The 72,089-nt window shown below is 39.0% G+C and overlaps 2 protein-coding genes and 1 pseudogene across 2 annotated transcripts; all 3 read left to right on the top strand.

The window, feature by feature from the left end:
• The first annotated feature begins 34,957 nt into the window (after positions 1 to 34,957).
• Positions 34,958 to 37,963, top strand: LOC120286094 (protein ACCELERATED CELL DEATH 6-like). Its single transcript, XM_039300089.1, has 3 exons — positions 34,958 to 35,654; positions 36,218 to 36,765; positions 37,058 to 37,963. The coding sequence occupies exons 1-3, from the start codon at positions 34,958 to 34,960 to the stop codon at positions 37,961 to 37,963; spliced, it is 2,151 nt and encodes a 716-aa protein (XP_039156023.1).
• A 9,680-nt stretch (positions 37,964 to 47,643) lies between these two features.
• Positions 47,644 to 48,978, top strand: LOC120287798 (annotated as a pseudogene).
• Positions 48,979 to 63,539: 14,561 nt separating this feature from the next.
• Positions 63,540 to 66,343, top strand: LOC120287317 (protein ACCELERATED CELL DEATH 6-like). Its single transcript, XM_039300088.1, has 3 exons — positions 63,540 to 64,308; positions 64,898 to 65,316; positions 65,723 to 66,343. Exons 1-3 carry the CDS (start codon positions 63,540 to 63,542, stop codon positions 66,341 to 66,343), a joined length of 1,809 nt encoding a protein of 602 aa, XP_039156022.1.
• Positions 66,344 to 72,089: the final 5,746 nt, after the last annotated feature.

The raw sequence follows: 72,089 nt of genomic DNA, 5'->3' as shown, positions 1-72,089 counted from the left end.
TTGCGCTTAATTATTACAACCCCATCCCGTTGCTGGGCCTCTCCAAAGCTACCTCATATTATCCATATAGGGTGGCTCGTCAGTACAGGGTCTTCCAAGAAATCCCGCCACCGCTCAAATCAGGATTGTTCCGAATCTTTTTCACCCGTACAGACTACAACTACTTGGAGGAGATCCGCATAATTTAGAACGCATGGAGTAGATGTCACACTGAAAAGATTGTTGTGCCCAGAAGGTTAAAGGGACAAGAAAAAGTTCATCATGCATCAACATTCTACATCCTCAACCATATAATTCCCAAGGAGCTGCAACCAGTAATCCCCGATGTAGTTGATAAACTTACCTTGCAAGGGCGAATCGAATCTCTTGAAAAGAGCTTGGAGACAAGCATGAGACACATATCGAAGCTAGTACAAAGAAGCAAGCAGCTTCACAAGACTGGAACTTCCCATTGCATATAAAAATGGGCAGCGGGACCTTTGATGTGAATATTTCTAATGTGAATATCTAGGGTCGTTTGACTTGTGTAAAAATTCCTTTTGGCATTGTATAAATCTTCTATTAATAAATAAAAATGACGTGACCCTTGCCATGGGCCAGTGTTCCATACGTTTCCTGGCTTATGTTCTCTCCATTTTTTGATGCAGGTAATCACATCATAGTCGTATTCGCCAAATCCAAAAGCTAGAATGGCCGAAGAAAATGTACCAAGCCGTGTCGAGATTATGGAAAATGAAATGAAGCAAGTCTTCAATGTGCTTCAACAACTCTCAAAGCAGATAGATTCCATCCAAGGCAAATTGGCTCCCGCCCCAGCCTCAATCGAAGTATTGTTACCGCAATCGTCTACCCGAGGTGATCAAGGAACATATACCGATGATAACATGCCCGAATTGGAGGATGATACGCACAAAATCGTAGTCGAGAAAACAAAGCCCAACAGTTTGTCTAAGACTGAACATGACAAACGCCTTGAGAAACTTGAAGAGAGGCTAAAACAATTGCAGGGCCTTCAAGATCCTACTCCAACAGACCTCTCCATCTACTCTAAGGTCAAAATGCCGGGAAAATTCAAAATGCCTGAGTTCGAGAAATATGATGGCACGACCTGCCCAAGAGCTCACTTGCAGATGTATTTGGTTCGAATGACCCAGTACGTTAATAATGAACCTTTAATGATCCAGTTGTTCCAGTCAAGCCTGGTAGGTCCCGCCTTGAGGTGGTACATAAAAAAGAACATAAACCTCATCGAGACATGGAGTGAAGCAAGTGAAGCATTCCTCAAGCAGTACAAATTCATAATGGACATTACCCCTTCTCGTGAGGATCTCGATCGCACGAAAAGAAAAAGCAGGAATCTTTCAAAGAATATAATATTAGATGGAGGAATCTCACCGCCCAGATCAGTCCTGAGCCAACTGACTTTGAATTGAGAAAAATGTTCATTAAAACCCTCCCTTACGAATACCGCAATCGGATGGTGACTACAATCGCTGAATCATTCAATCAACTCATTCCAGTGGGAGAGCAGATTGAGATAGGTTTAAGGGACAGCTGGTTCACCGAGCCTACACCCAGTCGGCGAAGGCTCAACATGAAAAAAGATAAAGAATCCTTGATTGATGTCAATGCCACCTACACTGCAAACACCGGTCATCTCCCGACTGTTCAGACAAGCACATGCCAACAACAAACTAATAGCCATCCACCCCAGCGCTACAACAACCGAAGACAATTCACTCCGCTTCCTGGATCTCCCTCCCAAGTTTTGGCAATCCTCCGAAACAAGAGCCTCCTTTCAACTAAGCCAAGACGACCCAACGCTGAAAACTTCTCCAGCTATGACCCGTCCAAAAAATGTGACTATCACATGGGAGAAGTAGGCCATTCAACTGATGAGTGTTTCGTCCTTAAACATCGGATCTAGAACTTGCTGGATACTAAGGCCTTCTCATTCCAAACTGCAAAGCCAAATGTCCAAAGCAATCCGCTCCCTGATCATGCTGACAAAGTAAACATGATATTCAATTTTGAAGCCGGTCAAATCAGAAATGTCAATGCACATATGGTTGACATTTATTGAGGGCTAGTAGAAACCGGCTATTATCCGGATGATGAAATACCACCCTTTGCAATAATGGAGGAAATGGTATTAAGAATGATAGAGGCCGGAATAATCGTGTACGCCGGCCACACCAGCATAGTTTCTACCATATCGCAAGTCCTCATCAACTAGGAGGAAGAATTTGCCGCGCTAAATGCAGAAAAGGAGAAGAAGGACTCTACCTCACCTAAGAGCGTCTTTGAAAGGAAGGGAGCCATTGTTCAAGCATCAACAGCAGAGACAGCTATAGTCATCGAGATTCCCTAGCCCTATAAATACAAGTACAACAATGCAGTACCATGGTCTTATGACCTTGATGTTGGTTTAGTCACGAGATCTAGGCAAACCTATGCTCAAGCAAATACTCAGTCTACTAAGCCCGTCACTGACGAAGAAGCCAAGGAGTTTTTGGTTGTAGTTAAGGCCAGCGAATATAATGTGGTGGAACAGTTACGAAAATCACCGGCACAGATCTCTCTGCTGGAATTGCTTCAGACATCTGTCAAGCACCAGAAATCCCTCATGAAAGTATTAAGTGAAGTACATGTCCCTGAAACTATTGAGCATGACAAACTCGAGGAATTTGTCAGTACCATCCTTCTAAAGGATCAAATGGCATTTTCTGATGAAGAGATTCCTGAGGAGGGTAAAGGACACACCAATGGCCTCTACATATCAGTCAAGTGCAACGCATCTCACGTCGCTCGAGTGCTGATTGACAACGGATATGCTCTTAACATATGTCCACTAGAGACACTCTGTCGCCTTAAAATAGAGAGATCATGGATCCAGGTACCCAAGACTTCTGTTCGAGCATTCGATGGAACAAAGAAGAAAACAGTGGGAGAGATCGAGCTCAACATTCAAATTGGCCCAATCATATTCAAAATTTTATTCTAGGTGATGGATATCCCCACTGCATTCAATTTCCTCTTAGGGCGCCCATGGATCCATGTCGCGGGAGCAGTACCCTCTAGCCTCCACCAAAGTGTGAAGTTCGTGGTTGGAGGAAAACTGATCACGGTCCGAGGAGAAGAAGATCACCGCATCTACCACGAGACGGCCATCCCTTATGTTGAACCTAGTGACAAAAGCAAAGCTAGCTATCAATCGTTCGAGCTCGTGTCTACTATACACGAAACTCGAGGGCTTTGCCCCTCGTCCTCGAGATATCAAGTGCTGCAATCATGGTAGGAAAAATCATGGTAGGACATGGTTTCCTTCCAGGACAAGGGCTTGGTAGGAGAGGCCAGGGCATTCGTTAGCCTATTGAAGCTCGGAGAAGACCCTATACTATCGGTTTAGGATATTCCCCGGATAGAAAAGCAAAGAAAAAAGTCGGCCTTGTATATCCCTGTCTTGAGGAAACTTTCCCAGGCCCAGCTAGGATGATGCATGAGGAAGAGGAAGTGGATACTCCAAAATGGTTCAACCCCGAAAGCGTGAAATTGTCCATAATCCAGAAAGACACAACTTGGCCCTCACTTATAAAGAAAGAGGGGCCAAATGACATGACCACCATGTTCGAGGACATTTTCATAGGTGCCATTGAGGAAGAGCAATTAGAAGAGATAAGCGATAACTTCTCGTTCATCCAACTTCAACACCAAGTCGAAGAATTACGCGAGACTGTACACCATTTGACAGAAAACTTCACTCAAGCTACCCGTGCATTCCGCTCTCGTCATAATGAGGAGCTGGTAGTAAATGAAGAGGACCCTACTGACACGACCTGGCGAGGGGCACGGCTACCCTTATCCCCAAGAAGCACTCGGTCATATTCGCCCCTTCCTAAATCAATGGCCATTATTTTTCCCATCCTCCTAGAGCAAGGGATAATCGGCAAGGAACTGAGCCATCCTACTCCCGAGTACTTCATTGATTATGATCCATCCAAGCAATGTGATTATCATTCGGGAGAATTAGGCCACTCGCTAAATGATTGCACCATCTTGAGAGACAAGGTTCAAGATCTTTTGGATGCTGGGGTATTCACGTTCCACTCTCCGTGGCTGTGTTTTGGTAAGGATCACCTCCTTATGGTACCCAGCACCCGTACCATGTTCCATGAGCATGCTAAGAAAGCGCGTACGAGAAAGGCAATCATGGACACTTTGGGCCAACCAAGTGGTAAATTTGACTACTATGTCAATTATTTAATCCCCCAAAGTTTCTATGATCATCATCACAACATCGTCCCTGATGGATGGGAAGGCATGGATGATCTAAAATCTGCAAAGCCGAGAGCACAGGGAGACGTGGCTAGCGACTGGTATGAAGACTTCTTCGCGGGCGCTGTTAACAAAGGGCCGTCAAGGGAAATGGGTGCAAACCCGCTCGAGTAGAATCCTTTTTAATTCCTCTGCATACTCCCCTACGTGGGAGCCTGTACATATTTTTTAATGTCTGGCTTGTTTTGTTTTCAACATCAGTTCCACTCAAGGAACTATTTTTTGAAATCACCTTGTAAATCCGCCTACTAATAAATAAAGTTGAAAACATTTTGACGGCATGAGGAGACACACTAAACCAGCCTGTTGATGATAGCCAACCGTCAAATGAAAGAAGAAATTTGAGGCCCAGGTCTCATGTTTCCTTGTCCTAAATCTTCAAGCACAATTTATCACCTTTTCAAAAGAAAGAAGCATGCATGCTACTAACCTTATTTGTTCCCTTAGCCTATCTACTCTATGACATAGAATAATCTAACGCGGCAAAGGCGAGGGTATGGGAACGGTCCGACCAACACCGTAAGTAGCCATGATAGCAATTCGATGACTCGATGATGATTTTGATGATTTCCGACGAAATTCAATGGAATTGGAAGTGCCACGAAGAAACAAGGCCCCTACTACAAGACACCATCATTATCAATTTAGGCAGCACAGAAGATTCAAGAGAGATAAAGATTGGCGTGAACCTTCCTGAAGAAGAAGCTGCAAGCTTAATTGCCCTCCTAAAGAGGTATCAAGATGTATTTGCATGGTCATATGTCGATATGTCAGGCCTTGATCCAATGATCGTGGAGCATAGCTTACCAACCAACCCTGATGTAGCCCCCAAGAAACAACGGCTAAGAAGAGCTAAGTTTGAGTTGTCAAAAAAGATTGAAGAAGAAGTAATGAAACTCCTAGAAGTAGGCTTCCTCGAAGTCTCGCAATATCCTAGTTGGGTAGCAAACATTGTACCAGTGAAGAAGAAAGATGGTCGAATCTGGATTTGTGTCGACTACCGCGATTTGAATAAAGCAAGCCTAAAGGATGATTTTCCGCTACCTCACATAGACGTTCTTGTGGATAGTATTGCTGGATTCAAACTTTTCTCTTTCATGGATGGGTTCTCAAGATGCAACCAAATAAAAATGAAGGAGGAAGACAAAGAAAAGACGGCATTCATTACTCCATGGGGGACTTTTCACTATAAGGTCATGCATTTTGGCTTGAAAAACGCTGGAGCAACTTACCAACGTGCCATGGTCACCCTTTTCCATGACATGATGCATAAAGAAATTGAAGTATATGTCGATGACATGATCGCCAAAACCAGACATGGAGAAACCATGTGAAGACCTTGGAAAAATTATTCGATCGACTTCGCCGCCAAGTTGCGCTTGAACCCAAAAATGTGTGTCCGGGGGCGACTTCGGCAAATTACTTGGATTCATTGTGAGTTGTAAAGGGATAGAAGTGGACCCGTCAAAAACTAAAGCGATATTTGAGATGCCTCCTCCCTCGACTGTGAAAGAAGTCCGGAGCCTCCTAGGAAGATTAAATTACATTGCGCGATTCATTTCCCAGCTTTCTGAAACTGCAAAACCTTTCTTTAAACTTCTCAAGAAAGATGCACAAATCGAATGGGATGATGATTGTCGACTGGCATTTGAAAATTTAAAGCGGTACCTGATGAAACCCCAGTTTTAGTACCCCCGACTCCAGGACACCCTTTGACCCTCTACCTTACCATCAACAGTGAATCCCTAGGTGTAATGTTGGCACAGAAAGGACCACATGATGGGAAGGAACGAGCCATTTACTATTTGAGTAAAAAGTTCACCACGTCAGAACAAAACTACTCCAAATCAGAAAAGACCTGCGTTGCATTGGTATGGGTGTTGCATAGACTCCAGCAGTATACCTTGCATTACCAGACATTTCTTGTAACTGAGAGTGACCCAATCAAGTATTTGCTTGGTTGCCTGGCCTTGGTGGGAAAATTGGCCAAATGGCAAATCCTAATCTTAGAATTCGACATCCAGGTGATGTCGCAAAAATCAATTAAAGGTCGGGTGATTGCTGATATGTTAGCAGATTGCCCTAAAGAAGTACGGGAGGATCATTCCCCAGATGATCGAATTTCAACAGTAGAAGAGGACACATGGACTATGTTCTTTAACGGAGCTGTAAATTTGTCAGGTCCAGGCACTGGGGCGGTCTTGATATCCCCAAATGGGCAACATTATCATGTGGCTGCAAAATTGATGTTTCCATGCACCAACAATATAGCCAAATATGAAGCATGCATCCTCGGCCTACAAGCAGCTATTGGAATGGAAGTGTCAAAACTAAAAGTGTTCGGTGACTTCGCCTTAATCATCCTCCAGACTGTGGGCGAGTGGAAGACAAGAGACGTCAAACTAGTGCCTTATCACGACTACTTGGAAGAATTGGTAGGAGAATTCTAGGACATCTCGTTTGAATACCTACCTAGAATTCATAACCAGTTTGCTGATGCACTAGCAACACTATCATCTATGTTACAAGTAACAAAGGGGTTAGAAGTAGAGCCTTTGAAGATTGAAGTCCTGACAAGACAAACCCACTACATGACTATAACTGAAGAACCCGACGGGAAACCCTGGTATTACGACATCATGAAATACATCCAGAAGTAGGAATTCCTTAAAGAAAGCACTCTTTTTAATCGAAAATACCTTATGAAAATGGCTTCGAGGTTCTTCGTCAACGGTGAAAATTTGTACAAAAGATCATATAACTCAGTCCTGCTAAGGTGTGTGGATGCAAACGAAGCCACACAAATAATACAAGAAATACATTGGGGAGTATGTGGCCCTCACATGAATGGACATATGTTGGCCAAGAAAATAATGAGATTGGGTTATTACTGGTTCCCCTTAGAGAGCGATTGTGCTCAGCATGTGCGAAGCTGTCATCGTTGTCAGATTCATGGGGACAAGATAAATGTCCCTCCAACCGAATAGCATCAGTTATCTGAGTCGTGGCCATTTTTAATGTGGGGCATTGATGTAATTGGCCTAATCAATCCAAAGGCATCAAATGGGCACCGGTTCATTTTGGTCGCAATCAACTACTTCTCAAAATGGATCGAGGCCGCATCCTATGCAAGCGTAACTGCACGAAACATTATGAAATTCATCAAACGTGACATAATCGCCCATTATGGCGTACTGGAAGCTATCATCACCGACAATGGGTCAAACCTGAACAACAAGTTGATTGATCAATTATTTTTTGAGTTCAAAATCCAACATATGAACTCGTCCCCTTATCGTCCACAAATGAATGAAGCTGTGGAAGCCGCCAACAAGAACATCAAGAAAATCCTATCCAAGACAGCTGAAAACTATCGCGACTGGCATGAGAGGTTACCCTTCGCATTAACAGCATATCGAACTTCGATTCGAACCTCCATTGGGGCAACGCCTTTTTCCCTGGTTTACAGCATGGAGGCGGTTTTACCTGTGGAAGTAGAAATCCCTTCCCTGCAAATTTTATCCCACGCAGGATTGTCCAAGGAAGAATGAACACAACAAAGGCTTGAACAACTGAATATGGTCAACGAAAAATGATTGAAAGCCCTCTGTCATGGTCAGTGTTATCAGCAGAGGGTAGCTCGATCGTTCAATCAAAAGGTACGACCCAAGCACTTCGAGGTAAATGAGCTAGTCTTGAGAAAGACGCTGCCAATCTTTCCAAAGCCCGGAGGCAAGTTCGTCCCAAATTACAAGGGTCCTTATGTAATAAAGAAGATAGTCCCTGGAGGAGCCTTGATTTTGACTGAAATGGATGGGCGGGAATTCTCCAAACCAGTTAATTCCGATGCTGTAAAAAAGTACTACCCTTGAAAGATGTTCATTGTCTAGCATTGCCAAGCACTTCTCTATCAGAATGAAGATGCTTATGCACCTTTATATATGAGTGATGTATTTACACCATCATAAAAAATGTGTGTTTGACTCAATAAAGAAAAATGAATGGTAATGACCAGCCTTTAAGAAAGTGTCAAAAATCAAGAAGCAAACTCGATGGCATAACTTGAGCAAATCGACATTACCCAGGCAAACGCATAAGAGTAATCTATGTCAATTTTGCCCAGCTCGGTGTAAAGGACGCGTCATCCAGGAGCTAGTCTGGAACCTTCTGTCCCAGTCAACAATCTTAGAGTCTGGAAGCCTCACTTCTTGTTCCGGACACATGCTCTTGCAAGAAGTAATTACATCAGAGAATTTGAAGTTTTTATTGTCCATCTCAAATTCCATAGAAGCTTGAAGTACATGACTTTGCCTGATCAAAGGCAGAAGGAAAAATTCCACAGAAGGGAAGCATTGAAAATCAATCAACAACCAGCAATCATGCATACGTGGCCACAAGTAGGAAAGGCTAGTCGAAGGAAGCATTGAAATGTAAAAGAGGCCGTCAGCAACTTCCTTAAGAACCAGCACAAATAAACTCTGGGGGAAAGGTAACTTGGCATCATTTCTAACACTCACTCTCTGAACTCATATCAACATGAAGCATTAGAATTCAAAAGCCAGATCAAATGGTTAAATAAGGCAAACCAAGTGATCCAAGCAAGGGAAAAAAACAAAGATGCCCGATAAGATTCCTAACCCCGGCTGATCATTCATGTGTCATATTCCTAATCAATAGGGACAATCATCGACACCCCTTTGTGAATAGCCCTTTTGATATCCAAGATTTAACATATTTGGAACACATATTCTGTTGACCCTTAAAGCTACCAAGAAGGTCTTTTTGAGCCAAAACCATTCATTTGTTCTAAGAGTACAAACTCCATCACATTTAAAATGCTGCATGCCTTTTTCTAGGTGAATTTTGCATGACTATTTTGTCAGTCTAAATCTTTGATTCTATTAAGGATTATTAGAATAGACAGCTAAGTGAAGAATACAAGATTAATTGAGCATGCTGAATGAGGTGCGTCAGAATGATGAAAGGCAAGCCATATCCTACACACAATCCCCCCTATCTATACACTTGTGAGATGAGTGCAGAAGATTCCATGGCTGCAGGGTAAAGAGTTCTATCGCGAATGGTACGATAACCAAAATAGTGAGAGGCATTCCATCGCTCACCCCATTGAGCCCCATACACTGGTGAAGCTTCTCTCATACCCCCGTCAAGAACCACCCCACATTGGGGCAGAGCGGAGGCAAAACAGCATCACAAGATGAGAAGAGAGATAGAAATTTTATTGCTCGTACTTGCATCAATCTTCGGGTGTCTTTATTGCATATGAACACTCGCGTTAATTTAAGTGCCCTAGAATGATGAAGAGCAATTCTTTCTCTACGCACTTGTATTCATTGTACAACTCAAGTGAGTCTGTAATTTTACCCTCACATTGAGACAAAATAGAAGTTACTACCATTTAAACAGCATAGCTCGGAGCGCTAGATGAAGACAAAGACTCAAGAGTCTAACAACGGTGTCGTGATTGAACTTGCCTAGGCTAGTTCCTCTAACGACAAGAATAAAAATAGAGGCATAAAAAAGCAGTGTGCCCGGTAAAAGCAAGGCCAATGCCCCCCAGTAAAAAATACAGCCAAGAAAAGTTGTTGTTATGGTCCATAGAACCTCCATCTGACAAGAAAGACTAGTGACAAATGCCAAGACAGTCACCAACTCTCACCCTCTTACATGTGAGCCAAGTCTATGTTACATCTCATTGTAAAAGTCTATTTAGACTAGGGGCATTTCAATTAACGTAGGATTTCATATGTCTATAAGCATCGCTTGAAGAAGTACGAGCAAGATTATTCTATCTCTTTTCGCAGGATTCTTGACTTGCAAACCTGAGGATGATCGTGCGGCACTTCGTTCAGAAGCCTTGACCTCGACGGTCCCATTTGATGAGCCGTTGACCAAGTCTTCATCACAATTTCAACAAAGACCTCTCACATTGGTAAAGTCGTACCGTTTGCGAGAATACTCAGACCCCTGCTGACATGATGACAGTGAGATAGTGTGGTCCTTATAAATCCTACATCAATGGTCAGGATAGCCTTTTCCATGAGAGTGAACGAAAAGTCATTTCATACTGAAAGTCCCTCATCTAGCATGCTCAAGACATCTATATTCCGAATAAAAAGTTGTCTTTCAAAATCTTCCCCAGTGGAATTTAGATGATGCAAAACTGACAGAATTATTATGCATAAATCACATTTAAATTCATGAATTTACAGCATATACAATCATGTGTGCATATTGTGCAAATAGCAAACATACTCTCAGAGATCAGAGATATTGCCAGGTAAGCATATCCTTATCCCCATTTGTTTTAAAGTACCTACCACTGTCCAGGTACTCTCTTGTTGACACTCAACCTATTTGAGTCGTCCTTTGAGTTTGGGTGCCTACTGCCTAGGTATCCCCACTATCTTTGAGTACCGGCCACCGTTCGGATACTCCCTTTTCTTGACACTCGACCTATTTAAGTTGTCCCCAGAGTATTGATACTTGTAACTGACCAAGTATCCCTTTTATCATTGCATACCTATTGCTGTCTAGGTATCCCTATTGTTTTTGAGTACCGGCCATAGTTCGGATACTCCATTTTCCTGACACTCGACATGTTCGAGTTGTCCCCAGAGTATTGATACTTGTGACTGATCAAGTATCCTTTTATCTTTGAATACCTATTGTTGTCTAGATATCCCCATATCGTCAAGCACCCACCTTGTCCAAGTACTTCCTTTTCACCACACTCAACTTGCCCGAGTTGTCCCCAAAATTGCATCATTGAATACTAGTAGCCATTCAAGCACTCCATTGCCTTGTGCACCTACGGTTACCCAGGTATGATGTCTAACACTTGGACCAGCCTGAGTGGTCCTAGATCATATCATTAAATACTTGTGTTCATCCAAGTATTCCAGTACTTTGTACACCTGCGGCTACCCAGGTATTCCACCCCTTTTAAGTGCCTGCGGCAATCCAGGTAAGCCTCATACCACATTCAAGTTTATAATATTAGGAGGCGAGAGACCTTCATAAATATCCCAGGTACGCCCTCGATATTCCCAATTACCAGGAGGTGAGAGACCTTCACGAATATGCGAGGTACGTCCTCAATATTCCCCAATTACCAGGAGGTGAGAGACCTTCATGAATATCTCAGGTGCGTCCTCGATATTCCCAATTACCAGGAGGTGAGAGACCTTCACGAATATGCGAGGTACGTCCTCAATATTCCCCAATTACCAGGAGGTGAGAGACCTTCATGAATATCTCAGGTACGTCCTCGATATTCCCACTACCAGGAGGTGAGAGACCTTCACGAATATCTCAGGTATGCCCTCGATATTCCTAATTACCAGGAGGTGAGAGACCTTCACGAATATCTCAGGTACGCCCTTGATATTCCCATTTACCAGGGGGTGAGAGACCTTCATGAATATGCGAGGCACGTCCTCAATATTCCCAATTACCAAGAGGTGAGAGACCTTCATGAATATCCAAGGTACGTCCTCGATATTCCAACTACCAGGAGGTGAGAGACCTTCACGAATATCTCAGGTACACCCTCGATATTCCCATTTACCAGGAGGTAAGAGACCTTCATGAATATGCGAGGCACGTCCTCAATATTCGCAATTACCAGGAGGTGAGAGACCTTCACGAATATCTCAGGTACGCCCTCGATATTCCCACTACCAGGAGGTGAGAGGCCTTCATAAATATCCCAGGTACGCCCTCGATATTTCCCAATTGCTAGGAGGTGGGACACCTTCACAAATATCCAAGGTATATTCTCAATATTTCCAATAATCAAGTACCTCTTTGATACTTGTGAACATCCAAGTATCCTTCAAGAATTCGTACTTGTGATCATCCAAGTACCCCTTCGACGCCTACAAAGGCCCAAATATCCTCCAGGTTAGTACTTATGAATATCCAGGTACTCTTTCAATGCCTGTGAATGTCCAGGTATCCCCCACAAATCGATGCCCTAAGAAAGGTCAACGCATCCTCTCGAGAAAGGTTGGATTCCAACTAGTGTCTTTGACAGAAGTCAGGCACCCCACAAATCGATGCCATGAGAAAGGTCTGTGCATCCTCCCGAGAAAGGTCGGGTTCCAACTAGTGTCTTCGATAGAAGTCAGACACCCCACAAATCGATGCCCTGAGAAAGGTCGGCGCATCCTCCCGAGAAAGGTCGGATTCCAACTGGTGTCTTCGACAGAAGTCAGGCACCCCGCAAATCGATGCCCTGAGAAAAGTCGGCGTATCCTCCCGAGAAAAGGTCGGGTTCCTACCAATGTCTTTGACAGAAGTCAGACACCCTAACAAATATGATGCCCTGAGAAAGGTCGGCGCATCTCCTGTCGCAGCGATCGAAGAAAGGTTCGGGCCCGAGACAAACCACTTACTGCTCTGACAGGCGACCGAAGAATGGTTCGGGCCCTGGAAAAGCATTTTACCGTCACGGCGACCGAAGAAAGGTTCGGGTCCGAGACAAATCACTTATTGCTCTAGCAGGCGACCGAAGAATGGTTCGGGTCCTGGAAAAGCAATTTCCCGTCAAGGCAACCGAAGAAAGGTTCGGATCCTAGACAAATTATTGATTGTTTTGACAGGTGACCGAAGAATAGTTCAAGTCCTGAAAAAAGCAACCTCCTCACATCACCAGGTAAGATGACGCATTGATACTTACCAAAACTCAGGGTTCACACCCTATTTCACTCACTCTCGGTAAGTAACTACAAGTATCTTCTTATCTGTCTTAATATTGCTTTTTTTCTGCATAGAATAATAGATCCCAAATAAAATACAATCTGCTACGCATGCATGGATAAAATTTAGGCATCAGTTTGTCTTTGAATGCAACCTCTATGAGCTCACCTTCAAAAAGGGGTAGCTGTTGACGCCTTAATTTTATCTAGGCTTATTTTATTAATTAAGTTTTTATTTTATTTTATTTTTTTGGATAAATAAGATAATAAAAAAACAAAACAAAAACAAAAAAGCAAACCAAAAGCCCAGCCCATTTTTCTTTTTCCTTTCTCTTCCCCCTCCGCGTGGCCCTTACGGCCCATTTTCTTTCACCCTTGGCCCGACCCCTTTCTCTTTTCTTCTTCTTCCTTCCCTCTCCTTCGCCGCTGCAACTCACGCGCGCGAGGGAAGCCGACGCGCGAAGGACGGCCTGCGGCCGAGGAGAGTAGGCCGACGTCGGCCGGAGGGGATAAGATCTCAGGCGCCATTAATGTTGAGCGAGCTTCGCTGGAAAGCTCAATGGGACACCGGTTCAGCCGAGCGAACCTGGTGGGCAAGCCGAAGGCCCGCGACCGAGCCCCTCCGTCGACCGGATTTCCTTCGCCTATAAATAGGTGGCCGCAAGCATCGTCGGAGGGCGTGGCGAGCTCGGAGATCCTTCACTGAGAGACATCTGGAAGGATCGAAGGGCGAGCGTAGGAGAGAACTCGAGTCGTGAGCTCAGCCCACCCTCCACCGAGAGACTTCGAGGAAGGCCGACGGCGAGCGACTTCAAGAAGGTCAGATTCGGCCGGTGGAGGCTCGGATCTGGCCTGAGTGAGAGAAGATCGAGGCCGAGGGAGGTCCGGCCAAGATCTGCGCCTCAGATCTGGTCTTTTTCGTTGCTGTTGTTGCCGCCGGACGCTGTGCCACCGCCATTCGCCCCGACCAAATCCCAAGTATCTTCTTATCTGTCTTAATATTGCTTTTTTTCTGCATAGAATAATAGATCCCAAATAAAATACAATCTGCTACGCATGCATGGATAAAATTTAGGCATCAATTTGTCTTTGAATGCAACCTCTATGAGCTCACCTTCAAAGAGGGGTAGCTGTTGACGCCTTAATTTTATTTAGGCTTATTTTATTAATTATGTTTTTATTTTATTTTATTTTTTGGATAAATAAGATAATAAAAAAACAAAACAAAAACAAAAAAAAAGCAAACCAAAAGCTTAGCCCATTTTTCTTTTTCCCTTTCTCTTCCCCCTCCGCGTGGCCCTTACGGCCCATTTTCTTTCACCCTTGGCCCGACCCCTTTCTCTTTTCTTCTTCTTCCTTCCTCTCCTTCGCCGCTGCAACTCACGCGCGAGGGAAGCCGACGCGCGAAGGACGGCCTGCGTCGAGGAGAGTAGGCCGACGTCGGCCGGAGGGGATAAGATCTCGGCGCCATTAATGTTGAGCGAGCTTCGCTGAAAGCTCAATGGGACACCGGTTCAGCCCGAGCGAACCTGGTGGGCAAGCCGAAGGCCCGCGACCGAGCCCCTCCGTCGACCGGATTTCCTTCACCTATAAATAGGTGGCCGCAAGCATCGTCGGAGGGCGTGGCGAGCTCGGAGATCCTTCACCGAGAGACATCCGGAAGGATCGAAGGGCGGCGTAGGAGAGAACTCGAGTCGTGAGCTCGGCCCACCCTCCACCGAGACTTCGAGGAAGGCCGACGGCGAGCGACTTCAAGAAGGTCAGATTCGGCCGGTGGAGGCTCGGATCTGGCCTGAGTGAGAGAAGATCGAGGCCGAGGGAGGTCCGGCCAAGATCTGCGCCTCAGATCTGGTCTTTTTCGTTGCTGTTGTTGCCACCGGACGCTGTGCCACCGCCATTCGCCCCGACCAAATCCCAACGCCGTTGCCTTGAAGGCTTGTTGTCGTGCCCCCCCCCGGCGAAGCCGTTGCCGTGATCGATCCGCCGACACCGCGCCAGATCGAGAAGCTGAGTTGCCGCCGTTGTTGCCCTGCCACCGCCACCGTTCACCACCCCATCACGGCATGCACGTAACGTAGCCGTTGCCGTCGCTGGTCGCGTTGTCGCCGTCGCATTCCCCCTCTCGGACCGTGTCGCCACCGACCACACTAATGCAGCCGCGTTGTCACTCATCCTCGCCGTCCTCGTAAGCGCTTCATCACCGTCGTCGTCGCCGTCGCCGTCGTCGCCGCCGTAATGCCTCGGTTTCCCCCGTTCGACGCCGCGGATTCGCAAACCCTAGGGTTCGCGATTTTCCAGGTCGTTGAATCGATCCGAGTCTTGGAACCGGGTAGGGTTTCGCGAGATCCTGGGAGCCGGGTCATGCGAGTCGTCGGGCCGAGCGGGTGTCCCCGAACGTCCGGCCACGACGCCGTTTCAATTAATAAAAAAAAAAAAAAAAAAACAAAAAACAAAAAATGGCCCGGTCGACACAACCCGTGGATCCGACCGGGTCGGTATTTTAATTTTAAATAATATCTTAAATAAACAAATAATAAATAAATAATTTATTTTCCAAAAAACAAAAATATATTTTCTTTTCGAAATATATTAAAAAATATTTTAATTTCCAAAAAAAACAAAAATATCCAAAAAATATTTTATTTTCCAAAAATATTAAAAAAATGTTTTAGTTTCCAGAAAATCGAAAAATAATTAAAAAATGATAAAAATATTATATTTTCCGAAAAATAAAAAAATCAAAAATATTTCATATTTTCCAAAAAAAAAATGCCAAAAATCCAAAAAAAAAAAAAAAATTCATGAAAAAGCCAAAAAAAAAAAATCGTAAAAAAGCCAAAAAGACTTGTATTTTTCCAAAAAAAAAAAATCCCAAAAAATCCCTTTTGTGTCCAAAAAATTAGAAATAGACTAAAAAATGTTTTTCCTTCCAAAAATGCTCGGAAAATCCCTCAAACATTAAAAAAAAAAAAAAAAAACTTAGGGTTTAAACAAGATTAGATACCGAAAGGGCATTAGTGATTAATTAGTGTAATCAAATCCCCGATCCTAATTTCTTTGATTGCGCAGAGCGAGTATTTCTCCCGATACTTCGCTTGGGTTTCTAATTGACCCACCCCAAACCGATTAGTGGCGACTCCATTTTAAAATTAATTTACAAGTTAAAAATTTATACTATTAAAGTCATGAATTGGTGGACTTGGGAGAGTCCGGGCATAACTAAAGTCAGCCGAGCCATTAGCCTCCGCAAGGCGCCCGTACCCAATGGCGGGCGCCGAAAAAAAAGAGGTCGCAACAGCCAGAACCCATCTTACAACAATACAAAAGGATGCGGGACAAAGAGAAAGCAATACGTTTTCTCCTCATATTAAACGAAGCCTACCTTTCGTTTCGGTCACAGATCTTGACCATGGAGCCGATGCCGATCTTTGGCCGCATCTACCAGCTTGCTGTTCAAGAAGAAAGCCAACAGAGAGCAACCGATTATGGGAAGAATAGCGAGAGCATGGCTCTAGCGGCGAAGAGGTTTTCTCGCCCGCTACAGAGAGCCACGGGAGGAAGAGAAGCTCTGGAAACCGATTTAGGGTTTCACGAAGAAAACCCTAGGGGTATCGTTCCATGACGAGCGGCCATGATGCGTTTGATCGATCGGACGGCTCTCGATCATTCTTTGGAGACGTTGGATCTAACTGCTCTGGAAGCAAGGGGCAGATGGAATTGAACGGCTCACGCGGCTCAAATGCATATGGGTTAGATGGCCCACGCGGGCGTTATCCAATGTATTCTGATGGGCCGCGAGGTAACTTCCTCGCAATTCCTAATGGGTCGTATGGGGCGACGATGGCCCATGCCATGAATAGACCCACTTCATTCACAAAAAATAATCAAAAGGGAAAGGGTAAGCTGTACTGTGATTATTGTAAACGCCCACATCACACGGTTAAAAATTGCTGGATGCTCTATGGTAAACCTGGCCAAAAAGAGAAAGGAAATTTTCAACTGTTTTACAGGTATTGGGTAAATCAACAGACAAATCAATTTCTCATGGGGAATATCAAGAGCTGATGGAAGCTTTAAAGAAGTTGGATGCTTCTGACAAGGCAGGGAGCTTCACAGGTATTTCTCATTGTCTGATGAACTCAATTACAAAGGATGCATGGATTATTGATACTGGAACTAGTGATCACATTGTCTACAATCAGAATTTTTTTTTTCTAATATTAAGAAATTATCCTTTCCTATATTAGTAGAACTCCCGAATGGAAACACAACACATGTTGATATGACCGAGACTGTGAATCTTAGCCCACTCATCAATCTTAAAAATGTCCTTTATGTCCCTAGTTTCCAATTTAATCTCATATCAATTTCTCGAGCCTATGAAGAAAGTTCCTATCATGCCTTGTTTGACTCTGATAAATGTCTATTTTAGGCCCTTTCGATTGGCAATCTGATGGGCTTGGGTAGAATCTATCAAGGAATGTATTTTTGGATCAATCTTCCAAGCAATTTTAAATCCTCTTCTATTGCTTTCAATAAATCAATGTGTAATGTTGCTAGCAATAAAAATTTCCTTCATCATCAAAGATTGGGCCACACTGCCTCATTCCCTTATCCTCAGTGCCCTATTTGTCCTTTGGCGAAACAAACTCGTTCCCCTTTTCACACTAGTAACACTCGCGTTGACAGCATTTTTTCTTTAATTCATGCTGATGTCTGGGGACCATATCACACCTTGAATCATGACGGTTCACGGTTCTTTCTCACAATTGTGAATTATTTCTCACGTGCCACCTGGGTCTTTCTCATACAATCCAAAAATCAAGTTCTATCTCTCACCTTAGAATTTTGATCTCTTTATCCAAAACTCAGTTTGGAAAGTCAATTCGTCGCATCCGTACTGATAATGGAAAGGAATTCTTCAGTGGTGAATGTGCTTCTTTCTTTTGCTCAAATGGGATTTTGCATGAAAGTACTTGCACCTATACACCACAGCAGAAAGGAGTTGTTGAGAGAAAACACCGTCATCTTTTGGAAGTGGCACAGGCCCTTTTTACCAGGCATCTATACCAGAGAATTTATGTGGAGATTGTGTGGTCACTGCAGCATATTTGATAAATCGTATGCCATCTAGGATTTTGAAGGGAAGAACTCCATTTGAACTATTATATGGAAAGAAACCAGATTTGAGTTATCTTCGAGTGTTTGGTTGTCTCTGTTATGTGACTACAGTAGGGCCTCGAGATAAAATGGGCCCTCGTGCTCGGCAGTGCATATTCATGGGATATACCAATCTCAAAAAGGGTTATCAAGTTTATGAACAACCTACTGGGGAATTTTTTATCAGCAGAGATGTGGTTTTTCATGAAGATACTTTCCTTTTTCGGGATTCTACTTCCACGTCTAGAAACGATGTAGACACTAATCGTAGATTTCTATCAGAAGAAGATTTATCTTCTGGAGGATCCTATGTTATTACTTCTCCTCCAAGACAGCAGATAGTGGATGCAGCATCACTTTCACCACCTGATGAGCACTCTACTAGAGATTCAATTGAGGAGGATTTCATAGAAGAGTAACCTCAAGTGATCAATTCCATCGAATCGGCAAATATTGAAGAACCATCGTTGGATGTGTTGAATGAGCCACCTTGACGATCTGGTCGAGTCACTCGTCCACCAACTTGGACAAAAGATTATGTCTGTTCTTCATCAAACTCGTTACTCTATATCCTCTTATGTGTCTTTTGATCAGCTGTCATCAGAACATTTATGTTGCATTAGTCGCATTTCTGAGGAACAAGAACTATCTAGTTATCATGAGACTGTACATGATCCACGCTCGCAAAAGGCCATGGAAGCAGAACTTAAAGCCCTAATTGACAATCACACCAGGGATATCGTATCATTAGCTCCTCATCGTAAGCCCATTGGTTGTAAATGGGTATATAAGATTAAATATAAAGCAGATGGTTCTGTGGAAAGGTACAAGGCCCAGTTGGTGTCCAAGGTGTTCACATAGTGAGAAAGATTTGACTACCATAAGACTTTTTCTCCAGTAGCGAAAGATGTCATGGTTCGCTCTTTCTTGTCGGTTGCTGCTTTTCGCAACTGGTCATTGCATCAAATGGACATCCACAATGCCTTTCTTCATGGTGATCTAGAAGAGGAGATTTATATGGATCTTCCACAAGGATTATGGAGACAGGGGGAGTCTAAGGTATGTTGTCTCCGCAAATCTCTTTATGGTTTAAAATAGGCCTCTCGGTAGTGGTATGCCAAGTTTACTAATGCACTCACGGGTGCCGGATTCAAGCAGTCCAAGCATGATTATGCTCTCTTCACTTGGACAAAAGGTACGTCATCTATCTACTTGATGATTTATGTTAACGACATACTTATTATGGGAAATGATGATTCCGCTGTGAGGAAGCTTAAGGAGTATCTACATTCCTCTTTTCATATCAAAGATTTAAGGCCACCTAAATACTTTCTTGGAATAGAGATAGCTCATTCTGATTAGGGGATTTCTCTTAGCCAAAGAAAATTTGTGATGGAGATTATATCAGAAGCGGGATTATCAGGATGTAAACCGGCAGTCATTCCCATTGAATATAATGCAAAGTTAACCAGTGTTGATTAGGGGTGAACATGGTTCTTGGGTAGAACCGGGAACCGGAGAACCGAACCGGAGGTTCCGGTTCGGTTCCCGTTCTAAGGGGACCACTTCGGTTCCCGGTTCCGATTTCGATTCCCATAGGAACCGGAACCTGAGGAACCGGAACCGCCAAGTTAAAAAAAAAAAAAAAAAAAAACCTAACCCCTTCCACGCGATTTCCCCTCCCCCTTCTGTTCAATTTTCCCCTTTCCTTTCTTTTTTCTCTCTCTCTCTCTCTCTTCTCCCCTTTTTTTCTCCTCACGTCACTTCTCCCCCACTTTTTCTTTTCCTCTCTCTCTCTCTCTCTCTCTTTCCCCCTCTCTCGGCCGAACCCCCATCTTCTTCTTCTTCTTCTTTCTTCCTCTTGCCGGCCGCTTCTTCACCCACCACCACACAGCCGCCCCACGCCCTACTCACCACCACCTCTTGGCCACTGAACCCCCACCACCCACTGCTTGTCCGACAAGCCATCTCCCCGTTGAGCCCGACGAGCTGTCTCACTATCCGCGCCGCTGTGAGGCACCGTCGCCATCCCCAAGCCACCGTCACCACCTCTTGCTGCTGCTTGCTCGGCCGTCCGGGCCATCGTTGCTCCAAACCGTCACCACCTCCACTCGAACTGAGCTCTTCCCCCTTGGCCGTGGGTTGAGCCGCGACCGTCGCCATCTTCGGTGCACCGTTCATGCCGTCGTTGGTGCCATGAGACTCGTGCCACCGTCGCCACGTGCTCACCGTCGCCAGATCAAGAAGAAGCTGGCGAAGAAGATGAGGCAGAACAGGCCCATCCCTCACTGGATTCGCATGCGGATCGACAACACCATCAAGTTCATATCCAATTCCTTCACATTTTGTCCCAAAAAAGCTGTCTTTTTTATTTTATTTTATTTTTTTGTGGCCTAATTTTTGTCACAAAATCGTTCGGTGCACAACGCGAAGCGCAGCACCGGCGCCGCACCAAGCTAGGGTTACGAGGTGTTTTCATGGGAGGAGGTGCTTTTGCTTTGGGTTAGAGCTTTTTAGTTGTTGCGAAAGAGACCTCTCGATGCTTTTCTGATTATTGCTTTTAAGCAAATTGAAGACTTTTAAGGAAGCAAATAGCTGCTTAGATATAGTGCTACTTTGTTACTCTCGAGCACGAGCATTTTTTATATCTGATGATCTGCGAATTGTGGTAGTTTTTGTTGCTTCATGTGGTTTTGATAGTATCAGGGATGGGATTTCAGTGAATTTTAATGTTGCTTCAACTTTATGTCTTGTTAAGCTTGTCGCTATTACAACATATTGTGTTCAACGTTCAGTGCCTTTGATCGGTTCTGCTAATGATTGGCCTTATCTTCTTATTTAGATGAGACTTATAGGCTTGTGTTGGACCTGCTTTTCCTGTTCAGTGCTTATTGAGGTCATGGTGCTTGTTCTCATAATGTGGTAGTGATTATTTGTGGTCGTACTTCCAAACATTGAGGAGCTTTTAATTGTATCAATTCTGAGGAATTTTAACTTATGTGGTATGTAAGCAGTAGTGATGTAAGTGTCCAATTTCGCCTACCAGTTGGTTTGCTATCTACAATGTCTAAATGAGAGTAATCATCAGTTTATTGGGCATCTTCAGTAGCTTCAAGTCGGTTTAGCATGTGAAGTGTGTTCTAGCATCAGGTTGCAGGATTCATGGCTATGTCGTTATTATTGCTGCATTCATTTCTATTTTTTTTAACTAAAAATGAAAAAAATAAAAATAAAGAACCTGTTGGAACCTGTTGGAACTTGGAACCGACCCCGAAACCTATGATAGGGTAGGTTCCAAGTTCTTGGTTCTGACGGGTAGGTTCTAGGTTCCAAAAAATGAGGAACCTGTACCCAAGGGTAGGTTCCAGGTTCCAAGCGGAACCTGTAAAGAACCAGGAACCGCTCACCCCTAGTGTTGATTATGACGCTGGGATGTCTTTCTCTAATGATCCATTATTGAAGGATCTGACAAGTTATTAGAGATTTGTTGGAAAACTTATCTATCTCGCCATGACTAGGCCAGACTTCTGCTATGCTGTACAGACTCTTAGCTAGTTCATGCACAGTCCAAAGCAATCTCACATGAATGCAGCCTTGAAGGTGGTAAAATATCCAAAGAGATATCCAGGGCTAGGGATACTTCTTTCTCGAAAGTGCAATATGGAGATGACAGCCTATTGTGATTCGGATTATGCTACATGTCCCATGAGCAGGAGATCTATTACTGGTTTTTGTATTAAGTTTGGGGAGTCACTGCTTTCATGGAAGACAAAAAAGCAATCCATTATATCATTATCATCAGCAAAAGCTGAGTATCGATCTATGGCAAAGACTGTCTGTGAGGTGGTATGGTTACGAGGTCTACTTCAGGATCTTGGGATACAAGTTAGAGGTCGGACACTACTCTTTTGTGATAATGATTCAGCAATCAAACTTGTAGCAAATCCCATATTACATGAGAGGACAAAACATATAGAAGTTGATTGCCATTTTACACGAGAGAAGATCAAAGAAGGTATAATCGAAACAAGAGGGATTAGAACCACAGAGCAACCTGCGGATATATTTACTAAACCTCTTTGCCAAAGACAGCATACATATCTTCTAAACAAGCTTGGTGTTTTGGATATATACAAACCACCGGCTTGAGGGGGAGTGTTGAAAGAAGATATTTTTGAAGATATGAAATCGGATTGAAGATTGTAATTGATTGGGATTGTAATTATTTTAGGACTAGGAATATTTTCTGGTTGGGAATATTTTTTTTACTTTTTTATTGAATCTTCTTGTATAATATATACATCGCTATAACAGTGTACAATTCAATGAAGAAAATACAATTCCTACACTTTTACTTGAGTTTGTTACAAATAGAAAGGCGTATAATTTTGATTTAATTACATGTGAAACAAAGAAAGTCTTGGCATTGGGTTTGTCACAGGTATGGACATGTCATTTGACTTATGGGGACACTCGAAGCATTGTGCGAAGAAGCGGTAGATGTTTCCTTCTCAAATTTGTCATTGCATACGTCTACCTAGTCGATAAGAAGTAGTTACCTACCTGCAGATGAAGAATTAAAAAAAAAAAAAAAAAAAAAGGCCAGAAATCTATTGTTTTGTTCCAAAAGTACTGACATTTCATGGGATAAATTTCTATAATGGATGATAATAGAACCAATAATTTTCGACACGGCACGGCACGCAATTAAGCATACTCAATTTGAGCTTAAATGGGTTGGAATCATAATTGGATCAAAAACATGAATAATAAATGTGTTGCCGTGAGTTGAACCTTGTAATCCTTTTAATCATTTATGAAATGCCGAGATACATTTTAATATTGATTTATATGTTGAGTATCTAATAATTGCAGGCTCGAGTTTGAAATACGACATTCAACAAGTATTTGACTTTTTATCTTAAAATTGGGCTTTCATCGATTTCAACCCCGTTCAAATCAAACTAATTCACTTTTGTTAGACCTGTTAAATGGATGGGTCGGGTTATAAATGGTCTAACCCAAATCGACCCATTTAATCCGTTTATGACCCAATTCTCGCGGTACAAATTTTTTTACCCATACCCGACTCGACCTATATTTAACACATACCCAACCCATTTAATTAAACCTAAAAAAACTTATTTCTTATATATATATTTATAATTTAAATGGTATTACTAAAATAGTTTTATACATCACAAATTTAATGGATAATTTTTATAATTTTTCAAATAATTATTTTAAAAAATTGAATTTTAATTATTTTATTTTTATTTAAAAAAAAATAATTAAATTATTAATTTTTTTATTTTTTTATTTTTTAAGAATATAATTTTTTATTTTTATTTTTATTTTTTCTTTTTGTTCCTCTTCTTCTTTGGCTGGCCATGATGACAGCCGACGATCGGCCACAAGTGAGCTCAAGCTCGCCCGACATCGGTGAGCTTGAGGCTCGCCAAATCAACGAGGCTCGAGCCTTGCCAAACGTTGGCGAGGGCTCCGCCTTGCTAGATTTGGCGAGCTCGAGCTCACCCGACACCAACGCGAGCTTGAGGCTCGCCCATCAACAAGGCTCGAGCCTCACCGGAGGTCGGTGAGGCCTCCTCCTCGCCAACGCCGGATCCGGCGAGCTCGAGCTCGCCCTCGCCGAATTTGGCGAGGCTCAAGCCTCACCCGATGCCGGTGAGTTCGAGTCTCGCCGGATCGGCGAGGCTCGAGCCTTGCAAGATCCGACAAGCTCGAGCCTCATCGAGGCTGGTTGCGGATAATCGTCGTGCCGGTGACCGGAAGGAGGAAGAAAAAAAAAAAAAGGAAAAAAATTAAAAAATAATTATAATTTCAATTTTTATTAAAAAAAAAATATTCTTGTAAAGTTAAAGAGAGAAAAGAGAAATTGTGATTTTTTGGTTGAAAATGAGTTCTAAATGCAACTCATTTAAGACACACTTAAGACCCATTTAAGACCCACCTATCTTAAGTGTTTAAGTGCTAAACTCATTTAACTAGTTTTTCAAAAAAAAATAAGTGACCCATATATAACCAATTTATGATTTAAATGGATCATATATGGGTATAAGACCCATTTTGCCATCTCTAACTTTTTGTCCTACCCAAATAATGATGATTAGGCCTAAGAATATAACTCACTGTAATTGCAGTGCTTGTGCTGCAACCCTCGAGATTTTCTAGTCAAATTCTTGCTTCATCCAGAATGTGCTCTAAAATTGAATGAAGATTTTCAAGAACATTGCTAACTATTCGAAAAATTTAAGTTATTAAATGAAAGTATAATTTAATATTTAAATATTCCAGCTCTAATATCCAGCACAAGATAGCATCTCCTCACTTCAACATCAAGCAAAAATTATAGTGATTTGAAGGTCTGTCATGCATGCAAGAGGGAAAGAGTCCAATGACTTGATTTATTATTATTTGACCTGCATGATTAAGTTCATTTTATCTTTGTGAACACCTGAGTCCCTTCCCCATTCCAAAAACATTAATTTATGGAACGCAAGTTGTTAATTTTCGAGATTCCGTTCAGTCACTTGGCAATGTGAACACAACATGAGGTATGTAGATGACTTTTAAGATCCATGGAAACTCCTGACCCCCATGGCCTATCCAATTGTTAAGGAATAATAGCAATCTCATGTGAAGTGTATAATGGATTCTCCAAAGCTTGAAGCAACCAATATTCACGAGTTGCGGCTCACAAATAAGCACATGATAGATGTCAGAGAAAAGCTCACGTCTCCTAGCTTGAGGTTTGATTTGCCACTTACTGTCAACGTGCACTTATGAGATGTGTAAAAATTTCTTACATCGGGTATATTGTAAAGTAGTTAATACATTTTACATAACAAATTAATTTAAACTTTTAAGTGAAGGTGAATTGAACTAGGTATGTTGACGAGCTCAACTTTAGGCTTTTTCTTAACAATCTCCTTAAGTGAAAGTATCAGACAACAGAGATCGACACTGTCGCAACCTAAATTTCGGGTGTTCCACTTACGATTAGGCTAATAGACTATCAAGTCTAAACTTAGCTTAAGCTCTCCTAAGCCCATACCATTCATGACTTAGGTTTAAATATTTAACATACAAAATATTATTAGCTAGAACTCGTCACTAATCAGTTTACGGTAGGTCAATTAGACACCTAAGTAAAATAATAGGATAAATATTTTACTCCTATAAACTAGAGACTTTGGGTACGGGGACTTAATTACACTAGACTATTCTAATGTCCTTTCGGTATCTTTCTCTTTTTATTTCGAAAAAAATGTTTTGCAAGCAACTTGAATTAATTTTAATTTACTTCCCTAACATGTGAGGTGATCATGCGGGTGCGCAAACCACCAATTTAACACCAAGATAAAGCAGTTAATAAATTGCAATATTTACTTCATGGCGACAAAAGTATCTGCAATGTTATATCAAAATTCACATCAATAACCCTAGATCTGATTTCTAATTAACACGCAATTACTCAATCTTTTTTTAAAAATTTTCTCTTGTTTAATGAAATCTAAGTCTATACAAATGACCTAATTCTAATGACAGGCAATTTTTAACTAAATGGACCTAGCAATAATCACTAAATGACATGCATTTTATGAACCTAATTCTAGATGACATGCACATAATATTTTTTGTGTTTTCTTAATAAGTATGCAATCTATCCTAGAGAATGGAATTAATTTATTCTAAGATGATTTTTTTTTTTTTTTGGTATTTTTCAAGAAATTCGAAATTAGAAAATTGTAAAAAAAAAAAAAAAAGGTCTATCGATTTCATCCAATTTATATTAGGAATTAGGTTAGGCCAAACCCTAATTTAAACTAGAATGTTATCATAATTTCAATCTACCTAAAAAATATCTAAAATTATAATAAATTAGAAAATATTATCTAGAATTAAATTACATGCAATTTTATTTTAACATGCAATGACGTGCAAAGAATGCTCTAATTCTAGGTTTTTTTTTTTTTTTTTTTTTTATAAAATTCGAAATTAAAATTGTCAAACAATTAAACATGTAAATTAAATTAATGAAACCAAAATCTAACATCCTAAATTTATGTTTTGGTATTTTCTATTTCAAAAATTCAGAATAAATAAAATGCTTAGTCTAAATATGCGAATTACCCTAAAGCATTCGATATTCTAATATGAACCTAATCTAACTCAAACATATTCCATGATAAATAAAGCAATCAAGACGAGACAAACACAAAGCCATTCAAAATTAGCAAAAATACCATATATCATTCAAATCAAGGAATAATATCTAAATCAAACTTGATTTTCTCGCTAATAAAATCGATAAATTGATCTTAAGCTTTAAATATCAATTTTATTCCCGTTTGATTAATTATTTTATCTAAAACCTTATAGATGGAGTAAAAAATCCATGTGCGGTTGCAAATTAGGTGGTACATCCGAATTTTCAATCATGCATAGAGAAATATTTCAAATAAAGAAAACAAGATATAAAAAATAAAATAAGATAAAATAAATCTGCCTAATAAAATAAAGTAAATCTTTTCTTTTTCGTTTTTTTAAACAAGGTTGGCAGTAGGTTCAGAGCTCCAGCGAGGGCACAGCAGGCGCGCGGCAAGGAGGCTCGGAACGGAGGTGGCCGGCAGCAGGGACATCGCTCCTACGTGGAGTGTGGTGCTCAAGCTGCTACAAGTGACGGGGCTGCGCTGGCTGCAGGAGTGGCGGAGTCCAACGGAGGGCGATCGGCAAAGGTAGGTCAGCAGAGGCGCAGGTGATCGTGGAGACGCGACGCTGGGCTGGGCAAATTGCAGACAGAGCAGAGGCGGCATCGTGGAGGACAAGCGGTGGCAAGCGGTGACAGTGGACGCAACGACGAACGAGCGGGTAGAGGTGTTGGGTCGTCACGGCTACAGCAGGGGCAACGAGCAATGGTGCTAGTGCAGTGGCCAGTGCGAGCTCGTGGGTGAGGCGGAGCTGAGGACGTCGATCGCTGGGTCACAGGCGTCAGGTAGGGAGGCACAACGACTAGCTATTGATGTGGCGGCATTAGCGCTTGGGTGGAAGCGGCAGGATGCTACAGGCATTAGCGAGGGCTGAGGCACCGACGGAGCGGCGAGGGAGCAACAACAAGTGTGAACGGCGGTGCTACGCATCGCGGGCGAGTCCGGCGAGGCAGCGGTGGCGAAGGCGATGCTGGCACGGTGGCCAAGGCGAGTGCGAGGCCGGCGCAAACTAAAGACGCAAGCGTCGAGTGCCGGGGGAAGAAGACACACGGTGATCCTCTTTTTTTCTCTTTTTTTTTCTCTTCTCTCTCTCTCACCTCACCTGTCTATTGGCACGTCTCTCACTCTACACACTTTTCTCTTCTTCAGCACCTTTTTGACTTTTTTCCTTTTCCATAAAACCAACATTTCTTTATTTGAACCACCCGTGGTGGCAGCGTAGTGGTTGAGCTTCAGTTCCTTTCGAGAGAGGTCTGGAGTTCGAATCCCTGCGTCATTTGCCTTATTGGAAAGGAACCCACAACTTGCCCGGGGCAGAAAGGGTGGTGGTGACTCTCCTACTCCTCCAAGGTTTACTCCGCCACAAAGTGGCGCACGGAGGTTCCCTGAGTAAAAAAAAAAAAATTCTCTTTTTGAATTTCGAACTCCAATAAACAAAACCCAAGGAAGTGCCCCATTTAGGACTTGAGCAGGTCCTTAAACTGCTCATGAAGGCAAAGGCGAGAGAATCGCCCTAGAGTGGGTGAACCCGTACTTGCCTCCTCATCCTCTCGATCGGTTGGTAAAACATAGACCGAGAATTTGGGGGCTCGTTGGCAGAGAAGGTAGACTTTGCATCTGTGGAAACACAGGCTACAACTTTTCATGGGGTAACCAATCCCGGGTAACCAATCCTTGTCCCTCACCTAGCGTGAAACAAGGTGGGTGAAAATCCCACAATCTCACTCTACACACTTTTCTCTTCTTTAGCACCTTTTCGACTTTTTTCCTTTTCCACAAAACCAAAATTTCTCTTTTTGAATTTCGAACTCCAACAAACAAAACCCATGGAAGAGCCCCTTTTGCCGTACACGCACAACCCTTTTTATAGTGGAGGAATTTGATCTTTGCGCTATATTTTGTTTCCAATTTTATTTGTGCATAATCCCCTGAATATATCATTGAAATATATGCACCTCATGTAATATTTCCTTTTGTATTTTTCAAATATTCCATCCGAAACCTTCTTTTCTACCCAAAAATGTCTTCGGTGTATATTACTTGAATATGTGAAAAATCTTATGTCGTATCAATGTTCACCATCGGTCCAATACAAAAATGGAATAAAATAAAATGAAATAAAATCAATGTTTCTAAACTATATTTATGCAATTTTATTTTATTTTATTTTATTTTATTAGTAAAAATTAACCCATTTTTATGCAAAAATTTAAGTGTCAACAGACACCTTGTGTGCTTTGTTTTTGTATGCCATTTTTTTTTTCAATTATCTCTATTCTTATGTCCGGCCAACATGTAGTATATCTAGGGTTTCAAATGGGAGCTACACTGCTAAAATTCTTGGTAAAATGGATAAATTTTGCAGCGGAATGGTTCAGAGATAATAGTGATAGATTGTGAATCTTTTAACTGGAAGAAATACTTGGTTCGGAAAGTTCAAGTCATTTCTTTTCCCCTTTTTTTTTTTTTAGTGTGTGATTTTCTGCTCATGTGTTTGAGATAATATGCGGGCTGTATTCATGAACTCCTTGCTATGCTATCGTCGGTATCACACAAAGTTTAGTTGATGGTTTTTAATCTTTTGAAATGTTTGCTATTTCTAGAATTAGATAATGCGGCTGGGTTTAGGGCGATAAGTTGGTGCATGTGAACCTTTTTTTGGTCACCTCGTGCCAAACCGCGTTTTCTTGTTTCATAGACAGAGTTAGCAAGGTAAACTAATATTTTAAGAGGAAGGAATTTGGAATTTTCGCTTTCGTCCTTGCACAAAAGCGGACAAGGACGGAGTTCAAATGTCTGGGTTTAGGGTCACCGCCCCTAATTTTGAACTGTTTTGGCATGTTATGCAGTAAAAATTCACGTCCATTCAAATTTTGAACTAGTAAGTTATAAAACTACTAGAGACATTCATTGGCTCACATTGGTTATTCGATATGGGATATCGTTGCTTTAACATCTTCAAAGTTAATAGTATAACATTGTGTTCTAACTAATTGCAAATTCATTCCTAAGTTCCATGATGTTTTAAAAATGTAAAATATTATTCATGTCAGTGCTTGTCATACAATGTAGAACAATCGGCATTGACTAGATCATTGTATCAGCGTTTTCGACTAAAATTAACCGGTATGACTAAATTGGTAAATCATTAAAAGATTTGGAATTAAATTGAAAAATTATTAAAATGTTTAGAACTAAATTGAAATAACTAAAAAATTTGGACTGAATTGACTGTTGTATAATAAGTTTATGACTTTTTGAATAATTTTTTTAGTGATATGACCATAGTATAAGTTAACATTTAGAAAGTGACTAAATAAATTCACCGAAATGCCTTGTCATGTTTTTTTCGTGGATGGTTACTTTTGACTAAAACATTACTGACAGCACGATGGCACACGGTGGTCTCCATGGACCCGTCTTCTTTCAATTATCACTTTTGCTCGTTCATTGAATTTTCGGCACGAGGACGACCCGTCGTCTTTTCCACCTTCCTGTGCAGGCATCGCCTTAGATGTCGTGTCCACCGAACTCTCACCACAAGTAGGCAACGACTATAAGTAAGTGGTTACTGTTCCCGGTCAATGAACTCCCAATTTTCCCGGTTTGCCAACCGGCTCGTTTACACAAATCACAACAATGAAGGAAGAATTGCCAAATTCAATCAGTGAGCTCTTCTAATAAAAACTTTGTCAGATTTTCTTTTGCGTACCCTAAGAAAAAAGACGAATCTTTACTTAATACTGGGGGAAAAGCTATTTTCCCACGGCAAGAAAGTGCTCCTAGCACTGCTTTTTCGTTGAAGAGAGGAGACTGCCCTCGCACGAAAACCTTGCTACTCATCCTATAAACTCTGGTAAGATGGAATCCTCACTCGATCTCATTATATCAGAAATAAGTGCATTAAAAATTAAATTTTAAAGATAAACCCATTATATTTGAAATAAAAGCACTTCTCAGTATCATAGCAATCTAAGGCTGCGTTTGGTAGTCGGGATAAAATTCGGGATATGATATAATTTATCATATCCTATGTTTGGTGCTCACTCGGGATAGAATAAAGTCGGATATAAGGGGGATATAGACAGGATAAAATTATCCCATGGAGGAGGTGGGATAAAGGTGGATATGATTTCTAATGTCCATAATAGGAAAGTTATTTTTCTTGAATAAAAAACTTATTAAATTAACAAAATTGAAATTATATTTCAATATAAATAATATTTGAATTCTAATTTAAGAAAATAAAAATTTATTTTTAATTAATCTTATTTTAATTTCTATATTCAATTTTAATTCTATTTTATAATAAACATTCAATCTATAAATTAAATATTTATATTTATTATATATTTTAGGTATTTTTGTATTTTAAATATGTTAGTACAGTTTACTATTTGATAATTTTTTTATTAAAAAATGATGAAAGGGAAAAAAAGAAATAATAATGAAAATAATATAAAAAAGAGGAAAAATATAATAAATAATAAATAATAAATAATAAATAAATTAAGGAATAGTGTTATGAGATATTTTCACCTTCTTCATTTATGAAGATTTAGGTTCATTTATAATGATATGTCATTTATATATATAAAAAAAATATACATGATGTGAACATATCCGACTTTAATACTGCGATTCATCAAACACTGGACGGGATATAAAAAAATCCCAGGATTTTATATCCTATCTTATCTAATCATATCCTGATTATAAATCCGAACGCCCAAACGTAGTACTGGACGGGATATAAAAAAATCCCAGGATTTTATATCCTATCTTATCTAATCATATCCTGATTATAAATCCGAACGCCCAAACGTAGTGTAAAGGATTAATTACGTGATTTTGGTACTATATAAGTAAGGAAATAGCTTTTCCAAATTTTGTGGAATTAGAATGCTTAAATCCTTTTGGCTGAAAAAAGTTCTATTGAATTCCTAAACATTATATGTTTTTTTTTCTTATAACTGAGGATCTGCGAAGCCCCCTTATGGGACCCTAGTAGCATCTAGTGGCACATTTGGGCCGGCGTCAATACATCTGGGGAGACTAGCACATGACCCCATCACCATGGCTCCTCACTTACAACGCTAGCAACCGCGGATTTCAAACTCTTAACCTCGGCGATAAAAGAGGAACTCTCAACCAACACAACTGCCCACCGGTGGGTACTAAACACTATCTGTTTATACGGACATAAAGCAAAAAATCTGAATCTAGTGCCATTCCTCAAAATATTAGGAAAATATTTAAAACGTCCTAAACTTTTTGCATTTATGCCAATTTAGTCATAAATCTCTTCTTCTTCTTTTTTTGTCAATTTAGTTCTAAACATTTTTACTTGGTGCCAATTCAGTTCTTTCTAGCTAATTTTGACTATATTTTGCTGACTAGGCACCAACCAACTAACGTGGCACAATCAACGCTAATGTGTACTTTTAATAATATTTTAATATTTTTTATTTTTATTTTCTTTTTGTTTTCTTTTTTTTTTCTCTTTTCTTTTTCCTTCTACTTCTCCTTTCTCTAGCCGGTCGCCGAACCTTGGTGACTAGCCAGAGGCGATAGCCAGCAAGGTCGAGGTCAACCTCACTGACCTCTGAGAAGCCTCGCGAGTCACCGCAAGGGCGGCTTCGCACAAGGCAGCAAGGCTTGCCCTCGCCGGCCATGAGAGAGGCTCAACCTCGCCAGATCCGACGAGGTTCAACCTCGCCCAACCTTTGGTGAGGCCTTGGACATGAGGGCGGCCTCGCGCCAAGCTAGCGAGGCATTGGCCGTGAGGGTCAAGCCTCGCCGAACCTCTGGTGAGGCCTTGGCCGGGAGGGTGGCCTCTCACCGTGTTGGCGAGGCGTTGACCGCAAGGGTCGAGCCTCGCCCAACCTCTAGCAAGGTCGAATGTTGCCCATAGTCGACAAGGGCGAGCGTCACCACCCTACAAGAGGCCACCCTTACGGCCACTAGCAAGGCTTCCCAAACGTCGACCCCGACCTCATCGGTTGTCACCTCGGCCAGTCACTAGACCTCAGCGATCGGCTTGATGAAGAAGGAGGAGAAAGAAAAAAGAAAAAGAAAATCAAAATCAAAAATAAAAAATATTAAAATATTATTAAAAGTTGTACATGTCAGTGCCAATCGTGCCACCTTAGTTGGCCAGCACCCAATCAGCAAAATCTGGCCAAAATTGGTCAGAAAAAATCGAATTTGCACCAAATGAAAAGGTTTAGGATTAAATTAGCATCAAAAAAAGGTTTATGACTAAATTAGCACAAATGAAAAAGATTTAGGACTTTTTTAACACTTTTCCCCAAAATATTGATTCTTGGCTTCATATAAATTTTCTTTAATGGGTAAAATGGGGTAATAATGTTATCTAAAAGGGGAAATTATCAAAAAAAAATCCTAATTTTATTGATTTGATATCAATTTAGTCATAAACATTTTACATTTGTGCCAATTGAGGTTATCCAATCAATTTTGGCCGAAAATCATTAATATGGAAGCCGACCGTCCGACATGGCACAATTAGTGCTAACGTAAATAAATTTTATGATTTTTTTATTTTCTGAATTTTTTATTTTTTTCTTACCTCGCCTAAGCCATCACCAACTACAAGCAAGGGCAGAACCTCACCTAATTGTGAGGGTTGAGCCATCGCCACTTGCTAGAGGTCACGAGGGCCACCCGAGGGCTTGCCAGCCCTCACCTACCACTATGAAAAAAAAAAAGGAAAAAAAAAGAATAAAGAAAAGAATTTTTTTATAAATTTATAAATTTTGTTGATGTCAACACTAGTGTGAAGCAGGATGATCGTCGTTCATGTTAGGGATTTCCGATCAAAATTGATCGAATTGACTCAATATGCACAAATACAAAATGTTTAGAACTAAATTAGATCCAATTAAAATATTTAATATTAAATTGATATCAATTTAATAGATTTAAATTATTTTATTTTATTATTTTATTATTATTATTATTATTATTATTAATCATTGACAAATGATTACCTTCAAGATCACATGACAAAATACTACAGCAGCGCCATTGAATATTGTAGCAAAAGGTGGCCGACAAATTATTATAGAATCACTGTAGCAAAATCAGTATTCATTTTATACTGCTCATTATTGTAGCATTTTTTATTGTTCATCACCCTATAAATAACCATCTCTTCTTCATAGAAAGAACAGTTTCTTTCTACTCATGTTTTCACTTTGAAGACCTCTCCCTCTCTTCCATCCTTCTACATATATATATAGGCTCTATGGTGAACAAATATGTTTGTCTATGATCTCCTTCTTGTGCCGATTACATGAATAGTTTGTCAGGCTCCTCATACCAGGTATGTCCCATGATCCACAAGATCAAGTTTGCTTTTCCATGCTGACCACGAACTTTGTTTTTTTGTGCTTCACTTCACATGGCGATAAGCGCTATGAAGCCTTGTTTTCCTCTAATTTCAATCAGTGACTCGTGGGCATCTCACGGCAACTTACTTCTTTTCTCGAATTCTTCTCAGCCCCCGGACTCTTATGTCCTTAAGCAAGGATGTAGTGTTGCTTTAGATCACCACCAAAAGCGCTTTTGTCAAGCCTTGCCTTTGTGGTACTTCCTCCAATTCGCGTAAATATGTCTAGCGCACATTCAAAGTTCTGCCAAGGGCGAGAGTTCTAAAATAACTGGAACTAATCCCTGCAAAACATATATCTAATTTAAAAGTGTGTCTAAACATATCAAAAAGCATTTACAAGAACAAGATATAAGAATAAATACATAACAGAGGCAAAAAAAGAACAAATAAAAAAGATACCTTCTGTTGATCGGATATTAAGGTCCATGCTTTGTCTTTGCTTTCAAGTTACATCCCCATATCATGCCCTAGATTAGCAGAGATTGTGAGGAGAATCCTTTGTCTATCTGCACTTTTGTACATCCATGCTAATTTTTTTATTTTTTTATTGCCAAAGTGCAGACACAAAGGTAATGTCTTGCATGAACAATTCATTCATGTTTGATCACTAAACAACTAACGTTCCATGATTGAACATCTAACCTAATTATTGTCATTAAATCCCCATTATTTTTCTTAAGACTTTTGGATTTATCTTCCAAATAAAAGAGAATACTTGCGAATCTAAATTTCAAAAGCACTTTGTGAATTAAAATCGATCTATTGTATTTGACCCTTTTTCTTAATTTCGAAATTGGAATGCACCACCGTTTTGTGATAAAAGAATTCAATAACAAGAGTATGTGCATGTCGTCACATATATGAAGAAAATGCAATAAAATCTTTCAATTTTATACTCAATACATAATATTTTAATTTTGAAATCTTCCTAATTGTGTGGTGGATGTATTTTTTGAAGAATTACTCGCGGTGTGCACCGACAGTTAGAGAAGAAAAAATCTCCAAGTGGTGGTTGTGCAATTAATATTGGAGAAGACCCCGCAAAAGTCTTAATTCTGGAGGAGACCATATTCAAATTTCAAAGTCTACAGATGAATGGCGATACCGCAAGCATAGATATGGGCGATCCTGAATGGGAGCAGAAAATAAACAAATTGAGAGCACTAGAGTCGGTAGAAAGACGACAACGCCAAGTAGAATTCGTAAGTCTTGCACCTGTATACACCGCCGCAAAAGGAGGCGACTTGGACGAGTTCATCAAAGCCCTCGAAAAGTATTCCGCTGAAGAGACGGCCTCTTTATACGACATCATTAGCACAAAGAGCCCATGTGGGAACTCGTTGTTCCACGTCACAGCGAATATCGAGAATGCCGACGTCTTCCAAGCACTCCTCGAGGTCGTTGATGACGAGCAGCTCGTCGCCCAGGCAAACAACAGAGGGGACACAGCCCTCCACGTCGCAGCAAGAGCCCGCAGGAACCACATGGCCAAGCGCCTCCTCAAATTCGACAGAATTGTGGACCAATGGAATAATGCGGGGAACAGGCCTTTGCATGAAGCTGTGAAAAACGGTGACTGGGAGTTGACCAATCGGCTTCTGCATCAAGGCTCAGAATCGGTGAATAAGAAGAACAACGAGGGAAAGTGCCCCCTGTACTTGGCGATTGAGACACACAACTTGGAGATTCTCTCGCTTTTACTGCAAGCGGTGGATGGGAATGAAGTCCTTTCCTCCTGGATTGAAGGCATGTCTCCGGTTCACGGAGCTGTGGTGCATCGAAGGATAGGTCAGTGATTGTACTTACGGTTCACACTTCGGTGAATTTATTAGCCAGTCCATTCATGTGTCTAGTTTGGATCCATTGTTGAACCTATAAATCTTTTTCATAAAACAGCTAACCTCACATTTTTTACTCTTCTTCTAGAACGGTTTGACCTTTTCCTAGACCCTGCATCAATTATAGAAGAGTTCTCATAAATTTTGGGCTTGGACCCGGCAAGACTTACCTTGAAGATTGTCATCACTTTACTTCATCAGTGATAGTCATAGTGTAAGCCATTGTAGATACTACACTACTTATAGTATTGTCCAAGGACCTTTTGTAAAACAGGAAGAGGCCCATGTCACGGTTGCCCTTGATTACTCGCATAAGGTAATTTTTTTAGTGGGAGATGAATGTCTCCATGCTTTGAAGCAATCTCTAATGTCTATACTGAAATTATCCCCCAAAAGTTTAGAATTCAGTTATGTATTCCACGTAATATTAAGAAAAATATAATGGATAGAGGGCAAAATTACCAAAACCTTTGTCATGAGCATGACTTCATTTCCTACTTTCTAACGACGTAGATATGCTGAAAGAGATGTCAAAGAAGAAGAAAGAGCTATTTGATTTAAAAGATGCTAGAGAGGATACGCCCCTCCATCTAGCAGCACAGGAGAATTATGTTGATGGAGTCAAATTCTTGGTCAATGAGTTCACTTCGAGCGCCTTCAAACACAATATAAAGGGCTATTTTCCAATTCACGTTGCATGTAAGAAGGGTCATCTCGAAACAATTAAGGTGCTGCATCAACATTGGCAAGATTGGTTAGACCCAGAAGAGTTGCTTACTTTAAACAAAGAGCAAAATATACTTCATATTGCAGCAAAAAAGGGAATGGCCTCCGTAGTGAAGTACATACTTGGTGATCCCAAGCTTGAGAAGCTTATAAATGCAAAAGACAAGTACGGAAATACACCTCTCCATGTAGCCACAATACGATGGCAACTCGAGGTTTTGCTCTCTCTCACCCGGGACAAAAGAGTCAATCTTGGGCTTGTAAACCACAACAACTTCACGGCTCTCGACATTGTAGATGAGGAAATGAGAGAAATCGATGCTCCACTTCACCTGGTAATGATATCGACAAATAAATTAACAAGTTATCTACTTTTGCCTTTCACTATTGTTTTGGTTACTTCCTTTTCGAAGAGATGAAAAATAAAGTTTATTTTGACCCGTTGAACTCCCCCTAAAGTTACCATGTGGAATTAAGTTTCTAGCGTAAGCTTAGAAAGATTGCAATTGCAAGTCTGTGTATCGTTTAATAAGATTTTGTGTTTTTGAATACTAAACCTTTGATTGTGAGTACATCTTTATGGAAAATGACAGTCTTTTTTTTTTTTTTTTTGTTACTCCTAACCAGAGGTTAACACGGACAATCTTAATATCTGCCAAAGCACCTAGAAGCAAAGACAAAGCAATTTCACAGACAATAAACTTAGGCCAGCAGAGAGAGCCTCCAGACATAGATACACTAAAGAGGCGTGCCGAAGTCCGTATCGTTGCGGCAACGCTCATTGTTAGTGTGACATTCACCGCTGGCTTTTCTGTTCCCGGAGGATATAATAGCTCTGAACCAAATGCAGGAATCGCTACATTGTTGAACAAACCGATCTATGACGTCTTTGTGATTTGCAACTCCATCGCCTTGTACAACTCGATAATTGCAGCTGTGATCCTTCTTTGGATGCAAATCGATGATTCACATGCGACGCCTCATACCCTTAGATATGCAAGGCTACCGCTGCTCATAGCTCTTGTCACAATGTCCGTGACCTACATGGTGGGGGTCTATATGACCATAAGCAAACGCACTTGGATCGCGGTTGTTGCCTTAATCGTTGGAATCACTGCCCTCTTCATTGTATTGATTCTTTACATTGCCTTCTTCATAACACTTGGATACAGTTCTCGTCTTTTACAGCTCTTCACCGACTACATCATTAGAGCTGCTATATTAATTTCAAGGAGCGGGACCAAAGGAGCTTCCCAGAAGTACTACTTTGCAGGAACCAAAATATTAAAAACTCATAGTGACACCAGACTACTGAAAGATGAAGGACGTGAACACGCTCCTCCCCGTTCTCTTGCTCCATTCTCTGCTCCCTATCCACCCTCTCCACCCCTTTCACCTGCTCCACCTCCTGCACCCTATCCACCCTCTCCACCTGAACGACCCCGTAGACACCCTCCACCCCGTAAACCCTTTCCAGCCGGTCCACCACCGCTCCTTTCTACCGCTTCACCCTTAGGCATACGTCTCCCGTAGAAGCCTATGATTTGAGGTGTGTGATCACTTTTCTTAAAGTGATATTTTCCCCCACTATATTGCTCGCAGGATAAGCAAAGTGGCTTCTAGCATACAATTAAACCACCAAATCACGAAGATCGTCATTCGGTAACTGGCTGATGACTATTCCAACTTCTTGAATTTGGACTGATTGCACATCCTATTTTTAGCAAATACTAGATTTGGACGTCATGGATGATGAAAAAGTCGGTGATGCGATGCTAATGTTTTATAATTAGAGTCATTTGAATATATTAAGTTATGTGATGACAACTAATATTTTAGTTATTTATATGAGACTTTTGGTGCCCATTCTAATCCCCGATTGATGAGAAAGTGATTTTAAGACTATTAAATAATTTAGAGAGATTGATTAACATGAAATTAATGTTCTCAAAATGAATAATCATTGTTTTTTTATAATCACTATATAGGAATTTCATGATTTACTAGTCTCAGTCCCTACTCATTTAAGGAATCAAATAGTTGATATCAATTTATTACATAGCTCTAAAGTTATCTTAAGATTCTCATGCCTATTTCAAACATATATCTAAGATATACAAAATACCTTAATTATTATTAACGTGATTAATATTGGAAAGTCCAAAATATGACAAATGCGGGGATGATATTTTAGCATCAACGCCCATCTCATGCGCAAACAAAATACTAAAGAAACAGAGCCACGAGCTAAATAAACTTTCAAGGCATGAAAAAATTGCGCTAAGCTCTTAGACCAGATAAAAATTTTCAATTCAAACTCTTGGAGCAAACTATCGAACAGGCGGCGATCTTAATGAGCGAGGCGATTGACAAACAAAAACATCTAGTGATTGGTCAAAAACAAGGTCAGAGAAGCTAAGATAAGCCTTAACAAAGACGAATCAATGAATCCGAGGCCGACCGAGAGACAATCGTGCACTGAAACATGCTCGATTCAAATCAAAACAAAGCATGGTAGACAAATCCCTTGATGAGGAGTTGTTCTGGTCACGATCGGTTGTTAGGTTGGTAATAGAAGGTCTTGGAAACCACAGCGTCGAAAATCGGAGTAGAAAATGGTAGAACAAACGAGTCCAAGGTACTTGGGGGCACATCGACTCAAAAACAGGGGCGAGAGAACAGAGGAGCTCCGGCACGGCTATGAGCGTAATGAACAGCCACGGGGATGACTGTTATGAATGGACTGGAGGTGGAAGAGAGGAATGAAAGTAATAAGTCCCTGAACGGAGATCATCTTGCTCAACTCTCTGTATCTCTTAGTACGCTCTGTTTTCTATGCGTATATATGTTGCGCCGCTGGGTCAGGGTCGGCGATGGAGAATGGACAGCAGCTAGCGGTGGTTGGAGGTGGCGCGATTGAGTAGGAATAAAGGTGGAGAAGCTTTCTGGTTGTGGTGTGCTCCTGAGCGCCCATACTCTGCTTCCCTATATGCGCACGTGCGACGTTCGTCTATGGTATTTGTCTTTGAATATCCGGGGAGAGAGGAGAGAGAGAGGCTTTCTCTGATGGGCTCAATTTACCCGGCTAAGTGGACCGGGCTGATGGGCTGAGTCCTACTTTATGGGCTTGGTTGGGGCAATCTAATGGTCTGGGTTGTGCTTGGTGATATGGTGAGCTTGACGGGCCGAGCCCAATGAAGCAGAAGTGGTCAGGTTTTATGGATGGGCTGGAGAGTGTTGGGTCGGTCTGATGGGATTGGTGTTTTAACAAAGGGTAAAAGCCACAAAAAATCTCAAACTTTACCCATTGTGCCATATTTACTCTCAACATTTTTTTATGATACCAACAATCTCAAACTTGTACCTATGTGACACATTTATTCCAAATTTGTACAGTATGACACATTTACTATAAAAAAATTTGTGACACCAAAAAACCCCAAACTTATATCCATGTCACAGAAAAATGTTTAGACCAAATGTGATACATAAGTATAAGTTCGGAATTTTTATACTAGCATGAATCAATGGTGAAAGGGAGTGAACAGGTTGAGAATTTTTATTTTTATTTTCCTTTCTAATTCATTCTTGATATTTTGCTTTTAATTGCTAATTCGTTTTCTTATTGACAAAAATTTATTTTAGAAATTTATTTTAAGGAAAAAATGCACTAGAAATCCTTTGATTTTTATAAATTGTTTGACCAGGTCGATGTATTAATGAGTTAGTTCTTATCAACATTTTCTATTTCTATTTTGATGGACGAACCAACTTGAACAATCTCTATAATTTAGGGATCTAATTCCACAAAACAAAAGATTGGAGAGCTAATTAAATAATTTGAAAAAGTTCAAGACTTCTGATGCCTTTTTTCCAAGTCTTTAACATAGAAGAGGTTGTAATATACGGAATGAATCATTTTGATAGTTGGTCGGAAATAGAGATATGATACATTGATTCAGAACTTGAGTATAAATCATACATCAGATCAGATAGCATACATTGCATTAGCCTTAAGGTGGGTTTTAAATTGAAGTGGGACCCAAACTTCCAATTACATCCCTAATTGATGCCCAGTGGGAAGCACCATCGGATAGACATAACGAAAATCAAGGGTTGATTACATGTGGAAGTAAATTCCCTAGTCATCCCGAGGGATCGAAATCTAGGGGTGAGCATGGGGGTCTAGGGTTGACCCTAGACCAGCCACCTGACCGGCCCAACCACGCTCGGTCTGCAGTCCGGTTCCCAGGGGCCGGTCGGTCCTTGGTCCCGAAATTCCAAGACCAACACCGTGCGGGTTGGTCCTCGGTCCCTAAGAGTTTTGGATCGGTCCAACCCCGGACCAACCGTATATTATATTATATTATATTATTTATAATTCTTTTATATATTCAAACCTAAGTAAAATGTTTGTTATATTATATTATATTGAGATGTTCTATCAATAGCACTAATAGTAATTTCAATTTAAAACTTTTGTTGAGTATTAATTATGTGTCGTTTGTTTTGTTTTTTAGGTTTTTAGAAGTTCAAGTGAATTAACAAAATGTGAAGTTATATATTCATGGTTTATATTAAGTATTTTGAACTTTTTATGGTTTAATTGTATTTTACTAATGAATTTCAGCTGCACTTTGCTTTTCAATTTGTGTCAAATGGTATAAGTTTTTGAAGAATAGAGTAGTACTGCAGTTGCTACGGTGATTTGCTAGTCAAGTGGTGTGAAGCTCATTTTTTGGTTGAGTGAACTTTACATGATCAAATGCAGTAAAACACTATTGCATATGGTGTTATGAATATTTAAGATAGATGCTTACAAGAACTTTCCATCTTGTCCCATTTCTCGATAAGTGGTTAGCGTACGAAATTTCTATTATTGTGTAATCTTAAATTTGCTAAATATGTATTTTTATTTATAGTTTAGTTGCACAATGCCGCATTGTCGATGGATGTGTAATTTGAATTTGTAGGTTTGCTTTTTTATGAAGTATAAAAAATAAGACGAAAAAATTATCGATTGGTCTGGTTGACCAACCCGGACCGAACCCATTGGGTCGGTCCGGTCCTCGGTCTTAGGCTCAATAGGGTCGGTCCTCGGTCCTAAAAATTGAGGACCGACACTGTACGGGTTGGTCCTAGGGTTAGGGGGTGGCCCGGACCAACCCGGACCATGCTCACCCCTACTGAAATCTACTTCAACAGTTGCATCGGTAGCTTGTGCAAACATCACTAAAGGCTTCTCTCAAATTATAACAATCCTCGTCAAAGGCCGAAGGAGCCAGAGGTTTCCTTGAAGTGCCATCTGATGCACGACCAGAGAAATTTGCAGCCCTCTCACTCCCGCCTTTAGCACCACGAGCCCTTTAAAGTGAAGGTCCCAGATATTTATGCTCGGCAAAACACACTTGTTTGTGGGGCAGCTCGAATCAGGAGCAGGATTATATTCATTCCTACGGACGATAGGCAACGCACCAATATGTAGCAGCAAAGGATCCTAAAGATAGTACCGCCTCTTTTTCCAGATAACTCAGCCCGTAAGAGCCCTAAAATTGTCGCCGACGACTGATGTTCCAAGTCCCAATTCCAAAAGCAAGACGCTGATGAGGGCTGTCGAGCCTCGATAACAAGCCCGTCTTTTTCACTTGTTCAGATGTTGGTATGTCGACCTGGTTTCTTGATGTGCATATCATAGTAGAAATCAAGGTTTACTTACCTAGGCTACTATCACCAAATAATATGGTAGGGAGCTATATGGGAGATATCCAATGAATGCTTTATCATTACAAAATGAAGATGGGGAGCTATTGGTCAAATTCTTAAAGTGACACGTGAAGCTATCCTAAAGTCAAGAGTTTTGTCTTTCAAAGTTTGTAAGCTTCAAACTTTGGAAAGCCTGAGAATGCAAGTCACAAAGCCAAAGTATGAGCTTCTCTTAAGGCTAGCGAGCTTCAGCATAGAGAGAGAAGAGAGAGTTTGCTCGTATATGAGGGAAATAAATAAAAGAGTTAGAAAGTGTGTCCTTCTATAAGCTAGTTTACTCTGAGTGTTTGTGCGTGGTGTGAGAAAATTAAAAATAAAAATAAAATAAAATAGTGACTTATGGTTTTTAGCTATTTATATATAGTCTGTAATAGCTGTGCAAAATAATATTTCTTATTTGAGTTTTACATTTGTACTGCATTTTAGTATTAGTTTGTCTCGAGTTGCCAATTACAATTTTCTCGTATTATCACAATCACGATTTTACACTCAACAAATGGAAGTGGTATTAGAATAAGATTATTAGGGACCAGTTCATTAAGGCCAAGTCAAACGGGATGGACATTGGAAAAGTGCATGATGGCACAATCCAACTTTTTGAAGTTGATTGGTTTGGGACCAGACTTTCTCTTCTTCTTTTTTGTTGGTCAAGAATAAAACTTAAAGAAGTGTTCGAGCAAACAAGATCCCAAAGGGCTTGATGAGGTCTAGAGGCCCCTAGTTACGAGGTAGGGCATTACATTTTTGGGCCTGTACTAACCAATCAACAACTTTGTATCTTGTATCCTCGTTACGAGACAAAAATATTTGTTAAAAAAGAGAAAATCAACTTTAGTCCACTAAGATTTTTCGTGTCCCCAGTGAGTCACTAAGCTGTTGTGATCCTCTCGAAAGTAAACCACCAAAGGAGTTGGCTAATGGTTTTCTAAGCTTGCACCTAGCTCGAGCTGAAGCCCATACCAATTCATATCTAGGTTCAAAATATTTAACATGCTAGATCTTTTTCGTTTGAGATTCGTCACTAATATATTTACTAGTGGGTCAATTAGGAACCAAGTAAAATATTGGGAGATTTACTCTACTCCTACGAACCAAAGATTAAATGGATTTGAGGACTTGATTATACAAGATTACTCTAAGGCTCTTTCGATACCTTAGACTAATGTCAAATTGTCAAAAGATTTTGAACTCAATTGGCCAAATTAAAAGTCTAAGACTAAATTGGCAAAAATTTATTGGGTTTATAACCTTTTTGATAATTTTCTAAGATATTCATTGTTATATTTCCAGCCAGAGAGGACATATTGCTCATAACAAATAATACAAATGAATCATATGAAAACTATTCATAATTTGAATTATAGATTCTTTCATGATTTGATTTAACTTCATTTGATATTAGCTTAATAAAGTATTAAATTGAAATTAGTTAAAGAACATTTCAAAAGATATGTCAATAAAAGAAAATGGAAATCAAACAAAATAAAAGGAATACTCTTACTAAACTATTTTCCAACAAAATATATGTCTTTATCATTACATGACTAAATAAACTTGCTTTATTATAATAATATTAATTAAAAAATTAAAATTTTCATCTTATAAAAGTAAAATGTTAATACAAAAAAAAATCTCCCAATAAAATTTGTATGATATGAAGTATACCTACTATTAAGTGTAAATTATACAAAATTCACTTGTAATATAATATAATAATTAAGTGTAACTTATTTATAATTATTTTTTTATTTCTTAAATCCTTGAACCATTTAAAATAAACTTGGAATGAAATTTAAACAATTAAAAAATAGCATATTATTATTATTTTATTGTTTATGCATTTGCTCTTACTTTTGACATCTATTTATTATAAACTAGCAATTCCCCTTAGGGGTGAGCATCGGTCTAGGGTCAACCTTGGACCGACCACCGAACCGGCCCGACCTTGCTAGTCTTGGTCCGGTTCCCAAGTGGACTAAGTCGGTCCTTAGTCCTGAGATCCCTGGACCGGCACTGTGCAAGCTGGTCATTGGTCCTGGGAGTTTAGGGTCGGTCCAACTTGAACCAACCCTGACTTTATATAATATTTATAATATCTAAAATATATTATATATCTAATATATCTAATATATTATTTATAATTTTTTTATGTACAGTGTTTGACTTCAATAGCATTAAACAGCTCCTTAGTGAAGTGAGGAGTCTAAGTAATTTTACATTGTTCTTTAATAGCTTAGACTTTTAATGTCTTTTATGGCATCAACAGTCATATTTACAAATGATAAAATAGAGATATGCTTGATGCAAAAGCTAAAAATGTTTTTTCATTGCATATGGTTTTGATTATTTTGGTTATCAATTTTGGGATGAATAAAATAGAAAAATAATAAGAACTGCTAATGTTACATTCAATGAAAACAAGTTGTATAAGGACAAATCTGCGCCAGAATCTAGTGTGAAAAAACAAACGCTAGAGAATAAAGAGATTAAATTAGAGGAGGTTTCTAAGAGTGTTCTGGTTGAAATTCTTGAAACTATTGTTGTTGACTCTAATAAAAAAACTAGAACAAGAATTACGCACACCTGAACCACCTCTCATAATATCTAGTAGAACAGCTAAACCTGTAAGATATTCTCCATTATTGGATTATTTGCTTTTGACTGACGCTAGCAAACCAAAAAAAATTTCGGAAACAGTGCAGGTTAAAAATTCTGTTAAGTGGGAGTCAGCAATGCAATATAAGTTAGATTCATTCAAAGAAAAAAAAATGGTTATTAACTCAATTGCTAGATGGGAAGAAAGCATCGTAGAACAAGTAGGTGTATTGGGTCAAAGAAGAACTTGATGGCAGCAAAAGATACAAAGCAAGGTTAGTAATAGAAGGGTTCTAGCAAAATGATGAATTGATTACACATAGATTTTTTTCTCCAGTTGTGAAATTAACTACTATTAGGTTAGTATTGAGTGCCACTGAGAATTTACATTTGGAGTAGTTATATGTTAAGACTACATTCCTCCATGGTAATTTGGAGGATGATATTTACATGATATAACCAGAAGGCGATCCTAGAAAAGAAAATTATGTCTGCAAATTGGTAAAAAGTCTGTATGGCTTGAAATAGGCTCCTAGACAGTGGTACAAGAAATTTGACACTTTTATGTGTGGTAACGGGTTCACTAAAAGTGATATGGATCACTGTTGTTACTTCAAAAAATTTGATGACTGTTATATTATTTTACTATTGTATGTGGATGATATACTCATCGCATGATCTAGCATGAAAGAGATCAATTACTGAAGCAGCAATTGTCAAAAAAGTTTGAGATGAAGCACTTGGGCTCAACAAATCAAATTCTTGGGATGAGGATCACATGGGATAGATCTAAAGGAATTCTAAAATTATCTTGAGAAAAATACATTGAAAAGATTATTAGATAGATTCGAAGTTCGGAATGCAAAACCCAGAAGTACACCTTTAGGAAGTCACTTCAAGCTCTGAAAAAGGCAGTCACCGAAGACAAATGAAGAGCAAGAGTATATGGCTAAAGTACCTTATGCATCGACTATTGGCAGTTTAATGTATGCTATGGTATGTATTCAATCAAACATAACTCATGTAGTGGGAGTTGTGAGCAGATACATGGCAAATCCAAGAATAGAACATTGGAAAGCTATAAAGTGGTTATTAAGATACCTAAAAGGCACTTCAGGTATGTCATTATGTTTTATGAAAAACAGTGTAACTTTATAAGGCTTTGTTGAAGCGAATCTTAGTGGTGACTTGGACAATAAGAAGAACACCTCAGATTATGTTTTTACCTTAGGTGCAATCAGTTGGATGTCTAAACTTCAGACATTTGTGTCTCTCTCATCCACTAAGATAGAATATGTTGATATATCTTAAGCTGGTAGTGAGATGATTTGGTTGAGAAATTTTCTAAAGGAGATAGGCAAGGAGCATGATAGCAATGTTATTTTCAATGACAGTCGGAGTGCTATTTGTCTTGCAAAGAATCCGATATTTCATTCAAAGGCAAAACAAATTGAGTTAAAGTATCATCAAATTCGTCAGTTGATAAATAATGGGACTTTGTCATTGAAGAAGAATCTTGGTGCAAAAAATCCAATAGATATATTATCAAAGGTTGTCACAATTGAGAAACTAAGGTAGTGCATTGCCTTAGTTGGCCTCCATGGTAAGTGCTGAAGGAGGCCACTGACCTAGGACAATTTACGCTACAAAGATAAAGACTATGAAAGATTATTCTTTTTCTATTCTCGGATTAGAAAAAAAAAAAATAGGAATGCGTTTGGCCTCCCCTTGCCGATCTCCGATTACTAGCAGCCACCAAGAAGGGAAAAAAAAAGAAAAATCTAAAAAAATTATTAAAAAATTAAAATAAATTTTACGTTACAAAAAAATTTGTAGATCATACCAAATGCATTCCTATTCCTTTTCTAATCTTAGAACCTAATATGTCATAGATTTCATGATTGATTCTAGGTTCTATTCAAGTTTCATTTAGCTTATTAATTGAATGATTGCAGTGAATAATCATTTTTAATGACCACTACTTGCTGTTAAAATCCATTGACCATAATTTGCATTTAGACACATGAATAATATGAAATATTATCAAAGTAAAAACCTCAGTCATATAAAAAAAAAAGACTCAGAATAGTAATTCCAAATTATACACTCGTCATTAGACGCCATTAAATATAGTAAAATCACACAAAAAAATAAACCAAAAAAAAAAACTTATTCCAAGTTCCAGATTTCAAATTTGAGATTCCATATTTCAAATTCCACCTATCTGATATTTGAAATCTACCCGTCAAAACGGTTTCCCCAATTTTGGAACTCGGAACCTATCTTATATATCTTGGAACTTAAAACCTAACAGATTTTTCAATTCCAGCTTCAACCTTGGAACCACGCTCACCCCTAGTTTTGATAACTCTTTTGCTCATTCTCCATTGCTTCAAGAGTTTAACGTTACAAATTCAAAATATAACCGTCAAAATACTATGGATATGACATTTTCTCATTTAAATCGATTAATTGTGAAAATAAGAAGGATTCACATTTTTAGGTATCGCCATTACGTTTAAATAATTAACAAGAGATTTCTTATGATTACAACAACATAAATAAAAGAAACTAAATTAGTTAATATGCCAGGTCTTTGTTCCTCAAGGCTTGAGTTTGCGGTTTGCTTGCAGTGATCTGGAAACATGGCCGATGAGAAGTCTGGAATCGCTAAAGACGTCACCGAGGTGCAGGTGCCCAATTGATTATATTGCCTTGGTGCCGTTTGTGTGATTTCGCGCGCACGCGTTGGAACCATATTTTTTGCTTATGATTCTTTGGGGTGACAGATGATAGGTAAAACTCCGTTGGTGTACCTCAACAATGTAGTAGATGGCTGCGTTGCTTGTGTGGCGGCAAAGCTTTAACTGATGGAGCCATGCTTTAGTGTCAAGGACAGGTATAGCTTCTGCTATCGCGAGTTTCGGATCAAAATGTTATCTTTAGTTTAGGATTGCGTTTTTAGAGGTTATTGATTGCTCTGAAATGGAGAGATTCTTTATGAGTTTGTAGAGCAAAGTGATTTTTTATTTGAGTCTGGACTTCTGCATCTTTTTCGCTGCATGATTCGTATAGGATTGGCTATAGTATGATTACAGATGCTGAGGCCAGGGGGCTTATCACACCTGGTGAGGTTAGTGGATTGTTTCCAATCTCTTGTTTTTAAATGGCGGATGACCAGAACTCTGTAACGGTGTTGATTCTTGACATGTGCAATATTTTACGGACTACACTGGTCTGTTTTCTCACAACGAATGGATTCAGTCTTACTGATAAAAAGCAAACACTTGGTTTATTTGTTCGTTTTTATGACTCAGCCTTGTGTAGTGATATTCAGTGTATTGGTATTATGCACAGTTGCAAATGAATTTAGATAGAAATGAAGCTCTTCTGCTGATGGATTTTTCTTTTTGAGTTTTTAATTCCAAATTGCTAAGAGTGTACTGATTGAGCCTACAAGTGGCAATACTGCCATTGCCTTGGCATTCATGGCAGCAACAAAGGGCTACAGGCTAATCATTACAATGCCAGCATCCATGAGTTTGGAAAGAAGGATCATCCTCCCTGCTTTTGGAGCTGAGTTGGTCCTCACCGATCCTGCCAAGGGCGTTAAGGGGGCTACTCAGAAGGCGGAGAAGATAATGGCAAAGACACCTAACTCTTTCATTCTTCAGCAATTTGAGAACCCCGCTAACCCAAAGGTACATGTGTGGTCAAGTGTCATGCCTTGTCGGTTGTATATGCAGGTGATGACATGAACTTGAGCTTGGCTATCATTGTTCTGTTTAGATACATTATGAAACAAACGGACCTGAGATATGGAAAGGCTCGGGAGGCAAAATAGATGCCTTTGTTTCTGGGATCGGAACTGGTGATACTATAACTGGTGCTCAAAAGTTTCTGAAAGAGCAAAACCCTGACATAAAGGTAAATTGTTTTTATGATATTGTTTGTCATGTGTTGAACTAAAACAAAATGTAGTCAATTTTGGGTAATTATCAACTAGGGATACCTTGAATAAAAAACCTTGCGTCTGAACATTGTTTTTGTGTTGAGAGCGCTGCGTCAGCTGCATGTTATTCTTTTTCTCCCCTTCTAGTCTAAGTTCTTTACTGATTCTCTTTTATTTGTCAGCTCTATGGTGTTGAACCGTTGAAAGCCCTGTATTATCTTAAGGCAAGCCTGGTTAGTTCCCTTTAACATGTTATACCTTTTGCAATTATTAAATCTCCTGGCACAATCTAGTTTATCATCCAAGTTTGTTTCATTAAGATTGGTCCATGACTTGTGAAAGATTGATATGATGGGGTCTCATTTTTAGTCCTTATAGTTCAAGGCTCATAGTTTTGCATCAATGTATGAAAAGAGAGAGAAGCAGTCTACGCAGAAAGCTGAAACATGAGATGATAAATTGTCGATATAAATAGGTTGATCAAAAAAGAAAAGAACTGCAATTTTTTCAAATAATGATGGGGCTAGATATAAAGGTTATGACTCCCAAGATTTACCGTATGGCACATTGCCAATATTTCTAACAGAAGTTCTGGATTTGAAGTGGTGTTCTCATTTCCATATTTCAATTTGCGGCACTATTGTGATATGTCGATGGAGCTTCTTAATTCAAGGCCTTATAACTTCTGGGGCATGTGGACTTCAAGGCAGTTTCTATGAACTTCGAAATTTGTAAAGGTCTCATCTACATCCTTGTTTGCCGCATCTATGGCCTTATTAAACGGTTTTGGAATGAGTAAATATTTGCACCTCTCTCTCTTCGATAGTTGTTTGAAAAATAAGCAGTAATCTCTCTTGGATATTGCAGTTGCAGAATTAATCTTTTCTGGTTTAGATGATTTACGTTGTCTCATAGATTGCTGCTGACTGCTTCGGGTAGGTCCTCACCAGATCCCAGGGATAGATGCTGGTTTCATTCCAGGTGTCTTGGAAGTTGGCCTTATTGATGGAGTTATTCAAGTAAGAATTCTTCTCTTCATTTAATAATTTCGATGAAAAGTAAACCTTTTATGGTGACAACAGGCTTTTGAAGTGATGTGACAGGCTCTTTCACGTGTCACCGAGAGCTTTAGTCATTCCGACCTCTGGTGGAACCAGTATGTTTGATTTCTCATCTGCTATTGGTCACTGGTCACATATGAAAATGATTTGACTTAGAAAGTTCCTGAGGTTTAGAAGTACATCCTAAATCAAGCAATTGCAAACAAAGTGCCACCGCTGTGCTGATTTCCACAAAATGTGTTTTTGCTAGCTTGCCGGTTTATATAGATGATGATGTATGGTTGTAATCGTTATTATGCACTGGGTACTTGGGAAATGTGATAGACAATAATCATATTCATATTCAAAACACGGATAACAGGGCTGCAATCTCGTAGTGTAAGCTGTCCAATTTCCCACCTTCACTATTTGAAGGTCATCCATAGTTAGACAATTATGTTGGTTGAACAAAGTAACCTTAACTCTGGTGATGCATGCGGCAAAGTTTCAAAGGCCATGCTTTCTAACCAGTTGAGGTTATTTGCTGTCACCGCCAAGCTTTACTTCGACCTTTTGCATCAGCTTCAATCCCTTTCATCAGTTTTATCGGCAATTCCTGAGAACAAATATATATTCTTTCCTGCAGATATCAAGCGATGAAGCAATTGAAACTGCAAAGCTTCTTGCAGTGAAAGAAGGTTTGCTCGTAATTTCCCATCACCTATCATTCCTGATTGTGACTCTTACTTATGTTTATGGCCCACAGAAAATCCTTTTCAATTACATTTGATAGTTATAGAAGTATTAGCTATCCCTGCAACTATATTTCAGAGTAGCAGGAGTAGCTGGGTCGTCTTTTATTCCGATGTTACGATTCTAAACTGGAGGTGGGAATTTCCGCTGGCGCAGCAGCTTCAGCAGCAATTAAAATCACCAAGAGGGGAGAGAATGCTAGAAAACTAACAGTGGTAATTCCTCCGTTCTTCATTGATCTTTCCTCTGAAACGAATAATGATGTGGAGTTCTTTTTGCGGTGCCTGAGTTGTCATGGACAAGTTGAGATTGTTTTCACTGGCGTTCCTGTTAAAGCGAAATAGCTAAGGGACTGGACAGTGGTAGTCCATGATGAGGGTCCTCTTAGGCCCTTGATCAGATAATTCAGAGAAAACAAACTGTTATAATCAGATCGCACTAACTTAATAAATGCTAGTATTCAATTGCAACACAAAAAGTTTATGAGTTGATTGTACTTTCTTTATAATTTTTAAAATTTTAAAATTTTGAAATTTTGAGTGCAATTATCTCTTTTATTAAGGAGTGAATGATTGTAGACAGCATAAAAGTCAACGTAGTATAATAGTATAAGACTCACAAAGCTGAATTATTTCTTACCAATGAAATGCATCCTCGTCTTTCTTCCTGGGAGGCAATCTTTAACTGAATCTTACCGACAACATGGGCACGCTAAAGGATTGGTGGGTCATCTTTGCCATGCTAAACGTGGTTCACGATGGTGTCGATTTATAAAGATTAAAAAAATTTAAAAAAAAAAGTAATGAAAGATTAACAAAATTAAAAAAAAGTAATGAAAAATAGCATATTTACTATTTATTTAAGAAATTGATTGAAATAATATGCTATTCTAAAATCTGGGTGATAGTATAATAATGAAAACTTGTTAATAGTATTGGATGGTTGATTTGACTATTTTATTGAAAGTTGATGAATTAAATTGAATAAATTGAAGGTTTAGGGATTAGATTACATATTTCAATAGTCTAGGGATTTGTGATGACTTTCTCCCTTATTTGATCAAATAAAAAGGCTACATTAAATAGGTAGTAATAATTTAAGATTATATTGTATGAATTAAAAGTCCCCAAATGACATTATACATGAGATTAAAGTTACAAAATTATTAGTGTTATTTTCCTAATAGACATGGATATATACAACATATATATATCAGGAACTACACACCGTGTTTGTTTAAATCATCAACCCTTCTCATTAAATAAATAAGAATCAATTCTTTTTATGCACTCGCAAGTACAGGTGACGCATAATTTTCAGCTTGACTATACTTGTAAGTGTCCATTACAGGTGCCAGGGTACCATCTAAGACCAGAGCACCACGTGCTTTTTCTTATATGAATCTGATCATTATTTTTGACAAATTTCCTTGGGGTTTTGAATTAATTCCCAGCTATGCATCGCATTGACCGGAGGCTGAGGTCCAGAAGAAGGCAACGACTCGACACATGCTCACTGCTCTCGTTCAGCAAATTATTGGTTCATCGAAAGACATCGGCATAAGAAGAATCATTTAATCAAATATGTACAGCTTGGTCGGAAAGGTGCCGGTAGTTTTCCCCGGCAAGCATGTGCTCTCCATTATTTGGATTTGTTTGTCGAAGCGTCTATAGATGCCGAAAGTGTGACCATCATTAAGCTTCATTTGTTTTGCTGGAAAATATAGCATTCCTCAAAGCATTCATTTTCTGGAAAATAACAGTTTTTTTCAATTTCCGTTATTTGGCTAAAACTTGAAAATCAATTAAAACAAAAGAGCTATATTAAATAGGTAGGAATTATTGAAGGATCATATTGTATAAATTTAGCATCCCTAGATGACATTACATATGGGGTCAAAGTTTCAAAATTATTAATGTTATTTTGCCTTAAAGATATGGATATATATATCGGAAGCTACACAGCGTGTTTGGTTAAATCACCATCCCTTCTCATTAAGTAAATAAGAATCATTTTTATTTTATTTTTGTACTTGCAAGTATATTTAACACAAATTTTTCAGCTTGACTATACTCGTGAGTGCTCATTACAGTTGCCAGGGTACTATCTAAGACCAGAACACCACGTGCTTTCTCTTGTATGAATCTGATCATTATTTGAGACAAATTTCCTTGGAATTTTGAATTAATTCCAGTTATGCACCGCATTGACCGGAGGCTGAGGTCCAGAAGAAGGCAACGACTCGACACATGCTCACTGCTCTCGTTCAACAAATTATTGGTTCATGGAAAGACATCGGCATAAGAAGAATCATTTAATCAAATATGTACAGCTTGATCGGAAAGATGCCCGCAGTTTTCCTCGGCAAGCATGTGCTCTCCATTATTTGGATTTGTTTGTGGAAGCTTCTAGAGATGCCAAAGATGTGATCATCATTAAGTTTCAATTGTTTCGCAGAAAATATAAAGCGAGAATGATAACCATTCTAATAAGAAATTAATTTCTAGAATAGAAATATTTCTATTACGTTCATGGATAAGTTTCTGAATAAAACTACATATTTTATAACGATACAAAATTTATATTATCATAATAAAAAATAATTTGATAATGACACAAAATTTCTTACGCCGACGGCGAGTGGTTGGCGAGGGGCAATCGGGGGCAACCGGTGGCAGGTGGTGGTGGTGGCATCGGATGGCACTAGTGAACGGCAAGCAACGGCAGCAGCAATTGGCCAAACCAAAAGCAAAAAGAAAAGAAAAGAATAAAATAAAAATACTTAAAATTTTCAATTTTTATGAATAAAAAATAATTAAAAACCAATTTTTTATAATAACGAACATTTCATTAACCCTTGAGTCCGAGCACCAAGACCCACACATTGCATTTGTGGACCTCACTCTCAGTGTCGGGGACTAGAGCTCAAGCGTTAAGACTCCAACATCGCCTTTATGGACCTAGGCTTAGGTGCTAGGGCATTGGGCACGGGCACTAGAGGTTTGGTTCCAGCCTCAATGGATCCAGTGTGGATGCCAAGGGCCCGAGCATGGGGGTTCTAGGCCTAGTCTAGATGGACTTGGGCTCGGTCATCGGAAATCTAATCCTAAATGATGAGAAATGAGAACTAATATTGGGGTTTTGTGCCCATGTGTAAAGTTTTGGGTCTAAGCGCTAATATCTAGTCATATTTTGAAAATTATTTTCTAATTTTTCAAAGAGAAAATAATTTAATTTAAGCATAGGTTTTCCATTGACTAAGAACACATTTTCATTGATTCATTTTCCTAAGTGAACCAATCATAAAAAAATATTTAACAAATATTTTTCGTGAAACAAATAGAGCATTAGATCAAAACAAGCAAAATGCGGATGTAATTTCCGAGTTCCAATTTAAATTCCAGTTTCATTTTCAACTACTACATTTTTATTTCAGTTTCACACTTAAATTTTCTATAATTTCAGTCGGCAGTGGCGATGCCACCTTGTAAAAAGCGATGCGCAAAATTATTCCGCACCACTAGAAGAATAAAGAGGTTATTCGTTATATTCGAAAGTACCCAAAGGATATTCACTTTTATGAAAGACAAAACATGTTTATCAAGGCAAAAATTTTCTCGACTTTGGTGGTCGTGCGTAAGACACTTTCTTTTATATATTTTTCTGTCAGCATGCATTCGTATACTAAAGCAAAACGATTACTTTGTGGTGCATTTTGACTTGGGGCGCCAGCACATGCAAGCACGTGAAGTATTCGCCGAAGCAATGAGGAACCAGATCTAAAGACTTTAAGGTCTACCGGAAAAGGACAAATGAGGATCCGTTAGGTTATTCCGAATCGACAAGGTCAACTAGCCAGAGTAAGAGAAAACGTGGATTAGTCGGCACACAAAAAACGTGGATTAGTCGGCACACAAACCCTTCGTTTAGCAGGAAATGAACTTTTAGAAAAACATTTTCTAATTTTTGGTCTACCGGAAAAGGACAAATGAGGATCCGTTAGGTTATTCCGAATCGACAAGGTCAACTAGCCAGAGTAAGAGAAAACGTGGATTAGTCGGCACACAAAAAACGTGGATTAGTCGGCACACAAACCCTTCGTTTAGCAGGAAATGAACTTTTAGAAAAACATTTTTCTAATTTTTTGGTGTTTGGTTCACAAAAATTAAATAAATCAAAGGAAGCATTTTCCTCTTTCTTCTATCCAAACCAAGCACATTCTCATCCGCGCACTCATTTTAATCATTTTTTATTTTTCTTTTCTTTTTTTCCTTTTTTTAATAGAAGTTACTAGAAGGCCGATCTCCTCCCTCTTTCGCTTTCAACCTCACCGCTAGTGATAGCGTTGGACGTCCGCCAACAACAACCAAAGTGTCTGTGCAGCGTAGTCTCGCAAGGCTACGATCCTTGTTGCTGCACCCACCATGAGCGGAAGATGTAAGAATTATTGTGGCCCACATGACATGATTTAATATGGTTTAATTACTGTTGAAATGCTATAAAATAAATAAATATTGGTTATGAGAAGTTACGACTCTAATAAAACGAAGAGGTATGACTTTTATGAAAGTTGAAAATGCGCTTTGATGGAAGGCACCTATCGAAAGAATGTATAAATAGAGTCCGGTTCTTTCTCCGCCTATCATGAACAACAATAACAGAAAAGAATTGATATTCTCTCATCCATCGATAGAATATATTAAAGAATAGTGGGTTAAGGGAGAGAAATCGGATTTCTTCATTTGATTCAAGTTCATCGGTTTTTCACAACGGCTATGGATAAATGTACGTTTTCATCTATTTGTGAAAATCATGAAGATCAAATAATACTGTTTTATGATGAATTTCCGCATTAAAGAATTATATGTATTGTCTAACATTTGGTATCGGGCGTGGTTTATGATCTCATGATTTTCCGTTTATAGAAATATTATGATTTATGTATGATGATTCGTTGAACGATCCTATTTGTACTGTTGTTATTGTTGAAAATGTTTTCGGATGGTTCTATTAAAAAAAAAAAATTCCGAATGGAAAGGACAAAAATGGTGGAATTCAGTTTTTGAGGCCAAGTGAGAAACTCACCGGTGCCGGGCAAAATCCGGCGACCCACCGCTTGATTTCAGATCCACACTTTGTCGCACTATCATAAGGAACATTAGTCATGAGTTTTCCAGTATATTGGTGTTCACCGAAGGCTAATTGAGAGGCGGAAGTCGCGGTGGTTAAGGATTTGCATTTTGGGAAATTTTTGTTTGATTTGAGGCCAATTTCTTGGTCATTTTCACCAAAACTTGGACCCATGTGGCCGTGCTGGCATGCTCTTCAAAACCCATTATTTATTTGTGATTGGGATGGGCTGCCGGAGAAGAAACGGCGGCGAAATCATGGTGGAACGGCGAAAAACGACAAAGAATCGATTCTGGGCGCAAGGAAGAAGGCGTGTGGGCCTCACGTGCGTGCTGCAGTTGCAGGCGTGTGGACCCACGCACCACGCGCTCTCATGTGTGCTCAACCACTGCGCGTGTGGATGCCACGCGCGCAGCAGATGCCAGCCCCTCGGCACGCGCCTGACGTACTGAGGGGCTGTTTTTTATATTTTATTTTTTTATTTTCTGCCCCTATGCTAATTTATTATTTACCATTTGGCCCCTGGATTTTAAATTTATGGTTTTGCGCTTATGAAATTATGATTTTACGATTTTGCTCTTATGCTTTGATTACGTTTTTGTCCTTGTGTGCAATTTGGTAAATATTTGTATTTTACAATATTAAAAATTCATATTATGAATGGTTTGTTAGTCACCAAAGTGGCCAAACCTTAAAGTCTTTTGAATTTTGATATTGTAAATTGTTTTATTTAATTACCCATGATTAATTGATGCTATATATGAAATTGATATGTTTCATATCATTATTGGTGTTATGGGTATATTAAAGTTTATTTATTATAAGAACTTAGGGATTAACCCAAAGGTTAATTATTTTCTTATAATTTATGAACATGATAGTTGGTAATTAATATGACTTGTTAAATTTGTTTGTATATCCAAAGATAGCAAATAAATTTTAATAAGATATATTTACAATTACCAAATAAAAGTTATTAGCATCATTATGGTTTATATATATTTGCATATCATAGGATTGCCCAAAGGAGAACTATGATGTGCATATGTAGTTTAGTTTGAATTTGATTAAGTGATATTCACAATGCATTAATGTATGAGTATTTTCTTGCACATTTGCAGTATTTATACCTGTTTCACTCCATTCGCATGCCTCGTCTGTTCCATTAGTCAATGGGATGAATTTTCCTGATTTGAGTGAACAAGTCTAGTTTCTTTTAGATGTCCTGGATCTTGATTTAGTGCTTCAAGTTGAGAAACCAGCTGCTATTACTGATAAAAGCAGCGATGATGAAAAGTCTTTCCATAAAGCTTGGGAAAGATCGAACAGACTGAGCTTAATGTTCATGCGAATGACAGTTGCAAACAACTTAAAAACTTCTCTTCCCAAGAATGATAATGCTAAGGAATTTATGAAATTTATGGAAGAGCGTTCTCAAACTGCTGATAAGTTACTTGCTGGTACATTGATGAGCACATTGACCACTATGAAATATGATGGTTCACGTACCATGCATGAACATAAACTCAGCAAAGTTAAGGACTTTAGGAATGAATGTGGATGAGTACTTTTTAGTACAGTTTATACTTAATTCCTTGCCTCATGAGCAATATGAGTCATTTCAAATGAATTACAACACTATAAATGATAAGTGGAATGTGAATGAATTGGCCAATATGCTAGTTCAAGAGGAAACAATGATAAAGAATCAAAAGGCTCATTCTGTTCATCTCTTAAGTCATCAAAAAGTTCAAAGGAATTTCAAAAGAAAATGTGGAAGGAGCAAGAAAAAATGATTACACGTCCTGAATAACTCTTCAAAGGCTTCTCAAATCCACAAGAAGGAACACAATCTTATTAAGTGTCATTTTTGCAACAAAATTGGACACTGAAAGAAAGATTGTCTGAAACGTAAGGCTTAGTTCAAAAAGAAAGGTAAGCCTTGTGTTTTAGTATGTTTTGAATCAAATTTTACTGAAATTCCTCATAATATTTGATGGATTGATTCTGATGCCACAACTCATGTGTCAAATACGATGCAGGGATTTCTTACGATCCAAATTATAAAGCAAAATGAAAGTTATGTGATTACGGGAAATAGAAACAAAACTCCAGTTGAAGACATTGGCACTTACCGTTTGATCTTAGATACTAGGCATTATTTGAATTTGTTTCGAACCCTTTATGTGCCTACATTTTTTCACAATTTAGTTTCTTTGCCAAGACTTAATATGGCGGGATTTTATTGTAAGTTTGGTTCTGAATCTTTCAGTTTATTTAAGAGTGATACTCTTATTGGAACTGTAACTTTATGTGACGGTCTCTACAAATTTAGACTTGATAATACTTTTGTTGAGACATTAATGACCTCGTATCATAATGTTGGCACTAAACGAAGTTTAGTAAATGAGAATTCTGCTTACTTATGGTATAAACGTTTGGGTCATATATCCAAGGAAATAATGCAAAGATTAGTGAAGAATGAAATTCTTCCAAATTTGGATTTTATTGACCTTGGAGTGTGTATTGATTGTATTAAAGGAAAATAAACAAAGCACACTAAGAAAGGTGCCACAAGAAGTACAGAGCTTCTTGAAATTATACATACTGGCATATGTGATCCTTTCGATGTTCTATCTTTTGGTAAGGAAAGCTATTTCATCACGTTTATTAATGATTTTTCACGTTATGGTTACATTTATCTATTACATGATAAGTCTCAATCGGTGAATGCACTTGAAGTGTTTATTAAAGTTGAGAGACAATTACATAGAAATGTGAAAATAATAAGATCGGATAGAAGTGGTAAATATTATGGAAAGTATGATGAATCGGGACAATATCCAGGTCTATTTGCTAAGTTTCTTGAAAGATATGGCATTTGTGCTCAATACACAATGTCAAGTACACCACAACAAAATGGTGTAGCAGAAAGGCATAATCGTACTTTAATGGAAATGGTTAGGAGTATGATGAGTCATTTATCTTTATCCTTATTTTTGTGGATGTATGCTTTAAAGACTTTTATGTATTTATTAAACAGGGTTCCTACTAAGGTAGTTCCAAAGACTCCCTTTAAACTGTGAACAGGAAGGAAACCTAATTTACGACACCTGTATATTTGGGGTTGTCAAGTAGAAGTAAGAATTTACAATCTACATGAAAGGAAATTGGATTCAAGAACAACCAATGGTTATTTCATTTGTTATGCAGAGAAATCCAAAGGGTATAAATTTTATTGTTCTAATCATAGTACAAGAATTGTTGAATCTGGAAATGTTAGGTTCATTAAGAATAGTGACATCAGTGAGAGTGAAAGAGTGCATGATGCTTGCATTTAAGAAGTAAGGGTAGAAGTTCCTATACCAAAAGCTTCTAAAGTTGTTGTTCCTAATATTATAGTACAACCTAACAATAATCGAGAACAACAAATTAATGAACAAACACTCCATAATGGAGATGTCAACATTGAACCTCCAATAGCTGAGTCACAATAAATAGCATTAAGAATATCTCAAAGAGAAAGGAGGTAAGTTATTTCTGATGACTACATGGTTTATCTACAATAGTCAAAAATTGACCTAAGAATTGAAAATGATCCAGATTCATTTTCTCAAACCATGAAATGTGAAAATTCTAATAAATGGTTTAATGCCATGGAAGAAGAGTTAAAATCCATGCATCAAAATCAAGTTTAGGATATAGTTGAATTGCCTAAAGGATGTAAAATGTCGGGTGTAAATGGGTCTTTAAGACCAAGCGCGACTCAAAAGGCAATATTGAACGACCTAAAGAGACTTGTTGCAAAGGGTTTTATGCAGAAAGAAGGCATTAACTATAAAAAGACATTTTCACCAATTTCTAAGAATGACTAACTTAGAATTATTATGGCTTTGGTGGCTCATTATGACTTGGAGTTACACCAAATGGATGTCAAAACCGACTTTCTTAATGGGAATTTAGAAGAAGTTTATATGGACAAACACGAAGGCTTTACAGTTAAAGGAAAGAAACACATGGTATGTAAATTAAAGAAGTCAATATATAGATTTAAACAAGCTTCCCGACAATGGTATCTTAAGTTTAATGATACCGTAACTTCATTTGGATTTAAGGAAAACACCGTTGATCGGTGTATATATATGAAGATTAGTGGGAGCAAGTTTATTTTTCTAGTTTTGTATGTTGATGATATTCTGCTTGCTGCTAATGATCTTCGTTTGTTACATGAAACCAAGAAGTTTCTCTCTAAGAATTTTGAAATGAAGGATATGGGAGAGGCAACGTATGTGATAGGAATAGAAATATTATGTGATAGATCATAAGGATTATTAGGATTGTCTCGAAAAAGCCTATGTTGAGAAAATTTTAGAGAGATTTAATATGAGTAAATGTTCAGTAGGAATAGTTCAAATTCAGAAAGGTGACAATTTAGCCTTATGCAATGTTCAAAAAGTGAATTGGAACAAGAACACATGAAAAATATTCCTTATGCATCTGTTGTGGGGAGTTTAATGTATGCACAAACTTACACCAGACCGGACATCAGTTTTGCTGTCGGAATGCTGGGCAGGTATCAAAGTAATCCTAGAATGGATCATTGGAAAGCTGCAAAGAAAGTTCTTAGATATTTGCAAGGAACGACGAATCATATGCTCACTTATAAAAGATCCAATCATCTCGAGGTAATTGGATATTCAGATTCAGACTAAACCGGATGTGCCAATACAAAAAAATCAACGTTTGGTTACTTGTTTCTTCTGGTTAAATGGGAAATTTCATGGAAGAGTGCGAAGTAGTCAGTTATTGCTGCATCCACTATGGAAGCTAAATTTGTGGCATGCTTTGAGGCCACTATTCATGGATTATGGCTGCGGAATTTTATTTCAGAGCTTGTGATTATCGACAGTATTGCCAAGCTGCTGAAAATTTATTATGATAACTTTGCAGTAGTTTTCTTCTCTAAGAACAATAAGTATTTAAAGGGCACTAAGCATATGGAGATCAAATACTTGTCTGTTAAAGAAGAAGTTTAGAAACAAAGAGTGTTAATTGAGCACATTAGCACCAATCTTATGATAGTAGATTCCTTAACAAAAGGATTGCCGCCCAAAACATTAATGAGCATGTTGAAAATATGGACATTATTGGACGTCATTAATGTTTGTATTATGATTGTATTAAGTTTATGTATTTGACACTTTGACTTTATTTACGTGTTTCTGATATTTCCTATTTTCTATTTAGTATACATTATGGAAAATAGATGAATGTTAAACAGGATAGTTTCTAAAGAGACATTATAATTGGACTATTACTTTGTGCTTATCATTTATGGATCATGTTAAGTAAAGTGCTATAATTGTAGTGCATAGAAGGGACTATGTCGATTAATGACATACAACCGCTATGACTCGCATTATTTTTCTTTACTTAATTGTGATTATTATGTGTTTACCAATTTAATGAAAATTTTATAGCATAATGTTGTTGTACACATTACAGTCTTTATTAAACCATGAAAGGAAAATCATATGGGCCAAGTGGGAGAATTTTAGAATTATTGTGGCCCACATGATATGATTTAATATGGTTTAATAATTGTTGAAATGCTATAAAATAAATAAATATTGGTTATGAGAAGTTACGACTCTAATAAAACAAAGAGGTATGACTTTCATGAAAATTGAAAATGCGCTTTGATGGAAGGCACCTATTGAAAGAACATATAAATAGAGTCTGGTCCTCTCTCCGCCTACGATGAACAATAATAATAGAAAAGAATTGATATTCTCTCATCCATCGATAGAATATATTAAAGAATAGTGGGTTAAGGGAGAGAAATCGGATTTCTTCATTTGATTCAAGTTCATCAGTTTTCCACAACGACTATGGATAAAGGTATGTTTTCATCTATTTGTGAAGATCAAAGATCACTGTTTTATGATGAATTTCCGCATTAAATAATTATATGTATTGTCTAACAGAAGATACTTCGGTTGTCGGCTTTAGCCATCGATCGTTGCAAGCCTTCATCGCTGAAGGCATCGGACACATTGCAGCTACCTCTATACCTCATGAACGCTATCTTCTTCATGCTCTTCTCCTCCATCACGTACTACCTCCTCCTCGCGGTGCAATGAGATTTGCAGCTCCATCGCCCTCCACATCGTCACCCTCCCGGAGGTCACTGCCATCATCTCCCTAATTGCCTCCTTCGTCTATCTCCTTGACTTCTTCGGATTCAACTTCATCCAGTCCTTCATCTTTGGTGCTTGTCACGACGTGTGGGACATCCTCCCTAACCTCTGGTGAGGCTCGAGCTTGACCTCACTAGCTTTGACAAGGTAGAGCATTGCCCGAGGGTGCCTCGATTCAACTTGGTTCAGCTCACTAGAATCGAGCAAGCTCAAGCCTTGCCCGGAAGGCAAGGCTTAAGCTTGCCTATGGCTGGTCATCAACTATTGCCTTGGCCAACGACTAGCTAAAGAAGAAAGGAAAGGAAAAAAAAAAAATCAAATCAAATCAAAAAAGAAAAAAAAGAAAATTAAAAATAATGAAAAAATTGATTTACAAAAAAAGAAAATAAAAATAAAAGGAAAAATGAAAAAATTATTAAAATGAAAGCACGAACGAAAATTAAATTTGATTTTCAATACCAAATAACGGAAAATATCTTTCAATTCATTTTAAGGTTTTAGTAATATATCAGAAAATATTTTCATATTTTCCAAGAAAATAACTCCCTAAAAAACATTTTCCAAAATCATCACATTTTCCATGAAATGAATGGAACCTGAGATAAAAATTCGGTTATAACTTTTTGGATGTGTGTATGTGAAAATGAACCATACATAGCATGCCTCACATTCTCACATTTTGTACTAAATGAAAGTTGAGTGAACATTCCAATGTCATCATTCCATGTAATTTGTGCCAGAATGAAATGAATAGTTCTGCTTCCAAAAATGTGCCACTATTTTTCGGGAACAAGTGACGTTGATATGGTGTCAATGTAACGTTGCATTAGAAGAAGAACCAATATATTTCGAGATCAAGCGATGTTGATTTTGTGCTCATGTGATGCTATATAAACAACTATTGAGAACGTGAAGATATTAATGGGAAAAGGAGAAAAGCATCGCAGAGCTTCAATATCTTTGAATGCTCGAAACAGAGGAAAAAAGATGACCCTCTCAACAATGCCAGAACATTCCCAAACTTCCGTCTGACTTTCCCTTCTAATTGACAATATTTTAGTTTTAAATTTAATTTTATGCTTTCCACTTTTCGTTTCGCTAATTGTCCTGTGAATATAATATCCATGTTTCGAGTATTAGATTCTAGCAGGTTGTGATTTCAAGTTCCAATATAAATTCCAGTTTCATTTTCAAATCTCAGTTTCGCACTACTAGCCGAGTAGTTTTGTTGATTTGTTAATCTTCAAGCAGTACATACCTTGCCGTTAATTTTCATCTCAGAACTCCATATAAGGAGTTGACAGGCCTTTCACACACATTTTCGCAAATCCATCTTAATTTGAAAAACGTGGGACTCGATAATTTGATCATTTTGTGGTTGAATCAGAATCAGATTCCTTTTACAAAATCTTCTGAAGTTCAGATTAACGTCTTGTGCGATTTTGCAGCACGAACGGTTTTTAGGAATCAGTTGCTTAAAATAGTCTGTACGGACGATTTTCTTAATAAGAATGAAGGACAATGTTTAAGAATGAATTCTGTCGCCGATGTTTTCGCCTGCAACAGCTTTTTTTTTCCCCAAAAATTGCTGTTGGTCACATGATGTGCAGTGACAGCTAGAGAGGGGTGGCGCGAACACTGTTCGCTGTGCAATATATATTGGGAGGAGACCCTGCATGAGAGTTCAACCAGACTATCGTCTAAATTTGTGGGAGACCTCATTCGAATTCCAGAGCCCAAAGATGCTTCCCATTCACGTAGGCATACGTATCAATGATGATGAAGTCTGGGAGCACAGAAGGGCCAGATTGAGAGAACTAGAGTTGGTTAACGGACCACACCGCCAAGTAGAATTCAGATATCATGTGTATCCGCTGCTGCATGCCGCCATGAAAGACGGCAAAGTAGACGATTTCATCAGTGCCCTTGAAAAATATTCAGCTGAAGAGGGGGTCTCTTTGTCCAACATCGTCATAATACGGGGCCCTTCTAGAAACTCGTTGCTTCACATTGCTGCAGGTATTGAGAACCCCGACATCCTCAGAGCTCTCCTCGAGGTTGGACCTGACAGGTGTCCCACCTTCAACCTGAACCACCTAGGGGACAACCCGCTCCACATCGCGGCAAGAGCTGGCAAGATCCAGACGGCCGAGCTGCTCCTCCGCTGCAACATGTATGCGGACGTGCAGAATGGTGTGGGGAACACGGCGCTGCATGAGGCTGTGAAGAAACGTGACTCGAATATGACCCGTCTGCTCCTGAGGCATGGCTCAAGATCGGTGTTTCGGAAGAACTCCGAAAGCAGGTGCCCTCTGTACTTGGCAGTTGAGACAGGGAAATTGGAGATTCTTGAGCTATTGTTGAACGTGGATGGGAATGAAGACCTTATGTCCGGGATGCTAGGCCTGTCACCAGTTCACAAAGCCGTGAAGCACAAAAGATTAGGTCAGTGATTGTCGTTGTGGTTCTCACTTGTGTCTCCTTTAATTCATACGGGCAATTGAATCTGTGAGTCTCATTCATAAAGCAGCTGAACTCAAATTTTTTGTTCTTTTGCTAAAATAGTTTAACCTTTCCTGAGCCCATATCGATTTTTCAGAATTTCCTATAAATTTTAGCCCAGAGAAGGCAGATACGATATGTTTGGATATGGGGTCCAGGCAAGACTTACCACTTGAAGAATGCCATCAATTTAATACTTCAGTAGTCGATACTCATAGTATTATGCCATTGTCGATAATGCACTAATTATATTTTTGTCCAAGTACATTTCCTGAAACAGGAGGAGACTCATGTCATCGCTCCCCTTGATTACGCCAATGGGGTAGACTACTTCTTGGAAATGAATGTCACTATCATTCTCCATTACCTATCCAGAAATTATCCAGCAAAGTTCAGCTTTTAACTATGTGATCGATGAAAATTTGCATTTTTGTTTATTTCAAGTAAATAAAATTGTTTAAGGGTAAAGTTAGCGGACCCTGATCATGAGCATGACACAAATTCATTCATTTCCTATTCTCAAATGATATAGATATGCTCAGAAGAATGTTGGAGCGGAAGAAACAGCTATTTGATTTAAGAGGTGCAGGAGATGATACTCCCCTCCATCTAGCAGCATACGAGAATTATGTCGAGGGAGTCAACTTCTTGGTCCAAGAGTTCACTTGGAGTACCTATGTGGGTAACAAAAAAGGCCATCTTCCAATCCACATCGCGTGTAAGATGGGTCATCTTGAAACAACCAAGGAGCTGCTTCAAAATTGGCCAGATCCAGAAGAGTTGCTTACTTTAAATAAACGACGAAATATACTTCACCTTGCGGCAAAGTATGGAAGGGTCTCAGTGGTAAAGTACATACTCGGAGATCCTAAGTTTGAGAAGCTTATAAATGCCAAAGACAGGGAAGGAAATACGCCTCTACATATAGCTACATTAAACTGGCAACCCGAGGTTCTGCTTTCTCTCCCGGGACAACAGAGTTGATCTAAAGCTTGTAAACAATGACAACTTAATGGCTCTCGACATTGTAGACGACCAACTGGAAAAAATCGATGCTCCACTTCGTGAGGTGATGGTCTTGACAAATTGGATTAACAAGTTTTCTACTTTTATTTTTTACTGTTATTTTAGCTACTTTATTTTGGGGGAGACGAATGGAATTAGAGTTTGTTTTGACTCTTGGAACTCCCCCAGAAGTTACCAAGTGCAATTAAGTTTCTACAGTATGCTCAGAAAAGATGGCATCGAGAAGTTTGTGCATAAATTGAGAAGATTTCAGGTTTTGAATTCCAAATCTTTGATTGCTAGTCCAATTATAAAGATAATAACAGTCCTTTTCTCTATAATGCTTGACCAGAGCTTAACAGGAATTATCTTAGTCTCAGCTGGAGCACGTAGAAGCAAAGACGAAGGATTTTGCCAAACAAAAAGCCAAGGCTTGGCGAGAGGTCTAGAGTCTTCAGATAGACTAAAAACTGAGGCCAACACCCGTATGGTTGTGGCAACGCTTGTTGCCACTATTACATTTGCCGCTGGCTTTTCTGTTCCTGGAGGATATAATAACTCTGAACCAGATGCAGGAATTGCTACACTGTTGAACAAACCCATATATGACATCTTTGTGATCAGCAATACCATAGCCATGTACAGCTCGATAATTTCAGCTGTAATCCTTCTATGGACACAGATAAGTGATTCGGTTGCGATGCTTTATGCCCTTAAAAGGGCAAGGACACTGCTGCTCATAGCTCTTTTGACAATGGGAGTGGCCTTCATGGCGGGGGTCTATGTGACCATAAGCAAACGCAATTGGATTGCCATTGTCATCTGGGCCATCGGAACCATTGCCCTCTCCGTTATCTTGAGTCTTTACCTTGCCTTGTTCTTTCCACTTGGGTACAATTCTCGCTTTGTCCGGCTCTTCGCGGACTACATCATTAGAGCTGGTATATTAATTTCAAGAAGTGTGGCCGAATGAAGGCCCATACGACCAGCTCAGTTTGAAAAGCCAGACATTAAGCCGCTTGAGTACCATTTCCCAGGCACCGGTCTATTGAAGCCACTGTTCCAGCACCATTAACAGATGTCGGGGATGAAATCTCAAGATTTGAGGCGCGTGATTAATTTTCTTAAAGTGTTATTTGCCCCCATTATGTTGCTCCTATGTTAAATAAAATCACTTCTATGATAAAGAAAATGATATAAAATAGTCTTTAAATTTTGGTCAATGTGCAATGTTATCATTATATTTTTAATTTATTTTATGTGATCCTTGAATTGTTCTTAAATGCTTAAGATGTTCCTCAATTTCCATAAAATGTCAAAAGTTATGATAATTATAGTGTTGCTATCCTTTTATTTCCTAAATAAACAAAACATGGCTTTTTTTGTTGCTTTTTTACCTTATTGGTCTTTATAGATATTATCATAATTATATTTAAGTATATTCAGTAATCTCTTTAAAAGGAAAGTAGAACCTGTACATTAGTTGATATTTTTGCTATTTTAATTTTCTAGTATGCATAGTTAACTAAAATATAATTAAGAATATACGAAACACATAACTTGAAAATTTTAAATATGTAAAAGGTTAGGAACAACATTTAGACTAATATAAACACAAGAATTTGAACTATAGAAGTATTTGTAAAAACTGAAAAGTTAAAAAAGGTAATAGAAAATAGCATTTTTTTTTGGTTGATTTAGGTAAAGGATTAAATTGAAAGGATATTATAAAATACGGGCACAATGTAATTATAAAACTTGTAAATAGGACTGATTTGACTTTGTTATAAAAAGTTGAAAGATTATATTGAATAAATTAAAAATTTAGGGACTAAACTGAGCATTTACTAAATAGTTAAGTGATCACATTGATTGAATTTAAAGTCCAAAAATAACATTACATATTAAATCAAAATTTATGATCTATTTTTCACTTTTCCTCTAGGATACGGTAAAACCACAAATTCACTAAGAACCTCATTTGCTAACTCATAGATGACTCTTCCTAGTTCTTGGATTTGGATTGATTACATCCTAATTTAGTAAATATTATACTTTGATGGGAAGAATTACCAAAATTATCTTAAACCTATTACAATTGAATTAATTTAATCCTAAAAATTTTCTGTTTCGTAAATTGAGTCTTAAATTTTTGCATTTATATCAATTCAGTCCATCAAGTTAATTTTGGCTGGCCAATGCTAACGTAGACAATTTTTAATAATATTTTAATATTTTTTCGAATTATTTATTTTTTCTTTTTCTTTTTTTCTTCTTCCCTTTATCTTCATCTTGGTGACCAACCGGAGGCGAGGATTAGCAAGTTCGAGTCTCACCTAAGTATGCTAAGGCTTGACCTTGCCAGTGACGGCAAGGATGAGCCTTACCATAGCTAGGTAAGACTCACCCTCACCAACAGCCAGTGGGGCCAAACTCATTGGCTAGAGGATTAAGATGAAAGGAAGAGAAAAAAAGAAAGAAAGAAAAAGGGGTAAATAAAAAAAATTGAAAGTATTATTAAATAAATTCAACGTCGGCACCGGAAGAGTCACATAAGATGGTTGGTGTCCATGTTAATATTGGCAAGCCAAAACCATCGGATGGACTTAATTGTCACAAATATAAAAGGTTTAGGACACAGTCAACAAAAATAGCAAAGAATTATAACTGAATTAACACAATTTAATAGATTTATGACTTTTTTTATAATTCCCCTTTTGATGTCATGGATGATGCTATTTAAAATTTGGTAATGTCAAGCTAATGTAATGATTTTATCCTTAGGATTTAAATACAGAAGTTTTGAATTGAGAAATCGGTTTTGGTTATTTATTTAAAACTTTTGGTGCCTGTTGTTGCAACCTAAATAATTTAGAGATTGATGAATGGCAAAATTGATCCTCTTATGGTTGAACAATCATTTTTTTCCGAAATCATCCTGTCGTTCTTAGTCTCTACTTGATTGAGAAACCAAATAGTCGATATCGACTTTGAGTATGCTATACAACTTTAAAGACATCTTAGGAATCCTTTTGGCTATCTCAAACCTACATCTAAAATTTACAAAATACCCAAAATATTGTTAAGGTAATTAACAAAGGAAAATACTATATATCATATATGTAGGATAAAACTTTAGCATAATCACAGTCTTTTGTGCCAACAAATTACCATAGAAAGGGAGCCACAAACTAAATAAAGTTTGAAGGTATGGAAATAACACACTGAACTCGTAGAGCAAGTAAGGGTGTGTTTGTTTATGTTTCTTTTTTTGTTTTTAAACACTTTTTCTGTTTTTTTGTTCCTGGGAACAAAAAAGGAACAGAAACGCGTTTGGGTGCGTTTCTGTTCCTTTTTTTGTTCTTTTTGTTCCCAAGAACAAAAGAAACGAAAATAAGAAACACAAATTTTGTGTTTCTTATTTCTGAAACAAATCTTAGAAACACTTTTGTATTTCTTCTTCTTTTTCTTCTTATTTTCTTCTTCTTATTTTCTTCTTCTTATTTTCTTTCTTTTTTTCTTTCGCCGATCGCCGGCCTCGGCCATGGCGGCCGAGCCGACGAGGGCCCGGCCTCGCCCGGCCACGGCCGAGGCTCGCCGGCCCCCGGGCGAGGGTCGGCCTCGCCCAGCCACGGCGAGGCTTGCCGGCCCCCGGCGAGGCTCGGCCTCGCCTTGGCTGGGCGAGCTCGAGCTCGCCCGTTCGGCGAGGCCGAGCTCGCCCGCCGGCCGGCAAGGCTCGGCCTCGGCGGGCCACCGCCGGCGACGCCAACCTGGCGGTGGCTCGGCGAGGCCGAGCCTCGCCGGCGGCGGGCGAGCTCGGCCTCGCCGGATCTGGCGAGCTCGAGCTCGCCCAGCCAAGGCGAGGCCGACCTCGCGCCGGCCGGGCGAGCTCGATCTCGCCCAAATCCGGGCGAGGCCGAGCTCGCCTAGCGGCGGGCGAGGCTCGGCCTCGCCGGGCCACCGCCCGCGACGCCGACTGGCGGTGGCTCGGCGAGGCCGAGACTCGCCGGCTCTTCTGGCAAGCTCGGCCTCGCCCGGCTACGGCGAGGCTCGACCTCGCCGAGGGCCGGCGAGCCTCGCCGTGGGGGGTGAGGCCGCCGGCCAAAAGAAGAAAAAGAAAAAGAAAAAAAGAGGAAAAAAAGAGAAAAAATAGAATAAATAGAATAAAAATATTAAAAAATAAAAGAAATAAAAAAATTATACAAAATTATCAAACGTGTTTCTGTTTATTTTTTATTCCGGAACAAATTTACCAAACGCATTTTTTGTTCAAAAATTGTTCCCCTAACAAAACACTTTTTTCTATTTCTTTCCCTAGAACAATTTTTAAACGAAACGCAAACAAACGCACCCTAAGTGTTTTCAATTCAAAATCTTAAACCATAAGGTAAAAGGAGACAATTTGCATATGAACTATTCAAACTCGGTATTCATGTAAAGTGGTATAACACTATAAAAAATAGTTTTTCTCTATAATGGCTAAAACTAGAGCTCTAGGTTGTAGGGGTGATCTGTTCTCAGTCCGATCCAATCCCACCCAGGAACAGGAACCAAACCGACTGGTCAAGGAACTAAGAACTAGACTGGCCGATGGTCCTATTCCTAGTTGGTCCGATGGAGGCCCCTCTCCTTTAAAATCAAACATTTGCTCTTTACCCACAAAAAGATCAAAATGCTACAAAAATTGAGTAAACATCACACATTGAACAAATACCATACTTAATCTTCACCAAAAGGCCAAGAAAGGCATGAATTAGCTTTTATTCACAATGCCTCTTACGGTCCTTGCATGATTGTTCGATGTGGGACTCTTAGCATTTTCATGGAAGGTTGGACACAGCAATAGAGATAAGCCAAGGGTCCCAAATTGAAGGTGTTTGCATGGAAGGCTAAACACCACAAGAGAATAGAGAGACAAGCTAGACATTGAGAGTCCCACATTAAATGGGCACACAAAGACTGTAAGAGGAACTGTCACTGTAACATCCTCGATTTTGACATTTAATTTGGTCCCAACTAGGAGGCTAAGTCAGATAGGTTAATCTTCTTGAAGAACAAGAGTCAAATAAATTAAACGAGGATAATGAGTGTAAAAGCTTATGTATCCCAAATAATTAATGAAAGGAGATGACTTATGACCTAAAGGAATGATGACAAGTGATCTTACAAGCCAAGAAGGCGCCACCTCTCCTCCATAGACTTGCCACCTTAAGTTTCATAGGTTTTGACTTTCCAGTTTTTCGAAACTACTAGACCTTTCCTGCTTTCCAATTTTATGGAGCTCTTTTTAGACTTCGAATTTGGAGAAACTTCCTCATGAAAGTTTTTCAAAACATCTTAATCTATAACATACTTAAATTTCATATTTTTCTAAGGTGAAATAGTTGGGAAGAAGGCCCAATCAATTTCCGTATAGAACCTGCTGAATATAGTGAAAACGATAACCAAGTTGCCTTCTCGAATTTTTATAAAATCTTCCCTTTCGAATTTTGACATGCTTCCTTCATAAAAATTTTAAATAACATCTATATCTACAATATATTAAAATTTCAAAGAGCTTTGTGAAAATTCGTATTTTGGAATGAGTCTCTCTCTGTGACCATTGAATTTACTCAACAAACGAATTTTTGGGTTGTGTGACGAATGAATTTTTGGGTTATGTTCAATGATTTGTTGCTCTTCCCATAGAACGAATTTGGCTTGGATTCCTCTATGAAAAATGTTTTCCAAGGTCTTCTTTAAAACATATTAAAATTTTATAATTTTGTGAGCCCGTTTGATAAGCTAATAGTATTCATTTCAAAAGTTGTTCAAAACTGTTTTCACCTTAGAATGAGAGAACTACAAGCCAAACTTGGAAGGGAATGGGGCTACACGCCTAACTTGAGGAGGAAGCCAATCTAGAGTCTTTTTGTCTTGAGATAAGAATGTATTAAATGCTTTTGGAAGCTAGCTAATTAATGAGTTTAATGAGTCACACATTCATGTGATTAACTTGGAAAACAAGTTGTCCAAAGTCCAAGTTTCTTAATGAACAAATCTCAAGTAAATCTTAGGTTATGAAGGCCCTAGATTATAGGATTGGTGAACAAGTCAAGAACTAGCCAATTAGAAGAGGACATGATGCATCGAAAGGCTTCTGTGTCTCCTTTGTCACTATAAAGAATAATGAACCAAAAATGAGCCTTGAAGAACAAGTTACTATGTGAACCAATCACAAGTGAACATCAAGAGACTTAGGCGCCAACTCAAGAGGATAGCTAGGCCAACTTGCTTCTTAGGCGTAATCATGAGCTTGCAATAAAAATCTAAGAAGATGAGGCCTATAAATAGGATGAGCCATCTTCACATTTTAAGGCTTGGTCTTTCTCTCATTTTCTCTCCATTCCTCTCCTCTCTTTCACGCCCTTCTCCTCCAAGCCGCCTTAGATGCCAACCAACCACCAAAGAAGCATCTTGGAGTTAGGTCCAAAAATAGTAAGTAGATTTTCCTGACTCTTCAATAGGGCGATGTGCTACGCTTATCAATTTTAGGATCATGTCATCATTTGCTTGTGTTAGCTTTGTATTGTTATGCTTGTTGTATTTCTATTGATTGTTGTTGCATTAAGTAAGTTCATAATCTCGCATGAGTGTCGAGCACGCTCGGATTCGAGGAGAAGTCTCGATGACTATGAACAATGCTAAAGCCTAAGCAAATGGTTCCAAGTTAAGGTCAC

The sequence above is a fragment of the Eucalyptus grandis genome, chromosome 8 (genome assembly GCF_016545825.1).
Source record: "Eucalyptus grandis isolate ANBG69807.140 chromosome 8, ASM1654582v1, whole genome shotgun sequence".
NCBI lineage: Eukaryota > Viridiplantae > Streptophyta > Magnoliopsida > Myrtales > Myrtaceae > Eucalyptus > Eucalyptus grandis.
The sequence above is the reverse complement of the archived record's forward strand: the minus strand, read 5'-3'. Positions and strand labels throughout refer to the sequence as shown.

Bases quoted from the DNA above. Each gene is read 5' to 3' on its own strand.
- LOC120286094 (XM_039300089.1), top strand. From the start codon at position 34,958: ATGAATGGCGATACCGCAAGCATAGATATGGGCGATCCTGAATGGGAG. The intron at 35,655-36,217 runs GTCAGTGATTGT...CTAACGACGTAG, and splicing joins TGTGGTGCATCGAAGGATAG to ATATGCTGAAAGAGATGTCA. The intron at 36,766-37,057 runs GTAATGATATCG...ACTCCTAACCAG, and splicing joins TCGATGCTCCACTTCACCTG to AGGTTAACACGGACAATCTT.
- LOC120287317 (XM_039300088.1), top strand. From the start codon at position 63,540: ATGAGAGTTCAACCAGACTATCGTCTAAATTTGTGGGAGACCTCATTC. The intron at 64,309-64,897 runs GTCAGTGATTGT...CAAATGATATAG, and splicing joins CGTGAAGCACAAAAGATTAG to ATATGCTCAGAAGAATGTTG. The intron at 65,317-65,722 runs GTTCTGCTTTCT...ATGCTTGACCAG, and splicing joins CATTAAACTGGCAACCCGAG to AGCTTAACAGGAATTATCTT.